The following is a 72,089-nucleotide window of genomic DNA, read 5'->3' as shown; positions in this document are numbered from 1 at the left end:
TTAAGAAACATTATTTGTGTACACAGGATCCCAAAAATACAAGTTTAAAGATCGTTTACAAAAGTTATAAGTTTCAGATACAATAACTAGCCACACTAAGGCAAAACAAGCGGTTACGTAATCCCTGTCCTAATCCACTCCTCGACCATGACGATCGAATGGCTCGCTATGTACATTCCACCTCGGGGCTCTCCATCTCAGGCTTGGTCCAGCTTGCCTTTGCCTTTACCTGCACCACATAGCACCCGTGAGTCAAGGCCCAACAAGAAAACACAACAACAGAGCATAAGCAACCAACAGACAAATCCATATCCCACATTGCATCACAAGTTCTCAAACATGTAATCATTCAGCATGACCAAGTATTCAATATACTAAGCATACCAGTTCATATCACATATCACTGCACAAATGATAACCAGGGCCAGCGCTCTCAGGCTGCTCCCTCCGTTACCCCACTGGCTCCGGCCCGCTTAAGCCGAGCTCAGTGAACATTCTCGACTACCAGTGGCCAAGCCACGCCCTGTGCGCAAATACTATGTACGACACTCTTCGGCCACTTTACATGTCCCATGGCGTAATACCATCATTGACACGATACAATTTTCGGGAGCACTTAGTCCCATCACAAACATATAACCGGGTGTAGTTTTCTTACCTTTCAATTCACTAGCTTTGATCCCTTGACTCCTTGAGCACGATCCCCCACGAGCCCTAGCGCTCACCTTTGGTGGAATTCGACCACAAGTTGCCTCAAAACTTCCTTGGCTTGCTCCTCCTCAGCCTTAGACCTGAATTTCCTCAAGTGTTGATGAACCCTTGCTAAACCTCTACCAATTCCCCACACTTACCTTAGAATCCTTGATGCTTAGTTTATCTCAGTTCTCCTCTGAGCTCTACTCCAGAAATCCTCAAGAAACAGGTGAAGGAAATAAAAACCGACCTAGAGAACTCTCTCTGTTTTCCTTCCTTTCTTTTCCCTTCCTTTTCCTTCTTTTTCAGACTTCTACATTTCTCTACACTTCCCACTAACATAAAGCCTTGGTAATACTTAACTCTTGTAAGCCAAATGACCATTATGCCCTCCCTATTAAATCTAAACCTTTTAATCCACTTAAGGGCATTTTAGTCATTTTACCCAATTCCCGCTAACTCCTCAAGTGTCTCTAATATTTCCCGCTTAATTCCCGATACCTAATTAACCGCCAATAATATTCCTCAATGTCAAAATAAACTCCAGTATATTCACTAAATTCCCATTTATACCCCTAAGCTCACCCCGAGCCGGGTATAAATCCCCGCCATGACTTTTCCGCTACTTTGCTCACTAGGATCGTCTCAAGTCACAGATCACAGATTTATCCACATAATAATGTGGTCTCGACAATTATCACATATATCAAAGCAGTTTTGCCCATAATGGCCAAATTTACGATTATGCCCTTCTAACCTAATCAGGGCCTACATGCATACTAATACACATAGTCATGCATCTCAAATACTCAAATAATCATATAACATGCTTTAACTCATAATCATGCATCTTAATAATTAAAATCACACATAATTCCCTTTATGCCCTTTAGGCACACTAATCAAGGCCCTTAAGCCTTATTAGTGAGTTTGGGTCGTTACATAAAGTATTATTTGATTCGGGTGCATCTTTCTCATTTATTGCTAATAGAACTGTAAATCTTGTAAATGCTCCTAGTGAATTGTTTAGTAGAGGATTTGGGACCATGTTACCTTCGGTAGAGGTTATAATTTCTAGAAGTTTGGTTAGAGAGGTACCCTTATGGGTAGACGGGAGGGAATTGTTTGTAGATCTGATTATATTAGATTTATCTAATTTTGATGTAATATTGGGAATGGACTTTATTTTGAAATATGGAGCATCTATCGATTGCAAACGCAAGAAGGTAGTCTTCACACCGGAAGGCGGAGAACTGTTTGAGTTCAGGGGCATAGGCGAGAAACCCACAACTCCTATCATTTCAGCAATGAAAGCTAGAGAGATGTTATTGCATGGGTGTCTAGCGTATCTAGTGAACATGGTCGATGATGATAAGGAAATAGAAAGGATGCCTGAAGAGACAAGAGTAGTCATTGAATTCCTTGACGTTTTTCCAGAAAAGTTTCCATTTTTACCACTACACAGGGAGATTGAGTTTGTGATAGACCTTATGCCAAGGACAACACCAGTATCTCGAGCACCATACAGAATTGCACCAACAGAATTAAAGGTGCTCAAGACACAGTTTGAAGAATTACTCAAGCTCGGATTTATCAGACCAAGTTACTCTCCTTAAGGCCCACCAGTTTTATTTGTCAAGAAGAAAGATGGGTCCATGAGGATGTGCATTGACTACCGGGAGCTAAACAAGGTGATGATTAAGAACAAGTATCCACTGCAAAGAATTGACAATCTATTTGACCAGCTTCAGGGGACTAAGGTGTTTTCTAAATTCGATCTTCAATTAGGATACCATAAGCTAAGGATCAAGAATGAAGACATACCAAAGACAGCCTTTAGAATCAAATATGGGCATTACGAGTTCCTAGGGATGTCGTTTGGACTCACGAATGCCCTAGCGGCATTTATGGACCTCATGAACCGGGTTTTCAAGGAGTTACATCATTTTTTCATTGTGTTCATAAATTATATACTGGTGTACTCTAAGACAGAGGAGGAACATGAGGAACACCTACGTTTAACATTGCAACGATGGAGAGAACATGAGTTGCATGCTAAGTATAAGAAGTGTGAGTTCTGGTTGTCTGAGGTTGTTTTTTTTGGACACATTGTCACTAATAGGGGAATTATGTTGGACCCTACTAAGGTTGCCACAGTGAAGGAATGGCCAAGACCAAAGAATGCCTCAGATGTCAGAAGTTTCCTGGGATTAGCAGGGTATTATAGGAGATTTTTGGAAGGGTTCTCAAGGATAGCTACACCATTGAAAAAACTAACTAGAAAGAATCTAAAGTTCACTTGGTCAGACTAATGTGAGCAAAGCTTCCAAGAGTTGAAGAGTCAAATTATATCGGCACCTATACTTAGCTTACCATCGAATGAAGGATAGTTTGTTGTGTACTGTGATGCATCAAAGCAAGGGATAGGTTGTGTACTGATGCAATTTGGTCAAGTGATTTCCTATGCTTCGAGGCAATTGAAATATTATGAACAGAGGTATCCAACACATGACCTAGAGTTAGCTGTAGTGGTGATTGCATTAAAGCTTTGTCGTCATTACCTTTATGGAGTGAAATGTGAAATCTATATCGATCACAATTGCCTCAAGTATTTCTTCAAGCAGTGGGAATTGAACATGAGGCAAAGAAGGTAGTTGGAATTAGTTAAAGATTATGACTGCGAGATAATGTATCACCCTGGTAAGGCCAACGTAGTAATTAATGCTCTTAGCCGCAGAGGTCCGAGAATGTTTTATGATTTGGAAGGAATATCTGGGAAGATTTTAGAACACATGGATCGAGTAGGAATAGAACTGATCACAGGGCGACCTTCTAAGGTTACATTACAATCTACCATGTAGGAAAGAATCAAGGAAATGCAGATTGCAGATAAGAGGTTCAGTAAGAAGAAGCAAGAGATCCATAATGGTAATGCCAATAATTACACTATATCAGACACCGAGTTAATAAAATAAAAGGGAATAAAAGGGACGTATTTGTGTGCCTGATAACAAGGAATTTAATATGGAGATTTTGGCGGAAGTCCATACTACACCATATTCAGTTCACCCTGAGTCCACTAAAATGCATCATGATCTAAAGGCATTATACTGGTGTTCTGGAATTAAGAAAGATGTAGTGGATTATGTGACAAAATTCCTAACTTGTCAATAGTTCAAGGCAGAACATCAAAGATCAGCAAGACTGCTACAGCCGTTGAATCTTCCAGAGTGGAAAGGGGAGGAGATATCTATGGACTTAATGACATGGTTACATAAGACCACGAAACAACACAATGAAATTTTCATGGTAGTGGATAGGTATATAGAGTCCCCCCATTTTCTACCAGTACGCATGACCTTTTCTATGGACCAATTCGTAGAACTTTATATGAACGAGATAGTACAGTTGCATTGAACACCTAACTCTATTGTATGTGATAGAGACGCTTGGTTTACGTCAATATGCTGGGAGAGTTTGCAAAAAACAATGGGAACTCGGTTGAAGTTTAGTACATCTTATCATCCAGAGACAGATGGCCATCTCGAAAGAAAAAATTAGATTTTGGAGGATATCCTGAGAGCGTGTGTCATAGATTTTCGAGGATCATGGAGCAGATACCTGCCACTGATTGAGTTTTCCTATAACAATAGTTATTAGTCTACCATTGGGGTAGCATATTATAAAATGTTGTATGGAAGAAAGTGCAGGTCCCCACTCCATTGGGATTAGCTGTGAGAAAGCAAGCTTCTTGGGCCACTTGTTGTTCAGCGTACAAATGAGGCTATTCAAAAGATAAGGGATAGAATGATCACAACTAAAAGTTTACATAAAGCTTATGAAGATCTGAAGCGAAGACAAATTGAGTTTGAAGTAGGTGATCATGTATTTCTTCGTGTGACACCATGGAAAGGAATATCTGTAAAGAGGTTTGGTAAGAAAGGAAATTTTTTTTTTTTTAACAAAAGAAAAACTTTATTCAAAAACAAACCAAGAGTACAGAACAAAGAGAACAGCTGCTACAAACCAGCAGGCTGCTAACTCAGCCAAACATTAAGAAAAACTAAACAGAAAAAACTACCAGCTCTCTACAACCTTGTGAACATACAAGTCCCTTTTTCTATGAGAAAGAGAACCCAAGCTCAACACTCTATACTTAACTGAATCCTTCAAGACCAAACTAATGCTGCTGGCCATTTTATAAACTGAGTCAAAAATACAGATGTTTCTGTTGCACCAAATAAGAAAGGAAAGTTAAGTCCCATATATGTTGGACCTTTTCAAAATATTAGACAGAGTGGGTAGTGTGGCTTACAGGGTAGCTTTACCACAATTGTTATCTAGGGTGAAAAATGTGTTTCATGTGTCACAACTTCAAAAGTATGTGTCAGATCCATCGCATGTTCTGAGTTATGAGACATTGGGTTTGCAGGAGGATTTATCATTTCATGAGCATCCGGTGAAGATTCCTGATCGAAAGGATAACGTTTTAAGGAATAAGACTATTTCATTGGTTAAAGTATTGTGGAGGAACAGTGTTGTTGAGGAAGCAACCTGGGAGCTAGAGTCAGTTATGCAATAACAATGTTTGAGTGAAATTTCAGGACGAAATTTCCTTGTAAGGGGCATTGATTGTAATATTATTTTCTCGGAAGGGCAATTTTGTAATTGTTGCCACTCTGTGCATCCTTGTCATTTTTATTTTTATTTTCATTTTCCTTTGATGGAATATTTTATATGTATGATTTCCAATGCCAATAAAATTTTACAGTTTCTTATGTTTGAATTTTTATGGAATCGTGGCATGAGTATAATGCCTAGTGAATAAATAATAGCTTGGGTTAACTTGTTATTTATTTAATTGAATATTATTATTATTATTATGGGAATAATAGTAATAATAATATGCATGAAATTATTTTATCATGTGATGTGTAATTTTTGGATTGCCATAATATTAATGTTATTTAATTGAATTAAATAATAATAGCTAATTGAATATGTGAAAAGACCATAATGCCCTCAAGTTTGCGATTTGTTCAAGGGGCATTTGAGAGATTTTATTTTTCTGATTTAACATGATTAAAAATTCATAGAATTGGATAATTTTTTAAATCTAAGTGATGATACCAGTTGTGGAACCTTAGTTTATTTATTATTTATTTAAAATAAATAAATAAAAGAATTCCTTTTAAAGAGGATCTAGAAGCTTCAAACACTCAATTTAGTTTTTGCTCTTCTTAAATAGTGTTACCATGATCATTTAAAAAAAATTCGTGGGAATAGAGGGAAAATGGGAGAGTTTAATAGAGAGAGAAAAAAACTATCGTTTTTTTAGAAAAGAGAGAGAATTTTTATGTTCTTGTACTTGAGAAATTCTGGGTAGTATTGAACGTTCTAGAATCATTATACGGGTGAAAATAAATGTGTTGAATATGAGAAAAACAAGGGTAAGGCAACAAGTCGAGAATCACCATTTTTATCCAATAAAAATGCAAGTTCTTGGATAGCTTCATATTTGAGGAGGTTTGGATTGTTTCTGTGTTCGTGGTGGATTTTGTACAAGCTTAGGGGACCCCAAGGATCACTTTGAACATGAAGAAATGGGTGGAAACGGTCCAGAGCAAGAAAATCAATTTTGAGCCCCATTGTTGGCAGTACACCGGAGTTGGAGAAGGAGGCGTCGATTCGAGGGGCTACGAGCAAGTTCTTGGGCTGGGGTTTATTGATTTAAGGTTTTGGACACGAGGGGATCACTTTGCAAGCAAAACAACGAGACGAAATGCAGTCAAAACGAAGCCCTAGGCTCACCAACACCGGAGAAGAAAGGTGCTCCGCCGTGAGCTCCGGCGAAGCCTGATCTGGGTATTTTTATAGGTTTTCTTCTCAATTTTTTTTTGGTTTTGGAATCTCTATAATTTTTTATGATGATTGGTGAAGTTTAGGGATTTTTTTATATTTCCTTGAATTATTGTGATTTATTTTAGAAAATAAATATAAAAAATACCCAGACAATACTAAAAAATCTAGGAATAATTTTGAATGATTTTGAATGTTATTGAATTGTTCTGGAATGATTAGATTGAATATTTAATCATTTTGTTGTATTTTTCTTGAATTAATTGGGTAATTCTTAATATAATTATAATAAATACCTAGGCTACTCTAAAATGTTAGGGATAATTTTAAGCGAGTTAATTATTTATAAGAATCAGTTTTGGAAGTTTATATCGTGTGTTTAAACATTTTTGGTAATTTTTATAATTATTTCATGTAAATCTAAGATTGAATATGGAAATTACATAAATAATGTTTTGGTCGTTGTTTTTATTTTTGGTGATGTTGTTTACTGATATTACACAAATTTGGAACTAGAAGTTTCTGTTTGAACTTGGTTATATTTCTATAAAGTTATTTTTGGAAATTAATTACATAAATGGAGTACAAAATTAATTTAATTATCATAAGTGGTAATTCAGTGTATCTTAATATTTTTCCACTGTTTATATGATTTGGAAACGATATTAGGATGTAATGTATTTATTTATAAGCATGCTAGGCTGTTGTGTGAACATATGATAATTTCTTGATATTTTATGCATTAAAAGGTATGATTTTATGCATAAATAATAATGGTAAATTGTACATGCATTTTGGAATGTTTATATTGTTTTCTTATCTGTACAAATAAATAGAAAGCATGTTAGTTACTGAATTTGTGTATGTGTTGAATTAGGGTTTCTAGATTAGAGTTTCTATGTTAGAAAACCCTAGCTATCTTGTTTGAGTATTTTCTGAATTGTCGCTGCATTGTTGAGTGTCTAGGGTCTTGTCCTCAACAAAGAAACTCAGCAAGGTGTTATAGAGAGAACAAGTGGATCCACATCAATTGATGTAAGAAGAGTGGATATCTGCACATAGGGTGTATGCTTAAGCATACAACCTTGTTATGGTTTATTATTTTATGCACTTATGCTCTGTGGTTGGTTATTTTATGATAGTGTTGTTAGCATGAGAATAGTGCTAGAATCACTAGATAGTTAACATGCTTGAATTATAGAATATAGGTGTGTTATATGTGACTGCTGCTTGTGTGAGCACAACACTTGCATGTATTATCATGGGTGAGTACAATTCATGGTAATGAGATGCCCTATGAGAATTCCAAGTGTGAGTATAGGAAAGGGCAGGGCAAATTACATTTCATGTCTGATCAACATCGATGTGAGTTGATTAGTGTATGTGGGTACAATGTGTGATATGAGTCTGTAATGTATGTGTGTGAGTATAGCACACATTGGATGTTTACTGTGGTATTGTATGTATATCGCATGTGGTTAATTACAAATATGTTATTTATGCTTATGTTATCTGGTTCGAAGGGTTATGTCCTACATAGCTCTTCTTACTAGGTGTTAGATCACGTGTACTCTGTATGTAGGTAAAGGCAAGGCAAAGTAGTGAGTGTTGCGGGCTCGAGGCATGGACCTTACATGTTAGCGGTTGACGATGTTTTATAGTTTTAATATTTTTTCGGATTGGGAACATTTTAGATTTTGTTTTTGATTTGAAATGATTTATTAATGTTGTTATTGTTTTTAGCAAGGTGTTAAACATTTGATTTTAAATAATGAGATCTCATGCCTTGTTTTATTTCAATAATTAAGTTTTTCAGTTATAAAATTGTATTGATTTAAAACGGACTTTTATAAGTAATGTCTCAGGAAATCAAGACATTACAATTCTATTAATCCATGGCATGAAAAACTTGGTCACATTAATTTAACAAATTTGAATTTTTTTTCCAATTCGGGTTGAAATCTTAAATGGAAAAGAATCATTTTTGTGTGTGTAGATGATTTCACTTGTTTTAATTGGGTTGATTTTTTAAGAGAAAAATCTAACACTTTTGAAGCTTTCAAAACTCTTTGTTTAAAATTAAAAGTTTTAAAATATTGTAATGTTGGCAAGATTGTTAGAATTCGTAGTGATCATGGTAAAAAAATTGAGAATTTTGTGTATGATGAATTCTATAAATCTTGTGGTATATCTCATGAATTTTCAGCTCCCAAAACTCCTACGGAAAATGGGGTTGTTGAGAGAAAGAATCGTACTCTTTAGGAAATGGCAAGAGTAATGTTTAATAACAAGAAACTATCCAAAAGATTGTGGGGGAGAAGCTATTAGTACTACTTGCTACACAATAAATGTAACGCCCTGGGTAGCCAAGATCGTTACACTGTGTGATTATAAAGGTGCAAGACTTGCTAATGAAGTCATATAGTTGAAAACGTGGTCCTAAATTCGTAATTAGGTCAAGTTTAAAAGGTTTTGGTCATAAACAGATAATTTTCATATAAAATGATTGTTTAGTACATGGGATCCCAAATAGGGTTTAAAAGACATATTTACAAAAAAATCCAAAAGTTATAAATAACCATGGCCACTCTAATGGAAAAATATACATTTTAGGTTCCGTCCCTGTACAAACCCTTGACCGTGGTGGCCGAGCAGCTGACAATGTACACCTCCCCCCCAGAGCTCTCCAACCCATGGTTGAACCATCAACCCTTGCCTTTTACCTGCACCATGTAGCACCCATGAGCCGAGGCCCAGAAGAAAACTCTAATGCATGGCATAATCAAAAATAGTAATCAAGAAACTCACAAATCGTTAATCAAATACTCAAAAGACCGCATCATTCACATACTTAGTCATATCAGCCAACAAACCAATAATTAACCATCCAGACAATGAGCATGCCACAATCATCAGATTAACATCGATAACATCTCACACAATATATAGGGTCGGTGCCCTTAGGCCGCACCCTCTGTTTAAGTCACTGTCTACGACTCACTTAGGCCGAGCCCAGTGTTTAACCTACTGACTCTGGCTCGCTTAGGCCAAGCTCAGTGATTATTTGATTAACCTCAGCTACCAGTGGCCGAGGCATCCTGTGCGCAAATATTGATTTCGACACTCTTAGGGCGTTTATCACATGTCCCCATGCCATAATACCATCTTATGACATCACATACAATCATAGGGAACTCTTATTCCCGACATAACTACATAACCGGGTGCATTTTTCTTACCTTTGATTCCGAGCACTTGCTAACTGAAGCTACACTTGAGCACGATCTCGATCTGAGCCCTAGAGAAAACCTAGTCACAACCGTAAAATAGAACCATCATTAACTCAATTCCGTAACCCAACTTTGGGACCAATCCCAAGCCCTCGGGAAGCCCAATTCCACCAAACGGGATGGTGGAATCGACCCCCGAGCCCCCAAGCAAAAACCCTAAGAAAAACACCCAAAACCCACTTTTGGAGGCAGGGTAGCGCTACAGCGCCACAAAGTTGGTGCTACAGCGCTACAAACAGGGAAAAAATCCCCCCTGTAAATGAAGCCTAGTGCTATAGCGCTCCAAGGCTAGCGCTACAAACAACATGCATGAGCTTTTTCGGTTTTCCTTCGGACATCCCTGAGCCAAAGCTTTACCAAACCACTCCAAAACTTATCCAACCTCAAAATTGACCTTACAACCCTCTATAACTCAACCAAAACAACCCATCAACATCAAAAGCTCAGCCAAAAACATCATCAAACACAGAAATCACACATGAGCTCAAAAGCTCAAGAACAACATCAGAAAACCAGAAACCCTTAACTTTAAGGTTAGAATTGGTTACCTTAACTGAGAGAATCCGACCTTAGGTTGTTTCTATGCCCTTCCAGCCCTTAGTTCCTCAAATCCCCAAGCTCAAGCCCCTTGATTTTCATCCAAAACTCAAAGTCATAATCAACTTCTTCAAATTTAGAAAACTTAGACCAAACTCTTAAACCTTACCTTAACTTGAGCTAGATCCTGCGGAACTTCTAGCCACTCCATGGATCAGAGTCCTAAGACCTTGCCTAGACTTTTCCCTGAGTTTCTAACTCGAAAAACCACAAGAAATGGTGAGGAATAGGCAAACCGACTGGAGGAGAAAGAGGTAGACTTTTATGCTCTATTTTCTTCCTTTCCTCTTCTTTCCTTCTGATTCTATAGTTTTCTACAATGTCCACTAAAGAGATCAGATATAACAAGTATATCTCTTAATAGGCAAAAGACTCTTTTACCCTCCCATTTAAATCAAGCCTTTTAGTCATTCTAGGGGCATTTCGGTCATTTATTCTCAACTCCCGCTAATTCCTCAAGTGTTCCTAACATTTACCACTTAATCCCCGTCATCTAATTAATCACCAATTACTTTCCCCAATGCCTAATGTTAACCGAGATTTTCGGCAACTCTATTAATGAACAATATTTGCTGGTAATAATAATAATGAGAGTAGAAGATCGACACATGGTTTTTACGTGGTTGGGGCGTTATCTAGCCTTAGTCCACGAGTCTATATATTAGAGCTAGAAGAAGCTTATACAATGGAGTTTTCTAGCTGTATCTGAACAGAGTTTCTGCCTTCCTTCTTTTTTCTCTCCCCTCTTTACATTGTTCTACAGCTTATATTTATAAGCTGAGGGGAATACCGGATCTTGGCCGGATCCGACCCGGGCCCATCAGAGAAATGAGTGCGAGGGGCCTTTCTAGTGGAGGCCCAATACAAAGAGATATACAATACACGAAATTCAAACCATCTAAGGCCCAATTGGTTGACCTGAGATACAAGCTTCGCCCGACAAAACGGCACTTTGGCTCTGACCACTTCGAGTCACGAGGCTGATTCATGAGACAAGACCGGTCAGGGTACTTGGCTGCGCAGTCCTGACACATCAGTGAGCAATCTCGAGGCGACCCTTTCTGCAGGCGAAAAGTGGGGGACAATGCCCACGCGAAATGAGGCGCCTTCAGGATCCTGGATGCTTGGCCCTTCACCCGGGGGAGGGGATGATCCAGGTCCGTTTACCTTTGGCCTGCTCCGTTTACCATAGGCCCGGACCACACCAGGGTCCGGGACAGGAATGCGTAGGCCGCGACGGTCCAGGCGCTCTGGCCATCCCCGGGACCGTTCTTGCTAAGGACGAACCCGGAGGGACGTCCCGGACCCCTCCAATGGGCCCAGTCTGGAGTCCCTGGTCCAGACCAGTCCCCTTGGGCAATACTCAAACCCAGGGACCCTGGGCCGGGCCCATACGCCGATCTGGTCCTCTGACCGTGGGTCAGGGCAAAGGCCCAAATCCCCTGCAGGAAATGGGGATAACATTTACCCCCCAAGCCTTCACCCGGGCTTGCCGGGAGGAGGGTTGCATCACCCTCGCGGCGCCCCCAAGTCGTCTCCCTAGTTCCTGCCCGAGCTAGGAGGCTCGGCCGAAAGGCCGTGGCATTGGCAGGTTGCTTAGCCCGGATCGTTTACAGTGATCCGGGGACGTTTACCTTTGGCCTGCTTTAAGAAAACGACACACGTGTCGCCATGTGATTGTTGCAAGGGCCTTGAAGAGTCTCCTAGGCCTCCCAAGGGCCGCTAGGACTACACTAGGGTGTTAGTGCGTGTCACGAGGCGTCATATCTGCACGAGGGGAGTCATCATTAATGTCCCTGGAACGAGGTGGACCGTAGGATGGGGCGTCTTTTGGCATCTGCCACTCCTGGGCCGTCGGATTTGAGGCGTCGAGGATCCAGACCACAAGGACTCATAAATACCACCTGCGCGATCTTTGATCGTCAGATGAAGAGGCACCTGACCGTTGGATCATGGGCCAAAATTTAGGGGCTGGTATAAATACCCCCAGAGAACAACATTCGGCACTTTTCCATCTTCGAACCAGCGTAAGAAAAACCCGAACGCTTGTGAAGCTTTGCATGTCCGACCTCGCCGACGAAATACTCCGCCGCCTGCTAGTTCTGCGCCGCCGCCTGTTTCCCAGGGTCCCGACCTTTGCTCTTCAACCTGACGGCGCTTCTCGGGTTTGTCCCGTCGACGAACTACTGCACCGGCTGTGCTACTTCAAGAACGAGGTTCTGCCATCCTTACGGTCGGACAACCACCAGCCTCAACGGTCGACACCACACAGTAAGTCTTTTTTACCTCTGCTACCAACTTTGTGAACTTAGGCTCTCTAGATGTATGCGTTTAGGCTCTGTGCGTTAGGATTCACTAGGAAGGCTGCCTGGGTTGGGTTGCACCGTGCTTGGATGCTTCCCGGACAAGGGGCAGACCTTAGTAGCCTTCTCTCCTGATCAGGGTCCCGGGGCTTTTCGGGGTCCCGGGCCTGATCCGACGGGACTCCAAGCAGTCCTTAGGAGACTCCATGTACCTTGACCGACTTTTTTGGGTTTAGGTACTGACTGCTTGGTCTTTCTTTCTTTGTTCCCAGATCGTCAGTTATGGCCACGGGCGTTACACTACATCCTGAAGAAGAGGTCAATAGGGCCCCTGTAGTCGTTCCCGGATCCAAGACGCCCACAGGCAACAGGTGGGAAATGGACGTAACGGCCAACTCGTTCCGGAATTACCGGATGATGCTGCTCCTGGAGACGCGACTGGGCATCTAATCAACTACGGGCCTCTTCCACAATCACATGGCCAGGCTGGAGGAACGGGCTTACACGTCGGTGGATGGATTCGGGGCCTGGAGCGCCGGCCATATCAGCGCGGGAGCTACGCTCCCACTTCATGACTATTTCGTGCGGTTCCTGACGTATGTGGGGATCGCCCCGTTCCAATTGTTGCTGCAAGCGTACCGCCTGCTTGCTGGGTGGAAGGTGTTCTGTGTTGCGAGGGAGATCGCGGAGCCTACTCCCGCGGAATTCTTGTATTTCTACAAGTTGGTGTCGCAGGTCAACGTCAAAAACAAGAGCCTGGACGGCTTCTACAGGCTGTAGCCGCGGAGCGGCTATTCTGCTCCTACCAGCACCTGGAGGCACCCTCCGGATGTCAGGCATTACTAGTTCATTACATCCGGGTTCCTTATCGACAAGAACCCCACACTGCTGCTGGACTTCCAGCGAGTGGGTAAGTATTCCTCCGGACCCTCTCTTTTATTCATTTTTTGCTTCCACCTCTTATCGTATCTTCCGGGTCGCAGGTCCCTTCATTCAAACCCCCCTTACCGAGTTCCTCCTGGAAATGAGGAGGTTCTACGCAAAGCTGACCGCGGAGGAGCTAGACGTTGGGGGCTATGTTAATGACGCCAACCTCCGGCTAGTAGGGTTGCTTGCGGCCACCCAGACCATTATTGTCCCGAGCCTCCGGGGCATTCCCTGCTAGAAGGACGCTGATGTCCGGGAACAGTTGGCCCTCGACCACATCGCCGAGGTTGTGAGAGCGGCGCGGGCCACTGCAGCCCAGCGTAAAAAGAACCAACTTTCGGCAGAAGCGGCCACCTCGGAAGAGCTGGAGGAGCTTTTCGAAGACGCCCTACCAAATGCCGGGACACCCGGGGCTAGCGTATCGGGGTGAGGTAACTCCCCACTAATCTTAACTTATGCTCCCCAAATCAGGGACTTAGCTAGGGATAGGCTAGGACCGCCGAACCCCGCGTTTGGGGCTGACGGGGAGATGAGGCCTTCATCTCCTGTCCCTGTGGGATCAGAGGTCCTAAGGTTCTTGTCCGGGTTCCTCCAGTACGGGGGGTTCCTGACCCCGGACAACGCAGGAGACCGGATCCACTCGTTCGCTTTACGGGAACTGAGTCTCGCCTGGGGCTTAGAAGAGGGCTCGTCCCGGGCCATTTTTTATTGTGTATTTTCATCTGTTTTGCTTATCGTCCTAACTCCTTTCTCCTGTACTTTTGCAGAGGATTCCGACATGTCTAACCCGGCCAGCGAGATGAGGAGGCTCATCAAGGAACGGTCGACCAAGAAGGCGGCCAGGAGGCCAAACGTTGTGGCGGGCACGGAGCCCCTCCCCACCAGTGAAACACCCGGGATAGTGCCCTGTCCAGGCGAGGCTCTGGCCGTGGTTCCTTTCCAGGCCGTGGAGCTGGCCGCCGACTTCTCTTCGGACCAGCCTCCGGTGATTGATTTGGAAGCGGGCGAGGCCGTCAGCCGGAGCTCAGGAAAGAGGGGCCCGGAAGTCGATGCCGGGGAAGGCAACCCCGGGAAGAGGCCCCGGATGACGCGGTCAGAAACAGCTGAGGAGTCGCATGGGGAGAGTCGGCTAACTGCGAAGGAGATCCCTGCTCCGCCTGTCCTTCCCCTCCGCCCAACTCTTCTCGAGGAGGGAGAGTCCGCCTTGCGGGACGAACAGTCCCGGCTTATCAACCGGACCTGGGAAAACGGCCGGTGCTGGAGGGACGACGCTTACAAGGCCCTGACAATCTGTCGTCAGGTCGAGTTCTCGGACCGTCCTGCCGAGTTCAGCGCTCCCCAGCCGATCGTGGACCGGCTAGCTGCCAAGGCGGGCTTTCACCCCAAGCTGGGCCAGGACATCGCCCCCATGGCTGCTGATCTGCTGGATCAGGTTGGGAGCACTATGTCCAACCTTCAGCTGAAGAGGTACGCTACGATAGCCAACCCGGACGTGCTGTTCATCTCTCAGGCTCTCCGCCACCAGGCCACCGCGGTAATGTTCACCTCACTCATTCCTTCTGTCATTTTTTTGTGGTGGTTTTATCTTCTAACTTTTCTTTGCTCCAGGTTGATTTACTGTCCCAGAGGAGTGCCGATCTAGTAGCCGAGCTTGCCATAAAGATGGAGACGGCCAAGCTGGAGCTGGAGGCAGCCGTGAACCAGAGGGAGGCCATCAAGGAGACCCTCAGCCGGGAAATGGCCCATCTCCAGGAAGAAGTGGCCCACCTGAAGGCGGAGCGCGAGGAGATTGGACGCGCCAAGGTTGGGCTGGAAGAGGAGCTGTCCCGGAAGACAAGAGTCACCGATGAAAGGGCGACGCTCTTGGAGACGGCCGCGGCACAGTCTCCTCTGGACATTAGAGGAGATCCTGGCCCTGAAAGCCCGAGTCAGGGAACTGGGCGACTCCCTGCTTCAGGAGAAGGCGGCGCATGAGACGACTCGTCAAGAGAAGGAGGAGGCCGATACCTTAGTGGATGTTACCTTCGACGAGGCCATCTATATGGCCTGGTGCAAGGATAAGAACATGAACCTCCTCGTCTTCCCTGATCCACAATCGAAGCGTGCCGAATATGAGGCCAAGGAGAGGGAGGATGCGGACCTCCGGGCGGATGCGTTGTAGGCCCGTGTCCTGGCCTTGCACTTTTGTTACTTTTTGGCTTGTAATTAAACTTAAAGCCTTGCTGCTTTCTTTAGTTTGGTAAGGAAACTTCCTTCCATGGCTCAGTAGAGATTTCGATTTATTGCCGCGACTAAGTGAATGCAGGGGTTGAGTTCTGGTTCCAACGGCCGGGACGAGACCCAACTAAATTTTCCAAGTCTCTAGCCTTGGCACTCAGTCCAGGGCACCCGGGGCTTGGCTGAACTGGGCGTTTCGTCCTCCTTTTCAGTTTTAAGCCCCGGCCCCACCTCGGGGCAAACCGGATCTCTTTACATCCCCGGTCAATGTCCGGGCGGAACCAGCCTTGGGCTCGGTCCCCCTTTTTTTTTTAATATACCCGGACGTCGTTTCGTCCGGGGCGGGACGAGCCTTGGCCTTGGTCCCTTTTATTATATACCCCCAAATATCGTTCGTCCGGGCAGGACCGGCCTTGGGCTCGGTCCTTTTTTAATATCCCCGGACATCGTTTCGTCCGGGGCGGGACGAGCCTTGGGCTTGGCCCCTTTTATTATATATCCCCGAACATCATTCGTCCGGGCGGGACTGGCCTTGGGCTATGTCCTTTTTTAATATCCCCAGACGTCGTTTCGTCCGGGGCGGGACGAGCCTTGGGCTTGGTCCCTTTTATTATATACGCCCAGACATCGTTCGTCCGGGCGGGACCGGCCTTGGGCTCGGTCGTTTTTTTAATATCCCCGGACGTCGTTTTGTCCGGGGCGGGACGAGCCTTGGGCTTGGTCCCTTTTTTAATATACCCCCGGACATCGTTCGTCCGGGCGGGAACGGCCTTGGGCTCGGTCCTTTTTTAATATCTCCGGACGTCGTTTCGTCCGGGGCGGGACGAGCATTGGGCTTGGTCCCTTTTTTTAATATCCCCGGACGTCGTTTCGTCCGGGGCGGGACGAGCCTTGGGCTTGGTCCTTTTTATTATATACCCCCGTACATCGTTCGTCCGGGCGGGACCGGCCTTGGGCTCGATCCTTTTTTAATATCCCCGTACGTCGTTTCGTCCGGGGCGGGACGAGCCTTGGGCCCTTTTTTAATATACCCCCGGACATCGTTCGTCCGAGCGGGACCGGCCTTGGGCTCAGTCCTTTTTTAATATCCCCGGACGTCGTTTCGTCCGGGGCGGAACGAGCCTTGGGCTTGGTCCCTTTTATTATATACCCCCGAACATCGTTCGTCCAGGCGGGACCGGCCTTGGGCTCGGTCCTATTTTAATATCCCCGGACGTCGTTTCGTCCGGGGCGGAACGAGCCTTGGGCTTGGTCCCTTTTATTATATACCCCCGGACATCGTTCGTCCGGGCAGGACCGGCCTTGGGCTCGGTCCTTTTTTTAATATCCCCGAACGTCGTTTCGTCCGGGGCGGGAGGAGCCTTGGGCTTGGTCCCTTTTTTAATATACCCCCGGACATCGTTTGTCCGGGTGGGACCGGCCTTGGGCTCGGTCCTTTTTTAATATCCCCGGACGTCGTTTCATCCGGGGCGGGACGAGCCTTGGGTTTGGTCCCTTTTTTTAATATCACCGAACGTCGTTTCGTCCGGGGCGGGACGAGCCTTGGGCTTGGTAACTTTTATTATATACCCCCGGACATCGTTCGTCTGGGCGGGACCGGCCTTGGGTTCGGTCCTTTTTAATATCCCCGGACGTCGTTTCGTCCGGGGCGGGACGAGCCTTTGGGCTTGGTCCCTTTTATTATATACCCCGGACATCGTTCGTCCGGGCGGGACTGGCCTTGGGCTCAGTCCTTTTTTTAATATCCCCGGACGTCGTTTCGTCCGGGGCGGGACGAGCCTTAGGCTTGGTCCCTTTTTTAATATAACCCCGGACATCGTTCTTCCGGGCTGGACCGGCCTTGGGTTCGGTCCTTTTTTAATATCCCCGGACGTCGTTTCGTCCAGGGCGGGACGAGCCTTGGGCTTGGTCCCTTTTTTTAATATCCCCGGACGTCGTTTCGTCCGAGGCGAGACGAGCCTTGGGCTTGGTCCTTTTTATTATATACCCCCGTACATCGTTCGTCCGGGCGAGACCGGCCTTGGGCTCGATCCTTTTTTAATATCCTCGGACGTCATTTCGTCCGGGGCGGGACGAGCCTTAGGCCCTTTTTTAATATATCCCCGGACATCGTTCGTCCGGGCGGGACCGGCCATGGACTCAGTCCTTTTTTAATATCCCCGGACGTCGTTTCGTCCGGGGCGGGACGAGCCTTGGGCTTGGTCCCTTTTATTATATACCCCCGGACATCGTTCGTCCGGGCGGGACCGGCCTTGGGTTCAGTCCTTTTTTAATATCCCCGGACGTCGTTTCGTCCGGGGCAGGACGAGCCTTGGGCTTGGTCCCTTTTATTATATACCCCCGGAAATCGTTCGTCCAGGCAGGACCGGCCTTGGGCTCGGTCCTTTTTTTTATATCCCCGGACGTCGTTTCGTCCGGGGCATGACGAGCATTGGGCTTGATCCCTTTTTTAATATACCCCCGGACATCGTTCGTCCGGGCGGGACCGGCCTTGGGCTCGGTCCTTTTTTAATATCCCCGGACGTCGTTTCGTCCGGGGCGGGAGGAGCCTTGGGCTTGGTACCTTTTATTATATACCTCCGGACATCGTTCGTCCGGGCGGGACCGGCCTTGGGCTCGGTCCTTTTTAATATCCCCGGACGTCGTTTCGTCCGGGGCGGGACGAGCCTTGGGCTTGGTCCCTTTTATTATATACCCCCGGACATCGTTCATCCGGGCGGGAGCGGCCTTGGGCTCGGTCCTTTTTTTAATGTCCCCGGACATCGTTTCGTTCGGGGCGGGACGAGCCTTGGGCTTGGTCCCTTTTATTATATACCCCCGGACATCATTCATCCGGGCGGGACCGGCCTTGGGCTCGGTCCTTTTTTTAATATCCCCGGACGTCGTTTCGTCCGGGGCGGGACGAGCCTTGGGCTTGGTACCTTTTATTATATACCCCCGGACATCGTTCGTCCGGGCGGGACCGGCCTTGGTCTCGGTCCTTTTTTAATATCCCCAGACGTCATTTCGGCCGGTGCGGGACGAGCCTTGGGCTTGGTCCCTTTTATTATATAACCCCGGACATCGTTCGTCCGGGCGGGACCGGCCTTGGGCTCGATCCTTTTTTAATATCCCCGGACGTCGTTTTGTCTGGGGCGGGACGAGCCTTGGGCCCTTTTTAATATACCCCTGGACATCGTTCGTCCGGGCGGGACCGGCCTTAGGCTCGGTTTTTGTTTAATATCCCCGGACGTCGTTTCGTCCGGGGCGAGACGAGCCTTGGGCTTGGTCCCTTTTTTTAATATACCCCCGGACATCGTTCGTCCGGGGTGGGACTGGCCTTGGGCTCAGTCCTCTTTTTCGCATGTGCCTGGAATGACACCCCCCGGAAGTGAGCGGAGACGGGTCTGGGGTCACTTGAGAAAGAAATTCGAAAGGAATTCGCCCTGAGGCGTACATTTTCTTGGTGACAATAGCCTTTTACGACGTTTTAGACACGCCGTTTTCATTGTTCAAAAGGGAATTAGCCCTGAGGCGTACATTGCTTACAACGTAAACACTAAACTGGGACGAGTTCTAGGACTACTGGTAGTATTTACGGAGATGGTGCGCGTTCCAGGCTCGCGAAACCTCAGAACCATCGAGCCGCTTCAAGCGGTACATTCCGGGGCAGACCTCGTGCTGGATCTCTTATGGCCCTTCCCAATTAGGGCCCAGAACCCCTACTCCCACATCCTGAGTGGCAGGGAAGACCCTCCGGAGGACTAGATTGCCGGTTTCAAACTTACGGCTTTTGACTCAGGAGTTGAAATGTCGTGCGATCTTGCCCTGGTACATCGTCAACTGCACTTGCAATTCTTCCCGGATCTCCTCGATAAGATCCAGCGATTCCTGGAGTAAGGTGTGGTTCTGGGTGGGATCATATGTGTCGCGTCGATGGGACGGGACGGTCGCTTCAATTGGGATGACGGCTTCGCATCCGTAAACCATTGAGTAGGGGGTGTGCCCAGTTGATGTCCTTTCAGTTGTCTGGTAGGCCCACAATACGCGGGTGAGTTCCTCGGGCCATTTGCTTTTACAGGCCTGGAGCTTTTTCTTCAGCGTCCCTTTTAGGATTTTTTTCACAGCTTCGGCCTGCCCGTTCGCCTGTGGTCTGGCGACTGCCGAGAAACTCTTCACTATACCGTGCCTTTCGCAAAAATCCGTGAAGTGGAAGCTGTCAAACTGCTTCCCGTTGTCGGACACGATTTTGTTGGGGAGGCCATATCGACACACTATGCTGTTGACGACAAAATCTAAGGCTTTCTTGGACGTGATCACGTTCATGGGCTCCGCCTCGACCCATTTTGTGAAATAGTCTACAGCCACAATGGCATACTTTACCCCTCCCTTCCCGGTCGGGAGAGATCCCACAAGATCGATCCCCCACACTGCAAAGGGCCAGGGACTGTTCATCAAGGTTATCTCTGTCGGGGGGGCCCGAGGGATCTTCACGTACCTCTGGCACTGCTCGCACTTGCGGACGTAGTCGATGCAGTCTTTCTTCATGGTGGGCCAGAAGTATCCTTGGCACAGAATCTTCTTGGACAAACTGGGCCCGGCCGTGTGATCTCCGCAAAAGCCTTCATGGACCTCATGCATGATGGCGCCCAGCTCAGTCCCGGACACGCACCTGAGATAAAGCATAGACAGTCCCCGGCGATAGAGTTTTCCGTCCATCATGACGTACTGGTGGGCCTGGTACAGGAGCTTCCTGGCCGCGGCTCGATCGTTCGGAACTTCGCCGGTGGACAGGTACCGGATTAGCAGCCCCATCCAGGAAGTGGATTGGTCGACGGTATGGACGGTGGGAGCCCCGATGCTCGGGACGGGGAGATGGTTGACGGGAACCAGTCTGGCTAGTTCAGCCTCTGCGTCGGAAGCCAGCTTCGCTAATGTATCCACTAAAATATTCTTCTCCCGGGGGATCTGGCGGATGGAATGCACCGCGAACGTCTGGAGCATCTCCCTCGTTTGAGTCACGTACGCCACCATTCTTTCTCCCTTGGTCTGATACTTCCCCGAGATTTGCCTGACTACTAGCTGAGAATCGCTGTAAAGTTCGAGGTTCGCTGCCCCTACCTCCCGGGCCAGACGTAGGCCGGCCAGGACGGCTTCATGCTCCGCCTCGTTGTTCGATGCTTTGAACTGGAAACGGAGGGCATTTTGTAGCTGGTGCCCCTGCGGTGACACCAAGATGATCCCGGCGCCGGCCCCATTCTCGTTCGAGGCTCTGTCCACGAATATTGTCCAAACGGGCGCCTCGGGGGCTGCGAGGATATTCTCTTCTGGTGGGATCCCGGAACATTCGACGATGAAATCGGCCAAGGTTTGTCCCTTGATTGACACCCGGGACACGTAAGATATATCAAATTGGCTCAGCTCCATTGCCCACTTCAGGAGTCTCCCCGATGACTCAGGTTTCTGCAATACCTGCCGCAGGGGATGGTTGGTTAAGACCTTTATGGCATGAGCCTGGAAGTAAGCTCGAAGCTTCCGGGAAGCCATCAGTAGGCAGAAGGCAGCTTTTCGATCAACGGGTATCGAGACTCGGCGTCTAGTAACCGCTTGCTCACGTAGTATACCGGGAGTTGTGTCCTTTCCTCTTCTCGTACCAACGCGGCGCTGATGGCGTGCTCGGTCACGGCCAGATACAGATACAAAGGCTCCCCTTCGACCGGCTTCGCCAGGATGGGGGCTTTGGCCAGGTGTTCTTTCAGCTTCTGGAAGGCCTCTTCGCATTCGAGTGACCACTCGAACCGGTGGCTTCCTCGAAGGACGTTGAAGAAAGGGACGCACTTGTCCGTGGCCTTAGAAATGAAACGGCTCAGGGCGGCCACTCGCCCTGTCAGGCTTTGGATGTCCCTGTGCTTCCGGGGAGAGGCCATGTCGATCACTACCTTGATCTTCTCTGGGTTGGCTTCGATTCCTTGGAAGCTTACTATGAAGCCCATGAACTTCCCGGAAGCTACGCCGAAGGTGCACTTCTTAGGGTTCAGCTTCATACCGTACTTCCGGATAACTGCGAAAGCCTCTGCCAAATCGTCCGAGTGGTCCCTCAACGTCTTGGACTTGACCAACATATCGTCGATGTATACTTCCATGTTTCGCCCTAGCTGGGCCCGAAACATTCGATTGACGAGCCTCTGGTAAGTTGCTCCGGCATTTTTGAGTCTGAAAGGCATGACTACATAGCAATAGATGCCCTTGTCGGTTTGGAAGCTGGTATGCTCCTGATCCACCACGTGCATGGAGATCTGGTTGTAGCCGGCGCGGCGACGATCCCCTGAGGGGCCTACGCTGGAGGTCCCTGTGCATACCCTCCCTGGGGCGGGTATGCACGAGTCGTTACCGGAGCCGTGGATTGCCCGGGGCTTGCGAACATGCCCGGGACACCCACGGGCATTCTTACCCACTGGTGGAGGTGCCTGAGCTTGATGAGGTTTTCAATCTCGTCTTTGAGCTGTCGACACTCGTCGGTGGTGTGGCCCACGTCTTTGTGATAGGCGCACCGTTTGCTGGTGTCTCTCGGATTCCTTCCCCCCTTAAACATGGGGCTAGGTTTCCGGTAGTGGACCGATCTTTCTGTCGCCAGGTAGATGTTTTCCCAGGTGTCCACCAAGTTGGTGTATTCTGAATATTGGGGCTCGTAGCCCCTCTTCCCCTTTTTGGCCAGCTCAGGCCGATTCTGGCCATTGCCCGATCGCTTCCCCCGGGAGGGATTCACGCTTGTCTCGGTTACTCCCGTCTGCGATTGCTGGGCTACGACGGGAGTCATACTGTGGCCGACCGGAGCGATGCCATAACTGGAGAAGTGCATGGATTGGGCTGGGGCATACCCCGAAGCGGCAGGGCCATATACCGTAGGGGTGTAACTGACGCCGGGCGCGACGGCCGTCCCCGGGACTATGGGGGGCGTGGCGTAGGACTGCGCAGGGAACTGCCCCGCACCTCCCGGAATCGTCTGAGGGATTGTCGGAGGGATGGGGTGAGGAGCTGGGGGCCGAAGGCCTGGATCTAAGCCTGCTCCCAGTTAATGAATCCTTGGGCCCTCCTGATGAATTCTTCCAACGTGGCGGCTTTACTGCGCTGCATGTCGTCCCAAAGTGGCGATCCGGCCCGGATTCCAGACTGCAGTGCCACCAAGCGTTGTCCGTCATCGACCTTTGTCTTGGAGGCTTCTTCAGTAAAGCGCTGGATGTAGGCTCTCAATGGCTCTGCGGGTAGCTGCTTAATATTGGCGAGGGCGCTGATTTTCATGTCCATCCTCATGGCGGCCACGAACTGCTTCCGAAATGCTGACTTTAGCCCGGACCATGATTGGATGGATCCCGGTTTAAGCCTTTTCCACCACTCTTCGGCGGGACCGCCCAACGTGATGGAGAAGCAGAGGCATTTGCCGTCGTCGCTGACGTGAGCCACGGTCATGAGTCGGTTGTACCGGGACAGATGATCCCTAGGATCAGTATTTCCAGTATAGGCAGTGAGGCTCGGCATCTTGAACCCCTTGGGCAGTACGGCGTCAAGGATGTGCCTCGCACACGGCTCTTTATCCTCTTCATCGGAGTCAGTGTCCGCGCCTTCCGGTTTGCGGACCAGGCGATCAGTGACCTTTTTTAATGCAGCCATTTGTTCCATGAGCATCTTGCCCGTGCTATCCTCCAGGGGGATTCTCTCGTTCCTCCTGTCGTTGATGACATTCTTGAGTTCGCCGCCTCGAGGGAGGATTTTTTCCTTGCGGCCCGCTCCTTCCGGGCATTCAGTCCATCACGTAAATCTACCCGGGAAGTGTCGTCCCCAGAGCTGAGAGCGTGACGATCCTCGCGGCGAGATCATTCCCGGCGGTTCTTGTTGACCGAAGCACTCGGGTGCAAAGACCTCTCCCGCCCGCTTGGCCCTGGGGGGTGCCGGGGCTGCCCGTTCTGTGGTCGTGCTCCTTGCGGATCGATTGGGTGGCCTCGTCCTGGGACGGGGCGCACCTTCTCTTTCCTAGGTAACGGCCATGAACGTGCCCCGGCTTTCTCGACGGGGGTGGTCTTCTCCCGGGTCTTCCATCGCTCCTTGTCCGGGACTCTCGGAGCTGCGTCAGGAAAAGGCTCTGGGGGACGGATCGGACTAGCACCCCTGGGGCCCCCAGCTTACTCTTGGGGAGCGGGTTGTTGCGTTTCTGGAAGTGGGCTAGCTGTGGGGTTGGCTGCTGGGCCCTGTGCGGCCATAAGCGCCTGTTGGGCCCGTAGAGATTCCTGCACTCGGTGGTGTGCCTCCGCCTGCTTAGCCATTCTGGCTTCCTGATCCAGGATTTGATGCCTGAGTTTGGTCACCTCCGAGTCCTGCTGATCGCCGCCGGGGACTCCAGGATCCACGGCTTCATCGTGATACTCCCCCTCGTTCTCCTCCTCGTAGTAATCTTCTTCGTTTTCTACTTCATACTCTGCCCCACCCTCGTAATCTTGTGACTCATCTTGTTGAGACGTCTGAGGAGGCACGTCCTCTGGCAAGTCCTGAGGGATGTGCTGAGAAGGCAGCGGGTCTCCGTTACCTTGCTCTGGGTCGATAGGGTCGAAGGTGGTGTGTCGTGTGTTCACCATCGTAGTAAAGGCCTGACGTTGGCGCTAGCTTCCTTCAGCTCTCAATGAAAGCACCAAACTGTTAACCAAGATTTTCGGCAACTCTATAAATGAACAATATTTGCTGGTAATAATAATAATGAGAGTAGAAGATCGACACAGGGTTTTTACGTGGTTGGGGCGTTAACTAGCCTTAGTCCACGAGTCTATATATTAGAGCTAGAAGAAGCTTATACAATGGAGTTTTCTAGCTGTATCTGAACAGAGTTTCTGCCTTCCTTCTTTTTTCTCTCCCCTCTTTACATTGTTCTACAGCTTATATTTATAAGCTGAGGGGAATACCGGGTCTGGGCCGGATCCGACCCGGGCCCATCAGAGAAATGAGTGTGAGGGGCCTTTCTAGTGGAGGCCCAATACAAAGAGATATACAATACACGAAATTCAAACAAGCTAAGGCCCAATTGGTTGACCTGAGATACAAGCTTCGCCCGTCAAAACGGCACTTTGGCTCTGACCACTTCGAGTCACGAGGCTGATTCAGGAGACAAGACCGGTCAGGGTACTTGGCTACGCAGTCCTAACACATCAGTGAGCAATCCCGAGGCGACCCTTTCTGCAGGCGAAAAGTGGGGGACAATGCCCACGCGAAATGAGGCGCCTTCAGGATCCTGGACGCTTAGCCCTTCACCCGGGGAGGGGATGATCCAGGTCCGTTTACCTTTGGCCCGCTCCGTTTACCATAGGCCCGAACCACACCAGGGTCCGGGACAGGAATGCATAGGCCGCGACGGTCCAGGCTCTCTGGCCATCACCGGGACCGTTCTTGCTGAGGACGAACTCGGAGGGACGTCCCGGACCCCTCCAATGGGCCCAGTCTGGAGTCCCTAGTCCGGACCAGTCCCCTTGGGCAATACTCAAACCCAGGGACCCTGGGCCGGGCCCATACGCCGATCTAGTCCTCTGACCTTGGGTTAGGGCAAAGGCCCAAATCCCCTGCAGGAAATGGGGATAACACCTAATAATCTCCAATATATTTCCCAAATTCTCATAAATACCCCCAGGCTCCCTCGAGGCGGGTATAAATCCCCACCGTGGCTATTTCGCTAAACCGCTCACTAGGATCGCCTCGAGCCACAAGCTGCAAATATATCCACATAATAATATGGTCCCAACAATTTATCACATATAATTACATTTATGCCCTCAATGGGCCAAAATTACAAACATGCCCTTATGAACAAAACAGGGCCCACATGCATATTTTACCCATAAACAGGTATCTAACTATATCCATATACTCAAATAATCATGCATGCCACATAACCATGCATTTAATCATTTATTCACATAAATATCAACTATGCCATCCTGGCACACTAATCAAGGCCCTTAAGTCTTATTAGCAATTTTGGGTCGTTACAATAAATATAGTGCTTTTGTGTACAGCTACTGCCCAAACTCCTTATGAGATTTGGAAAGGTAAGTGTCCAAATGTAAGTTATTTTCACATTTTTGGGTGTGTGTGTTACATTGTGAAAGATGGAGAAAATGTTGGAAAATTTTACGCTAAAAGTGATGTAGGTGTATTTATTGGTTATTCCATAAACAGTAGGGCATATCGTGTGTACAACATGAGAACCCAAACTGTTATGGAGTCTGCTAATACTGTTGTTGATGATATTAAAGATTTTTCAGAATTTTCAAGAGAAGAAGAGATAGATAAATTTCTGGAAGAATCACTTGTTCAATCAAAAGTAAAAATGACGTATCAAAAATTCCCTCTATTACTATAGGGACTTAAATTTAATCATCATCCAAGACATCTGATACATCCACATCTGAACAGACAGAGACGCAAATGCGTAAAATTATCACTGATCCAATTCAGAGAGAACCTTCAGCAAGGGTTAAAAAGAATCATCCAGCTAATCTAATTCTGGGAGATTTTGAAGAAAGCATGGTTACAAGGAAAAGATATGTAAATCTCATCCAATATGTATGTTTTACCTCTTCACTTGAACCAAAAAATGTGAAAGAATCTTTAACTGATGAGTCTTGTATTAAAGCAAGTCTTGTATTAAAGCAATGCAAGAAAATGATGATAGGAAAAGCACAAGTGGAGGATGTTTCTATTTGAGGAACAACTTGGTGTCGTGGCACAGCAAAAAGCAAAATCCAATTTCATTATCTACTGCTAAGGCTGAGTACATTGTTGCTTAAAATTGTTGTACTCAACTATTGTAGATTAAATAAATGATTGCTGACTATGGATTTTAATTGGATACTTTAACTGTATTTTGTGACATCACCAGTGAATTAAATATTTCTAAAAATCTTGTTCAACACTCACACACAAAATATATTGACTAGGAACTATTTCATTAGAAAGCTTGTTGAGAATAAGACACTAATCATGGAATACATTGAGACTAGAAAGCAAATTGTTGATATTTTTCACAAAGTCTCTAGATTCAGCTTGATTTAATTCCCTCAAGAAGTCCTTGGGGGTTTGTAGAATATAATTTTTTTTTGTTTTTTTCTTGACCGTCTTTTCCTAGATGCTTATCTAATATTTGTATACCTGTTTAAACAATTTTCAAACTTATTCAAAAAAATTGTGAGTAATTTCTTTTAGATTAATTATTCTTGATATATGTCATGCTAAGTATGTTGGTTTCGAAATAAAAATTTCTTCATGATATATTTTTGGGAAAAATGCTTACTAACAGTGTAATGAGCAAAATTCACAAAAATTCTTCAGTTCAGGTTCCTTTGTGAGAATAGAGCTACCTATACCAGTGCGTGAAAGCTATCTTTGAGTAAGTTGATCTTGTGTAATTAGACCTATGTAGAGAATACACTACCATTGAAAAGGGATACCACTGGTGTAGTGTGACAACGTCTTCATTGGGTATTACAAAAAAATGCCAAAATTTCCAACAAGGGCAATGACCCTATTTTTACACTCCACACACTAATACCTATTCTAAATGAAGAAAAAGTGAAAAATGTAAGCCTCATCCTCTGTGTTAATATTTTTCCTAAAAATATGTTGTGCACTAAAATTTTATATTTTTATCCCAACAGCCTCAAGCATGTTATATAAATAAATAATTCTCTAACATTATAGTACTCATTTAATTTTTGAAAGTTTGTTCGTTGTGAAATTTTATGGTCATTATCTATATATATAATAAAAAAAAAAATTGTAATATCGAAAAAAGGGGGAAGAAAACTGAAATGTTGTGGGGTGTGAAATCATGCTTTATTTGACATTTTTTATTCTAATTGATTTTTTGTTTTTTTTGTCAATATTCTCTCTAACGTTAAGGATTTTCTAGATATTAATTATTTTGTTTTAGAAAAAAAGGTCAGTTGAAAAAAAACAGAGAATTTTTTTTTGTCTTTTTAATTTGGTCACAATAAAGACAAAAAGTTTCATTTTTCTATCCTAGTCAAGAATAGAATAAGTACCCATTTTGTTCCTTTAAACCACATTGGTCCTCACATTCCCACGATCACTCTCCCATTTACTCACTTTCTCATTTTTTTCGGTTATTTCTGCTTGGTTCTCCGCTATTTTTTTTCTTTCTTATGCTTCCTTGTGTGCAGGAATCAATGACTCAAACCAAGACTGTCAATTCTCCCCAACCCTCTGCCGGTGCTTCTAGTTCCTCTACTTTATCTGTTGTTATTCCTGAGACATCAGAGATTCTCCTTGTCAAAGCTGATCTTGAAATGGTTAATAATTGCATTGGAACAAGGGAGGCCATTCAACAAGCAATTATTGATCAACTATATGCAATATCCAAGGGTGTTTAGTTGTTATATTGCTTTATTTTCAATTTTTTTTAAAAATTCCAAAGAACAAGTTCTCGTGTCTTTTGTTTTTTATTTTCGTTACTTTGGCACCTTTATAGACACAAATGGGAGTAGTTGGTATTTTTTATATATATATATATATTTTTTTTTTGTACAACTCTGGACCCTATTTTCAGGGGGAGTTGTGTGGTAGTGTCTTGTTAAACTTTTTTCCTAAAAGTTGACAATTTGTGCTATAGTTGTTAGTGCTTGTTTGCAGGGGGAGTTCTTAGGAACTTAATATTTTTTCTTACAAATTGTTTGCTACAGGTATTTGTGCCTAAATTGCTAAAAATATATTTTGTATAAAAAGTTGTCAAATGAGGAGATTGTAAAGTCCAAAAATTGGCTAATTTTTTAAATGAATATATTTTTCCAATTATGTTTCAATTTTGAAATTCTATATATGGTAGTTGGTGGATTTTGTCACTTTTGGGTAAGTATGGATTCTATATTAAATGAATTATCTATAGTCAAGTTTCCCTATTTTTTATAGTAATTTTGTTTATAATAAGTATGTTTAATATGGAATTGATCACTGTATATATTTATTGATTTTAATTGAGTAACTCGAAATATCTTTGTGCCCAAGTAAGATCAATTTCGAAATGAACTTGGTTTGAAATTAAGTCCAGGTTCGTCCATTTTTTGATGATACATAATGATCTTCTGTTACATCTGAATTTCTCTACAGTAAAGGTAATTGAGAGTTATTTTTAGAAACTCTTTGATTTGATCTGATTGAGATTAAGAACGAGATTGGATTGGCTTAGAGTTTCCTAAACTCTATAATTACCAGACCTAAACAACAACTAATCTCAACTCTTCTCCATTCTAACATTTCTTATTTTGAAGAGTTATTTTTTATTTAAAGAGTAGTCTCTGTCCAACTATCTCTTTGTTTGTTTGTTTGTTGTTTATTTTAATTCATCAGCAATCTGTCATCATACATCAGAATATATGTCTGATCAAATAATTGTATAACTATTCTACATTAACTAAATTATTTGATAAATTCAATTGGTAATCATAAAAAATAGAATTTTAGTTTTCAAACATTTTTCCAACCTACACAACCTCACCAGCCCATTCAAATAACAACCTAAAAGACATTGTTGACCCTCGATTTGGCCAACGACACAGAGTCAAAATAACGACAAAGAAACAAAAAAGAAATTGAGAATGAAATCAAATGGGAAGAAGGTGACACAAATGATTTATAGTGGTTCGGCCCCAACTATGTGGTAATAACCTACGTCCACTTAGTGTTCTTATTGATGTTAAATCCAAATGTCGTGATCAAAGAACTATGGTCTTGAGTTTCACCAGCCTTAGGAGAATTAAAACTTTTCGGTGGATAATCACACTTTGTTCTTTCTATGAGTATTCAGGTTCAAGGTTCAAAAGTCCAAAGTCCCTTCCTTGAGCCCTCTCCCGTATATTTATAGGCTCAAGGGGGTTACATGGACCAATGGACCTTAATTATCCTTAATATCATTGTATCAAGGCAATAAAGAGAAAATATAATAAATGTAGTTATTACAAGATTACATATCTTTAAAGGAAATATACCGAAGCATGCGACCAGACTGGTCGCATCTAATCATGAGATTTGATGAGGCAAAAAACACTTGGTCGATAGGCGAACAACATCCCTTCACTTCAACGCTGCCACGTGCCAACCACGTGTAATAAATTCTTCCCACGTCATCAGGATCCATTTTTGGGTAAACATTTGCCCCCCAAGTTTATTTTCCTTGCGACCAGCATAAAGTAAACTTAAGTGACTGACCCTTCGCATACCCCACCAAATATGTCAGAGTCACCCATGCTTTCTCGAAAAAGGCAACCAATCATGTCTTTTCAGTTTCCCAAAAGTTGGCTGACGGCTATTGCATTTCCCCATGTCTTGAAAAAGTAATTCCCATTATTACCTCTTTTACAGTGCCACGATCAATACAAATAACCCATTTTCTTCACTTTTCACTTTTTACCAATCTTCTTGTCTTCAAGAACTCTGAAGAAGAAAGCAAAACAAACCCAGAAAAATTCGCTGATTCAAGGTGCGCATGCCCATTCTTCTGAAATCTTCACTCCAATCCTTCATCCAAGTAAGCTTTCTAGTCGATTTTTTTTTTGTTATGCTGTGTTGTGCCTATTTTCCCCCTTTATTTTTTATTTCTGAGTTCTTGAATATCCCTGTCAGTTCTTGCAAAATGGTTTCGGGGTAAATGGGTATATTGATTTGCGCTAAGTTTGGTAGGAAAATAACACTTTGCTGGGATGATGAGTTAGTTGGGTAGTTAGGATTATAACTTTAGGGCGTGAAATCGAAGTAAAAATTTGATTTCTAAGCTTGTAGAAAAAAACTGGGTTTGTCCTGCCCTTTCAAAGTCGAAAGGTTTTCCTAAAAAGCTTTTCACTTCTGCTGTTTAATCCATTTTCCAAATTGTTCGCTTGAAATGTAGTGTTTTTTGTCAGAATGCTGCTGGTCGTATAAAAGCTTAACTTTTATACATGAGCAACATTATTCCAACTTTTAAACATCTTGATCCTTTTGGCCATTAGATTCTCATCTCCCCTTTTCTGTTCGCAGATTTTCATGCAAGATCTGTGGGGAGGTGAGAGGCCAATTTACGACGATCTGCTGGCCCAACTACTCGAGTACGAAAAATAACCGTCGCTGCTAATCACGGAGATCCCTTTTTCTCAAAACACCCCAAATAATCCTTCGACCTCACCTCAAAAAATGGGTCGAGTAAAGTCTATAGCCCAGAAAAAGAAATCATCCAACCCTCCTTCAAATTAGCCTACTCCTCGGGCTAAAATTCCTTCGACCAATGGTCGAGATGAAAATACCCCTGATCTAGAAATCCAAAATCAAGCCCAACTCCGAAATGTCCTTCGACCAAACGTCGAATGGTACATTGCTCCTCCTAGCCAAATCACGTTTAGGATGATAGCCAATTATATCAGGAAGTACGGATTTCCTGGGGTGACCTTAGTCCGACCCACCAACGACCAGTGGGCAAACTTGCCTGGTGGCGCCTTCAGCGCCTGGTCAAGGTATCACATCAAGGCAGGTGCAACCTTGCCTCTTCATTCATTCTTCTAAGGAGTGGCCAATTATTTTAGGGTCTCTCCTTTCCAAATAACACCAAATGGGTATAGGATACTTTCTGCCCTTTATATCCTCTACAGCCATAAAAAGTGGCCTGTCCCCACACCTCATGAGATCAACTACTTGTTCGATCTCATGTCTAACCCCAATCAGAACAACACGGGGTTTTTCTATTTCTTCCACCAGGAATCGTCTCATGTTTTCCTGAGTGAAACCTCCAACAAGTCCAATGTAGGAAAGTATTTCGAGGAGTACTTCTTAACCCCAGACCTGGTCGCTAACAATCTGGCCTTCACTAAGGGGGGTAAATTCTTCATTCTCTTGCCGCTTTAATTTCTTTTAACTTTTCCCATGAATTTACTAGAACTTTTATGTCATTCAATTCCATGGCTACGACCAGCCCCTACTCCAGAGATGGAGTTACGAGTGGCTCTTTTGGCCATCATGACCGATGTGGAAAAATGTGTCAAAGAGCTGGTCAGATATGCCAATCTAAGGCTGGTCGGCCTTCTTGTACCTCACCAGGATGTGAGGGAAACCACTGCGGGGAGTGCCACTAATGAAGGAGTTCCCGAGCAACACCCAGATGTGTCACAACCCCCAAGGAGGAGGACAACTGGAGTGACAATCAGGGAACCCTCCAACACCCCGCGAGCAGATGCTCCTCGGGCCCCTTTAGGGAAGGGCAAGAAGAAGGTCTCCGAGCCTATCTCTGAATCCTCGGACGATAATGGTACTGATCTCTCGCTTTTAGAAAGTTTGCTTATTCCCTGTCACTTATTTGACGGGGACGACAACTTTAAATACACTCCCACTTTAGATTCAGACTTCTTCATGCCAGAGAGTGAGTGTAACACTAGTACAATATATAATGTAGTGACCAATAATTATAGCGATGAAAAATCGTGTCTGTACAAGTGATCAAAAACATGATCTTAAACTTATAAGCGATCAATCACATAAAATGACCAACCCATTTTCATAACTTGTAAAAAGAAAATTAATACAAGCCAATTCTTTAAGAAGAATTGTTTATTGATAGTACTTGCGTAGGTGTTCTCCATTGCAATAGCGAGGAATTTGATCTCCATTTAAGCGAGCAAGTTTGTAAGTGCCTAGATGTAGGACTTCTTCAATTTGGTACGGTCCTTCCCAGTTAGGTCCGAGTACTCCATCTGTAACGACTCGAATTTACTAATAAGGCTTAAGGGCCTTGATTAGTGTGTCGGGAGGGCATAACTGAATTATATGTGATTTAATGATTAAACGCATGTTATATGATTATTTGAATAACTGTGATGCATGACTATGTGTATTAGTATGCATGTAGGCCCTGATTAGGTTAGAAGGGCATAATCATAATTTTGGCCCGTTGAGGGCTAACTGTATATATATGTGATAAATTGATGAGACCACATTATTATGTGGATATATATGTAAACTGTGATTCGAGGCGATCCTAGTGAGCGGTTCAGCGAAAAAGTCACGGCGGGGATTTATACCCATCTCGGGGCGAGCTTGGGGGTATTTCTGGGAATTTAGAGAATATATTGGAGTCTATTTTGATAATGAGGAATATAATTGGTGATTATTTAGGTGTCGGGAAGTAAGCAGTAAATATTAGAGACACTCGATTAGCGGGAATTGGGTGTAATGACTAAAATGCCCATAGGTTGATTAAAGGCTTAGGAATAAAGGGAGGGTAAATTGGTCATTTTTCTTATAAGGGATAAGTAATATTAAGTTTTATACCTTAGTTTATTGTGTAGAAAGAGCTGGAAGTCTGAAGGAAAGAAAAGAAAGAAAAGAAAAGGAAAAAAAGGAAATTAGGAGTCCATCTCTCTCTCATTCGGTTGGAGGTCTGTTCTCCATTTCTCGGGGTTTCTTGGAGCTAAAACTCAGGAAGAGTCTAGGCAGGAGCTTGAGGCTAGGGTCCCTAGATTGGCTTGAGGAATTGATAGGGGATACTCATCTTTTGAGGTAAGGTTCAAGGTAGTTTTCAGTTTCTAGTTATTTGTATTGTTGTGGATTTTGAGCTGAGTTTTGGTGGGGAATTTTAGGGAGTTGAGGCTAAAGCTTTGAGGAGGAGAAGGCCAAGATAGTGAGGAGGATAACCTAAGTTGAGCTCATCCATCAAAGGTAAGGAATTCTAGTTCAAGTTATGTGGTTTTAGCTGTTGTTCTTAATGAGTTTTTGAGCTTTAGGTTCAACCATGGTGATTTCCTTGATTTGGGGTGCATGTGATTGAGTTATGTGTGGTTGCGATGTTTGGGATGAGTAGAGGATGATGGTAGGCTTGTTTTTATGTTTGGTTAAAGTTTGGAAGAGTTTTGGTAAGGTTTGGCTAGGGGAAAATTGAAGGAGGAAAATGCAGGGTTTGTTGTGCTGTGACTAGCGCTACAACGCTAGTCACTGGGCGGTATGGTGCTAGGCTATGTGTTCTGAGGCATTTTAGGCTCTGTTTGTAGCGCTGTAGTGCTACCCTGTTTCCATAAAGGGGTTTTTGGGTTATTTTCAAGGGTTTTTGCCCGGGGGTTCGGGGCTTGGTTCCACCACCCTGTTTGGTGGAATTAGGGCTTCCCGAGGGCTCAGGATTGGTCCCGAGGCTAGGTTTTGGACTTGAGGTTTGGTGATGATTCTAATCTATGGCTGTGACTAGGTGTACGCTAGGGCTCAGAAGAGATTGTGCTTGAGGATCATATTGAACAAAGCTAACAAAACTAAAGGTAAGAAAACTGCACTCGGTTATGTGTTTGTGATGGGACTGTAATGACCCAACTACTCTAGACTTTTGGACCATTAACGAAATCTATACATAAACACTAATCCTTAATAAAACTTTACAAATGAAAAGACCATAACTTTATTAAGAAACTTGTAAAATAAAAGTTAAACTTACATAAAATATCAAGTAGGATATGGGATCCCATTGTTTTAAAATCAAAACATGACATAATTAAAAAGAGATTTACATAATAAAATGCGGAAAAATACATGTAAAAACCATAAGAAACAAACTACATCCTCGAATCGAAACGCTCGGCTCTTGAATCCATTCCGCCTCAATACACATTCTCCAAGCTTCCAAGAACCTTTCCCGCCACTAAGACTATTTTCCTGCACATATAAACAAAAAGGAGTGAGCCTAATGCCCAGCAAGGAAAATCTAACACATAGTCCATATACATAAATTTCATAAAAACATAAAAACATAACATAACATAACACTTATATCACATACATACTATAATGGCCATTATTACTTGGGGTCCCATAGACTAAACAAGTCATATGCCCATTAGATTAGTGGGGTCTTGCTAGCTAAGCAAGTCATATGCCCATAATCTATTTGGGGCCTGTTAGTCATATAGGTCATATGCCCAAGCCTACAAACATATTTAACATAACATATTTCATAACATAAAGACCATAAGATAACATATAAAAAGCATATAACATATAAATTCTATCCTATTTTCCTTACCAAAATTACCGGGATATGAGGACAGAGTTGGGACTTTGGAACACTCCTAAAAACCATTTGTAACAGAGTGAGTACTTAGAAGAAAAGAAATGAAAGGAATGGGAGGACTATACCATTGAGAATCTACTTACCAAAAACTTATGTGCAAGTTCTTAGATTTCCTAACCAAAATAAAGAATAAGGTTAGAAGGCTGAGTAGAAGACTATGAGAACTTAAATAAAATAATACCAATGAACTAGAGTGTGGAAATACCTTGAAGACTTGTAAGACCAATCTAAACCTTGAACCGAAATGCTATAAAACCTTACTTCCCAAGTGTTTGATAAGCTTATGATGATCAAGCTTATGATTCCCAACCCAAGTGTTCACACTCTCACACTCACCTAGCAACTTTCAGCCTCTGAACTTAGAGCAATAGATGAATAAATGGCTGGGTACTAGGTCCTATTTATAGAGTTTAGGAATGAAAAGATCCCATTTAACTTGAATAAAAATAATGGATTTTTAAGTGAAAATAATTTGAATTATCGTTCAGCAGAGGCTGAAGACTCGTTCAGAAAGGTGCTGGACTTATCAAGAGGTTGAAGGTTTGAATGGGAAACGATTTTGAAAACTTTCAAAATGTGATGAGAGGGGCGATATATCGCCTCCTGTAGGCGATATATCGCCTGGGCCAGTAGCCCGAGGCAATCGTGCATCGTTTCGGGTTTTTCGTATGTTCGTGCTGCGATATATCGCCCCTATAGCTGCGATATATCGGCATACGCTGATTATTTAAACACGAAATTACACATTTTTAGCTTAATTTAAATTGAGTAAACAGCCTTGACTAAGCCCTCTAACATTTTCAAAGCTGCTGACTGACCTTAGAGCATTCAAATTTTACCCTTAATAAATTTAATCCTCAAAATACTTACTCATTAATAACCCATACATAACATGTGCTATTATCTAATTGGTTCTTATCTAAACCTTATAATATAATAAATATTACCCTCAATATCAGTCATATTAATCAAACCTTAGGTTAAAATTAATATTCTTAAACTATAGGTTAAACTTAGAAAATCTACAAGTACTACTACGAGTGTCCAAATAAATCCCGGTCTGAACCAAAAATCCACAGTCATAAAGATAATACTATTATTACTATTATACTACTATCTAAATTAGCTAAGTAAAGTTCTTGGACTCTACAGGGACTAAGAGCTCCCTATATATGTATGATGTGATAGGTGGTATTATGCCATGGGGGCCTAAGGGTGCCGTAAATAATACTTGTGTACAGGGCGCGGCTCGGCCACTGGTATCCGGGGACAACTTAATATTCACTGAGCTCGGTTTAAGCTGGCCGGAGTCAGTTGGATAAATAGAGGGTGCAGCCTAAGGGCGTTAACCCTAGTTATCATAGTTGGATTGATTATTGACATGAAATGTTGTAATTGGTATGTTGAATACTTGATTAACATGAATGCTTAGACTGTTGAGTACATGCTTATGCAGTATGAGTTATTTGATTGTCTGTTGAGTGATTGTGCTCTGTTATTGTGTTTTCTTTCTGGACCTTGGCTCACGGGTGCTACGTGGTGCAAGTAAAGGCAAAGGCAAGTTGGACAGTCCTTGAGGTGGAGAGCTACGGGGCTGAATGTACATGGTCAGTTGCTCAGTCGCCACGGCCGAGGAGTGGAATAGGACGAGATCTTAGAGTGGCTAGCAACTGTATTTAAATCTTAAATCTTTTGTAAACAGTCTTTAACTTGTTACTTATGGGATCCCATGTAAAAAGAAAATGTTTATTTATAAGAGAAGTAGCTCTTTAGGCCAAAATCTTTTAACCCTAGTTCAACCATAGTTTCAGTAACACGTTTTGAATTAAATGACTTGATTAACAAGCCTTGCACCTTTATAAGCACACAGTGTAACGGTCTTGGCTATCCAGGGCGTTACACCAGCGGCCTGGTCGCAGGTGTTGAGGAAAACCCTTCTAAGTACTAGATCTCCTACATTGAATTCCTCTCACGTACATTAGAATTGAAATAACGGGCGACCTTTTGCTGGTAGGCTGCTACTCGGAGTTAGGCTTGCTCACGCTTTTCGTCGACCAAATCTAGAGATTCCATCAATAACTAGCTATTAGAGCCTTGATCGTACGTCATTCTCCGGTGTGACGGAAGATCTAACTCGACAGGCAACATAGCCTCATATCCATAGGCTAGGGAGAATGGAGTAGGGCCTGTTGCTGTGCGATAGGACGTCCTGTACAACCAAAGGACTTCAGGCAACTTCTCTAGCCATGCTCCTTTTGATTCTTCAAGTCTTTTCTTCAAATGATCTTTTAGCGTTTTATTGACTGCCTCGACTTGTGTGTTTGCTTGCGGGTGAGCAAATGAAGAAAAGCTCTTGATAATTCCATGCAGCTCTTGATAATTCCAGATGGTGAGTAATGTTCCTGCCACAAGAGCTGGCTGTAAAGGTGGCGAGTGTTGGCGTGCAGGCGCCTGCTCGTTGCCACCTGGAGCCTCTTGCTGAAAACCTCCTGTGGCTCGTACCTATCTCCTTAGGTGTCCCTACCTGACCAGGAACTCGATCTCGTCCTTCAACTGTTTACACTCATTGGTGTCATGTTCGTAGTCGTTGTGAAAACGACAGAATTTTGTCGTATCTCTCTTGGAGATATCCTTCCTTATAGGCGTTGGTCGCTTATAAGGGACATTAGAGATGGTCGCTTAATAGACCTCTGCTCTACTTTTGACAAGGGTCGTATAGTTGGTGAATCTTGGCTTGTATCTATTGCCTTTTGGGCATTTATTTTTAGATGTTGACGGCTCATTGCCCGCCCTTTTTCCACCATTTCTTCTATTTTTGTTCCCGTTGCCTTTACTGTTTCCATTGGGTTTATCCGACTAGTTGGCGGCCTTGGCGGGATCTTCCTTCGGTCCCTTATCTTTCGTGGGTGACTTCCCTTCGTTGGCAATCGCATCTTCGAGCTTGATGTATCGATCAGCTTGATCCAGGTTTTCCTGGGTACTTCTTACTCCATTCTTTCTCAAGCTACTCCAGAGGGGGGAGTGGCGTCTAACCCCAGTAGTTAGGGCCATCATCTTTCCCTCGTCGCCCACTGATTTGGCTTCAGCCGCTGCTCGCATAAAGCGCTGGACATACTCCTTTAAGGGCTCTCCCTCCTTTTGGCGTATCTCGACCAGCTGGTTTGCCTCAGTGGGGTGTACATGACCCGTATGGAATTGTCCATAAAATTCCTTCACGAAAATTTCTCAGGATAATATACTAGCAGGAGGGAATTTAAAGAACCACTCCTGAGCGGTGTCAGATAGTTGTGGCAGGGAAGATCCTGCAGTGAGCATCGTCTGACACCTTCTGAATTTACATTTGTATCTCAAATTTGTTGACAAGAGATACTGGGTCCCCGTACCCATCAAAGTTCTGCAGTACTGGCATTTTGAACTTGCTGGGGGTTTCTTCCACAGCAATCCTCTGCACAAACGGAGTGCCTCTCCTCCAGTCGTACTCTATGTGGGATGTCCGGCTCCCGACCAGCTGATGTACTGCCTGATTCAGAGCATCAATTTGAGCCTCAACCATGTCTAGGATTGCTGGGGCGACTGGTGCTGGAGGAGCGTACTCATCGTGCCTATCGCGCCTGTCGTTGAGTACGTCTCTCAAGTCATCATCCATGTGCCTTTGCTCGCTAACTCCTAGCTGATCAAAGATGTTATGATGTCTGGGTTGCCCGCCAGTGTTATGGCTTACAGGCCTATTGTCTCTTGGTGGGGGGTTCCTGTCACCACCTCTTTCTTCATGCCTTCGACCAGCATTCCCCCTGCCGGAATCGACCTCATTGTAGTCATGGTCGTCTCTAAATTGCGGCCGACTTTGGCGCGACCGGCTGGTCATGCTATTTCCTCCTCTGGCTGGCATTCCCGAGCATCAGCGGGAGGCCTGCGCTGGCTGGTGGGTCCTTATGCATTATTATGCCGTGGGGAGCCCCTAACCATAGATCCTGACTCGTTATGCCTTCTGTTGGCAGAAGGACATTGCCCCCTGCTCAGTGGATTCTTCTCATCATCCCCTGGGCATCTAGGGCTACGGGGCGGCTGCCCGGCCCTATTCTGCCTCTGTCGCTGGGGATTGCTGTGACCAGCCTGAGAAGGTGGCTGTTGCTCAGGATCCCGAATTGGGACATCATCTTGAGAAACAGGTGGTTGCTCCGACCTTTGTGGGCTTGTTGGCTGGATCGGAGGACTTGGATTTGGGGCCCGTTGTGGTGATGCCCTTGGTGGCTGATCCGGTTGAGAGGCCGGCGCAGCATGCCCCCTGGTGAAATGAATGGCTGCTTCAAGAGCAGTCGTGGCATCTCTATGCCGACGGTCCATTTCTGTCTGCCGCTCATTTAGCTCCTGGCGTTGACGCTCAATCTCCCTTTGCTGCAGCGCTAAGGTCTCTGCCGTATTTTCCTGATTGGCCCTCAGACTGGCCAACTCATCCTGCAACACACCTAGTGTTGCCCTAAGCGTCTCATAATCCATTTCCTCCTGTTCAAAATGAAAGTATGGTTGATTTTCAGCCACATTTGGAGGAGGAGATTGAGACGACGTAGCGCCGACAACCTGTCCAGCTTTCTTGGATGTCTTTGCCATTTGATTTTCTTCAAGTTTCTTAACTAAGCTCTCAATGAAAGCACCACAATGTTGACTCTCGATTTGGCCAACGACATGGAGTCAAAATAGCGACAAAGAAACCAAAAGGAAAATAAGAATGAAATCAAATGGGAAAAAGGTGACACAAATGATTTATAGTGGTTCGGCCCCAATTGTGTGGTAATAACCTACGTCCACGTAGTGTTCTTATTGATGTTGAATCCTAATGTCGTGATCAAAGAACTAGGGTTCTTGAGTTTCACCAGCCTTAGGAGAATTACAACTTTTCAATGGATAATCACACTATGTTCTTTCTATGAGTATTCAGGTTCAAGGTTCAAAAGTCCAAAGTTCCTTCCTTGAGCCCTCTCCTGTATATTTATAGGCTCAAGGGGGTTACATGGGCCAATGGGCCTTAATTATCCTTAATATCAGCGTATCAAGGCAATAAAGAGAAAATATAATAAATATAGTTATTACAAGATTACATATCTTTAAAGGAAATAAACCGAAGCATGCGACTTGATTGGTCGCATCTAATCACGAGACTGGATGAGGCAAAAAACACTTGGTCGATATGCGAACAACATCCCTTCACTTCAACGTTGCCACGTGCCAACCACGTGTAATAAATTCTTGCCACGTCATCAAGAGCCATTTTTGGGTAAACAAATATAACCATATGTGTATTTCCAACCCGACTATTGAAGTTATACACAAGTTGGATAACGATTCCAAATTCCCCAACTTGACCCGACCGACCAATAAGTAATTATTTTAGAACTTTTTTTATCTTTACAATGTTTTTATATCCTTATATAATTCAAAATTAACACAATAACACTTATATTAATATATAAAAGCATAAATTATCTACTTTTCTTATCGTTAAAAAAATATTTATTAAATTTATTATCATTTTTAGGATGAATTAATACTTGGTGGCCAAGTTTACATGAGCTAGATATATATCTGTTGACTCGACTTTTCCCCGACATCTAAAGAATAATCATGTGAGAGTGGACTCAAGTATTTGATTTGAAATTAATGCTAGAAAGTATAATAAATGAAGAAAGGACTTACAGTGGTTCTGGTTAAGAATTGACCTACGCTCACTTTAATTATTTTTATGATGCATGAGCTTGATGACCATAGAATCAGATTAAGCATAGTCACCAGATACCACCATTTGGCTTTGGTTAAAATTGATTACATAAAGCTCTCTAACGATGGAGCTTCTAAGTGTTTTATACTCAAAGATGTCCCATTTATTTTGATCCATTGTTCTTTTATTTTTAGTGAGGAGTTTGGGTTGATGTAACGCCCTACTACCTTAGAGTCGTTACCATGTGGATTTTTAAAATGTTTCATTTGCTTGCTAATTGAGGTTTTAAATTGAAAAGTGTGATTAAATCAGAATAAATACTCATTTGGTGAAAATTAAGTGTACAAGGGTTGGACGTCCATTATAGTTGTTAAAGTGATACACTGGAAACCCAAAACACTGTTTCAAAATATATTTATAATTCAAAAGTTACTTTATAGTCGACCTAGGCAACAAAGTTAAGTGTTTATAATATGTCCCTCAAACAACCCTGATCGTGGCGTCCAGGTAGACCGAACATGTACACGCCACTCCACGCTCTCCGACTCATGTTTGGTCGGCCTTTCCTTTTCCCTTACCTACACCATAGAGCACCCGTGACCAAGGCCCAGCAATAAAACTCCATACATAGCATAAGACAGTTTAATCAAATAAATACACAACCTTAAATTGATATCAGACTATTCACATAATGACCTATGCCGACCCGGATGCTTTACAAGGCACGGGGTTAACGATCTTCACCGAGCACGTGAGCACAGCACCCTTAGAGGCTCTCGCCCTAGCAGCCTGCATTCAATATGCTTAATGTTGATCTTGGCATTTGTCATCCCCGGCCTTCGCCGTTCCCGGCCTTCGCCATTTTCGGCTTTCGCCGTTTCTGACCTTCATCGTTCCTGGCCATCGTCGTTCGATCATAATCATACAAAACATAGCACAACAACTACAAATATTCACACATGCATTAAAAACAAATAATTAGGCCATGGCCTACTCTACACGCACAAATAATTTTCTTACTTGTGCCCCGAGCTTACTGTTTAGTGTTACCCCAAGCGCGATCCCCTAAACCCGAGCATTGGCGATAAACCAAGTCACAACGCAATATTAATAACATCCATCAAGCCCTAAATCAAATAAGAACTTTGAAATGATATTCAATCCTCCGAGACCTCGAATCCCACTAAACCGGGTAGTAGGATCCTTCCCGGACCTTTACATTTTGCTTCTCAAGCTTAAAACCCTGATTTAGTCATTTTCCTTAATTTGAGCCGTAGCCCAGCCCGTAAGAGTCGTGACGCCCTACAAGTTATAGAGCCTTGGGGCTCTCTCCTGGGGAACACGAGTCGTGGCACGCCCTACTTGCGCCACAGCGCCTAGGCAACATCAGAGGCTCCCCAAGACTCTTCACACACACAGGCGACAGCGCCTGAAGAACAAGGCCACGACTCTAGCCCAAAACCCAGAAACTCCCATGCATTTCTACGAGCCAACCCTCTAAAATCCACCTAACTCAAACCTTAAACCTAGAATTATGTTTAGAATTCGTATCGAAACACATCACAGTACTAATACCCAAAAACTTATCTCATAAACTCATTCAAAACCCAGAATATGATCCTAAGTTTGAACCTCAAGAAAAACTTCTAACCACGACATAAAGACCATCAAAATTAGAACAAAATCCTTACCTCGGCTGCAAATTCGACCCTGAACTAAATCCAAACACCTCAAGCTTCAAGCTTCCTCAAATCCTTAGCCAAATCTCCTCAAAATTCAGAAAAACTTCCAAGCTTAGTGTGAGAGAGGGAGCATCGAGAGAGATAAGTGTTTGAGAGATAGAGAGTTATGTTTGTCTTCTAATTTTGGTTCCTTCCACAAAGTTCCTAAGGTTGAGCCTATTTCTTGATTCAAAAGACCATAATGCCCCTAACTTATCCTTAGCCTTTCTAACACTACCAAGGGTAAAATCATCTGTTGCCACATTCCGTCTAATTCCTCGAATAGTACTATAAATCCCCATTTAATCCTGGCACCCTCATATACTTGCTAAATCACTACCTGTTACCTGGTAATCCTGAACACGTACTATATCCCCAAAATACCCTTAGCTCACCCTAAGCTAGGCATTCAACCCCGCTGTGACTATTCCGCTCCCTAGAACCATCTTGGATCACACATCACAAATATATCTCCACAATATTGTGGTCTCAGTCCTAACACACACATTATTTACATTTTTGCCCTCAATGGGCCAAAATTACAATTATGCCCCTATTAACGAAAATGGCCCCACATTCATATTTAATTCACCTAAACATGCATTTCTAATCATATAATCATTTAATCCACGTAATAACATATTTTAATTAATTATTGCCCTCCCGACACACTAATCAAGCCTCTAAGCCTTATTAGTAGATTTGGGTCGTTACAACTATTCCCTCCTTACACAACTTTCGTCCTCGAAATTTACCTGAATAGCTCAGGATATCGGTCCTGCATATCAAACTCAAGCTTCCAAGTTGCCTCATCTACTATGTTGTTTCTCCATAGCACATTCATCAAGGAAATGGTCTTGTTCCACAGAAATTTATCTTTTCGGTCTAGAACTTGAACCCGCTTCTCCTCATAAGAAAAATCATGATCCAGCTCCAGGTTTTCATAACTCAGCACATGCGTAGAATCTGATACGTACTTCCGAAGAATGGACACATGAAATGCATTGTGAACCCCTGATAATGCTAGAGGCATAGTCAATCTTTAAGCTACCCGTCCAACCTGTTCCAAAATCTCAAAGGGGCCAACAAACCTAGGACTTAACTTGCCTTTCACTCCAATTTGCTTCACTCCTCTCAAAGGAGCAACTCTGACGAACACATGATCGCCGACTTGAAACTATGCACTCATGCGTCTCAAGTCTGAGTAACTCTTCTGTTGACTCTGGGAGGTGAGCATCCGAGCTCTAATTTTTTCAATCGTCTTGTTAGTCCTCTGAACGATCTCAAGGCCTAAGTACTTTCTCTCACCCGTCTCATCCTAGTGAATGGACGATCTACACTTCCTCCCATACAATATTTCATACGGAGATACTCCGATGGTCGCCTAATAGCTGTTAATATAAGAAAACTCAATCAAAGAAAGATACTTACTCCATGATCCCCCAAAGTCCAGCACACAGGCCTGTAACATATCCTCTAGTATCTGAATCCTCCTCTCAGACTACCCATCCATCTTAGGATGATAGGCAGTACTGAACTACAACTGCGTGCCCATAGCCTTCTACAGGCTCTCAAAAAACATAGAGATGAATGTGGGGTCCCTGTCTGATACTATCGACCTTGGAGCCCCATGAAGTCGCACAATTTCCTTCACGTACAACTCAGCATACTGCTCCACCATATGAGTTGTTCTAATAGGCAATAATTAGCTGATTTGGTGTACCTATCCACAATAACCCACACAGAATAATGTTGCCCAACCGTCTTTCGCAATCCAACCACAAAGTCCATGGTGATATCCTCCCACTTCGAGTCTGGAATCCCTAAAGGATGCAGCAACCCTGCTGGCCTTTGATGTTCAACGTTCACCTGCTGGCATGTTAAACATTTGGCCACATAATCCACTACATCCCTGGCCACCAATATAGAGTTCTCAAGTCCTGGTACATCTTCGTCGTACCTAGATTTGGAGAATAAGGAGTAGTTGAGACTCATTCAGAATCTCCCGTAGGATACCAGAATCCATCAGGATGCATATACGATCCATATACATCAGTAGGTTAATCTCAGAAATAGAAAAATCTCAAGCCATTCTGGCTAAGACATCCTCCCTATGTTTCCTCAACTGGGGTTCCTCCCTCTGCGCTTCCCTGATCCTCTCAAGGAGTGTGGACTGAGGAGTGATATTGGCTAGCTAACCAACTACAAATTCAATTCCCACCCTCGTCATCTCTTCAGCTAACTGTAACATCCTGGATAGCCAGGACCGTTACACTGTGTGTTTGTAAAGTGCCAGACTTGCTAATCAAGTCAATCAATTGAAAGCGTGTCATCGAAACTATAAAGGAACTAGGGTTTAAAATGTTTTGGTCTCAAAAGCCAAATTTTCATTAAGAAACATTATTTATTTACACGGGATCCCAAAAATATCAGTTTAAAGGCCATTTACAAAAGTTATAAGGTTCAGATACAATAACCAGCCATACTAAGGCAAAACGAGCAGTTAGGTAATCCCTGTCCTGACTCACTCCTCGACCATGGTGATCGAATAGCTGGCTATGTACATTCCACCTCAGAGCTCTCCATCTCAGGCTTGGTCCAGCTTGCCCTTGCCTTTACCTGCACCACGTAGCACCCGTGAGCCAAGGCCCAGCAAGAAAACACAAAAACAACAAAGCATAAGCAGTTAGCAGACAAGTCAATATCTCACATTGCATTACATAATCTCAACCATATAACCAATCGGTACAATCGAGTATTCCACATACTAAGCATGTCAACACATATCAAATACAATTCACAAATGATAACTAGGGCTGGCGCCCTTAGGTTGCCCCCTCTGTTATTCCGTTGTCCTTGGCTATCAGTGGCCAATCCGCGCCCCGTGCACTATTATCATGTACGGCACTCTTAGACCGCTTTTACATGTCCCATGGCGTAATACCAACGTTGACATGATGCAATTCTCAGGAGCACCTAGTCCCATCACAATCATACAACCAGGTGCAGTTTTCTTACCTTTCAATTCACTAGTTTCCGATGCCTCAAAGCCACGAGCACGGTCCTCTACCCCGAGCCTCTCCAAAGACCTAGTCACAACACAAATGAAACATCCTTTTTCACTAACCAATCAAAAACTACTTCCCGGAACCAATCCCACACTCTCGGATTCCCCCAAATCCCTAAAACAATGCACCGAAGACATCCCCCGAACCCCCGGAGCAAAGGCTCAAAATTGCAAAATCCTATGTTCTGAAATTGGCCTAGCGCCGCGGCGCTGCCCTATAGGGCCGCGGCGCCCAGCAAGTCAGAGAGCTTGCTCTGCCCAGAAATAGCCTCGCGCCGCGGCGCCCAAGAACAGGGCCGCGGCGCTCCTTCGCGAACCCAGATTTCTGGGTTTTCCCTTACGTTTTTCCCGAACCCAAACCATTCCAAACTCATACCTAAGCCCCATAACCAACTCAAAACCCCAAATAGACCATTCAACAACTTATAAACATCATAATCTAGCTCAATTACGCAACCAATCCCAAAATTCATACTTAAGTTTCAGATTCAAACACTTAAACCAACACTTGAGAAAAGTGCAAACGAGACCTTTAGATTCTTAAACCATAACAGCTATGAGATTTCAAACATGTTTAATACCCTTACCTCAATCAGAATTTCAACTTGAGCTTCCTCCAATCCAAGCTTTAAAATGAATTTCCCCTTGACAAACCAGCTGAATTTAATGCAAAACAAGCCATGGTTATCTTTCAATTCCTTCCAAAATCAAATTCAGAACTTAACAAAAAAGGGACTAAATCCTTACCTCAGTGTAGACCTTGATCTGTGTTTGATTCCACACCCTCAAGCCCTTTACTAGCCTCAAAGATCACAGCTCAAGTCCTCTTCCACTTTGCCTTCTAGGTTCTTAATTCTCCCTTCTTCCTTCTTGATTTCTCTAGTCTTTCAAACCTTAATTTCATTTACACTTAGCATAAAAGAATCGTGTATATCCATTTCCCTCAGCCAAAGCCATCTAAACCACTGCCAAAAGACCACCTTATCCCTCCACTAATACCCCTTCCTAACTAAACCTCAAGGGCACACTTGTCCTTTTACTTACATTACAATTCTACCACTTCTCCAACAAAACCTGTTACTCTCTACGGTTACTAACAGTTACACAGGTTACCATATTGCCAGTTACCATTACCTCTCAAGAACTAATTTACAAAATCCCCAAAGTACCCCTAGACTCCTCCCGAGCCGGGTATAAAAATCTCGTTGTGACTTCGAGTTATCTAGCTCTCTAGGACCGTCTCGGCACATGCATCACATTGATATCACCACACCCACATGGTACAAATCACATAACATAATTATCACGTTTATGCCCTCAACGGCCTGAAATTATCACATATCATAATACACATAGTCATGCATCTCAAATACTCAAATAGTCATATAACATGCTTTAAAATCATAATCATGCATCTTAATCATTAAAATCACACATAATTTCCCATTATGCCCTCCAGGCACACTAATCAAGGCCCTTAAGCCTTATTAGTGAATTTGGGTCGTTACACTAACTCTCCTGGTATTTGTCTTGCACTGAATAACTACCATGGGCCCCTCCGACTCCATGCATCGTCCACCACATTGGCCTTTCCTGGATGATACAAGATTTGGCAATCGTAGTCCTTCACCAACTCCAGCCAACGCCTTTGGCGAATATTCAGATCTTATGAGTAAAGAAATACTTTAAACTTTTATTGTCGGTGTATATTTCTCACTTCTTTCCATACAGATATGCCTCCATACCTTCAATGCGAATACCACCGCTGCCAGTTCCAGATTGTGATTGGGATACCTCTAATCATACTCCTTCAGCTGTCTAGATGCGTATGCTATCACCTTCCAAGCTTGCATCAGTACACAACCCAAACCCTACCTTGTCTGATGGAAGACTCAGTATCGGAGCAGTGATTAGTCGCCGCTTCAACTCCTTGAAACTATTCTCACATCTATCTTTCCAAACATACTTGGTTCTCTTACACGTCACCTCAGTCAACAGTTTAGCTATTGTGGAGGATCCCTCAACAAACAGTCGATAGTACCCCGTTAACCCCAAGAAGCTCTAAACCTCTGGTGCACTGCTCGATCTTGGCCAATCTCTCATTGCCTCAATCTTGGCAGGGTCCACCAGAATCCCCTCCTTACTGACAATGTGGCCTAGAAAAGTTACTTGGGGCAACCAAAACTCACATTTACTAAACTTGGCGTATAGCCTATGCTCTCTCAATCGCTATAGTACCAAATGGAGATGTTGCTCATGTTCTATTTCTGATTGGGAGTACACCAGTATATCTTCGATGAATATGATCACAAACTAATCCAAATAATCCATGAAGACCCTATTCATCAAGTTCATGAAGGCTGTTGGGATGTTAGTTAATCGAAAGGACATGACTAGGAATTCATAATGTCCATACCTTGTACGAAAAGCAGTCTTTGGTATGTCCTCCTCCTTAATCATCAATTGATGGTAGCCAAACTGAACGTCAATCTTAGAGAACACCGTCTTCCCCTGTAGCTGGTCAAATAAGTCGTCGATCCTAGGTCGTGGATACTTATTCTTGATAGTCAACTTATTTAGCTCTCTGTAGTCAATGCACATCCTTAAGGTCCCATCTTTCTTCTTGACGAACAACACTGGAGCACCCTATGGCAAAAAACTGGGTTTGATGAATCCTAGATCCAGTAACTTCTGCAACTGGATCTTCAATTCCTTTAACTCTGCTGAAGCCATTCTATAAGGTGTCCTAGATACTGACTCTGCCCCTGGCGCCAACTCTATGATGAATTCGATCTCTCGGTGTGGTGGCAACCCTAGCAAGTCTGTTGGGAACACATCAAGAAACTCACACACTAGTCTGGTCTCATCCAGTCCAACTGAAACGATCCTAGAGGTATCCACTTTTTTTTCTAGGAATCCTATGCAAGCTTCTTGCATTAGGTCTCCAGCATTCAGTGTAGAGATCATAGGTACTTGTGGCCCACTCACTGTCCCCACAAAGACAAAGGGTTCCTCCCCTTCCAGTTCAAAGGTCACCATTCTTCACTTGGAGAAGATGCTTCATTTGCACGCAGCAGGGATTACAACACAACAATAGCTGAGGCATCACTTGCAGTAGAGAGACACATAACCTAATAAATGATGCCTTGCCACATAGCAGGCTACGCATCGCCTGCTAGGTCCATACATATTACATTTATTTCCTCCAAAATTTGCTTTAAAAAGTTCTAATACTTTTTTGGACTTGATCACTCCTTATAACTCTCTTTCTCTCTAGCTCTCAAAGACTCAATTTTCTCAAAGAAATCCATCAAGACTTCTTGACATGTGTATCTCATAGGCTTGCTGCATCGCATTTCTTATTATAATTTGTAGAAACCTCAAGCAAGTCTCAAAATAGATTGGAATAAAAGTTTTGGACAATGATCCTCATCTTGTGCAATCATTTGTGATATTTTGTATTAATGTTTCCCTATAACTGTTGGGAAGCTTATTCTTAATCAAATCGGTAGACTCTTCCATCATGATTTCTTCTTTTAATTAGAGTTCCATATATTCGAACTCTTTTTGAAGTTTTTCTATCTTTGATTCGTAAACGGAATCATAAAACTTTCTCTTCAAATCCATGGTTCGCTTATCATCTTCACAAAGATTCATATTCTTAACTATGTAGTGGAGAGAAAGATATTGCGATGAGATAAAAGATATTGTGTGGATTTATAAAAAAGAACATCATTTATTTATAGGTAAATGAAACAATACTACTCTTCATTTTTTCCCCAAAAAATATTCATTTAATTAATTTCGTTTTTTCCAAAACAAATAAACAATAGAACTATTTAAATTTTGTATTATCAATAAATGAACATTTATTGATAAGATTACATCCAAAAAAAAATTGGGAATTAATTGAAACATTTTTTTTATAATATATTAAATTCAGCCAAAAAAAACAGTTACAAAAATATAAATCAAATAAAGATATATCCAAAAACAAAAACTACTATTATTTTTTAAAAGATGCAGCCCATTATATTCTCTTGGAAAAATTAAATGACTGTTGTCTAGAAATTAGATCGTTATTCATAGTTCCTATTTTGCTGAATAAGAAAATATCTTCATTTAATGTACTTGGTTAGGTAATTTATGAAATCCATTAATTTAGTGATTGAATAATTGTCAACTCTTAATTATTAATTAAAATTAAACTATTTTATAAAAAATGAAACAAAAAATTATGAGTAATTTCGGCCATGAAGGTTTTATTTATTTTTTGAATAGGGACAATTGCACTTTAACAAACCTATTAATATAATATTATTAATAAATATATATTAATTAGATTTTATTTGAAGACTCAAAAAAAAAAAAGTTTACATTCATAAAGTTAAGTTGAACATGACAACAATAACAAACCCCAATAAGATATCCATAAAAAATATTAAAATAATGTAATAAAAAGATTATAGGTAAGACCAAATGACACTGAAACACATAGAAACATTGAATTTTCTTAAAAAAATTATTTTAACTATTTTGTACTGTTGGTCATTCTTCTTTTTCTTCTTCTTCTCCTTCTCCTTCAAATATTTCTCCCACACCTCGTTCTTTTTCCTATCTGAATCAAAATAGTTGGACATTGATTCATGAAAATTTTGCATCGCAAAGGCACATCTTGTCATCTCTTGAACAAAATAATCCATGTTGTTCTTCAATTCAAGTAGACGAGTAGAAGTTTCATATCGAAATATATCCCATTTGGATTATAGTCTAGATGAGCATAAAGTGGATTCACATATTTTTTATTATCACTAAACTTCTTAATCCTGATATTCTTCAATGGAGACTCTACCTCATTGTCAATAAACTTCTCAATCTTGATTTTGTTCAATCGAGACTCTACTTCATCATCTTTGGAATGAAAGGGTGAATAGTTATCTTCATTTTTTGAATTGGTTGAATCTGATATGTAGATGATAGACATTGTTTTTGAAATTATGTAAGAACTTAATTTTTTTTTTAATGTGTAGTAAAATCTGGAACGTCCTCCTAATCCAAGATCATTACACTGTGCAATCTAAATAGTGCTTAACTCGCTAAACGAGTAATTTGGGCTAAAATTGTGTAATTAAAACTAACCACAGGTTTAGGTACTAAAAATTTTGATCAAAGTCAACCATTTCATTAAAAAAATTTGACTTCCATACATGGGATCCCAACATAGTTTAAAACAGTTACAAACCCAAAAATGTATACAAAATTCGACTTAGGCGGCAAAATCAGGGTCCAACCCTAGTTCCAACTAATAGCCTCAGCCATGGCAGACGAGTAGACCGCATATGTACACTCCACCCCTGAAGCTCTCCAACTCATGGATGATCCAACTTTTCCTTTCCTTTGCTTGCACCATTTAGCACCTGTGAGCCAAGGCTCAGCAAGAAAACATAATCATGCTTATAAGTAGTACATTATCAGATCGCAGGTTCATAGTTAGCATGCCTAGTAGTAATAACCCTGCCTATGCATGCATGCAATTGCCCATCTTCTATATAACCATCCTTAGAGCTAGCCAAGTAGGTATAATGCTTAACGTTCCAGACGACCATAGGGGTCCTTCAATCTTTTATTTGGCTTCTGGTTTAACTTAACCCTATCGGCTAATATTTAGCATGCTATTGCCGCCCTCGACTCCTAAGCCAAGCCTTTAAACTCTTAATTTATAAGCCGAGTCCCTTCACCTTCGACTGATAAGTTGAGTCTTTAACCTTCGATTGATAAGTGGAGTCTTTCAACCTTCTACTAATAAGTCAAGTCTTTAACCTTCGACTGATAAGTCGAGTCTTTAACCTCCGACTGATAAGTCGAGTCTTTAACCTTCGACTAATAGGTCAAGTCTTTATCCTTCAATAGATAAGTCGAGTCTTTTAGAACTTGCTATATCCTTGACTATTAAGCCAAGCCCGTCATCAGATAACATAGATAAATCTTCAACTTATAAGTTGGCCTTCCCAATCAGATATACAAACCAACCGTTATTACATAATATAGGTAAACACAACGTATTTAATATGTTTAATAAAACATTATCAACATAACATTAGCCATGTACTATAATCGGGCCAAGCCCTAAACGCAGACCGGGTGTAGTTTTCTTACCTCAGGTCCAAGTGTAATGTATATTAAGAACGACTCTCGTGGACGATCCCAGTTCTGAGCCCCTAGCAATAACCTACTCACTTCCATAATATAGAATCCAATGAATAATGATTGAATAAAGGCTTCTAGACAGAGTCCTAGCCTCCAGGACATCGAATTCTACTAAATCGGGTAGTAGAATCGATCCCGAGCCCTTAGGTTTGAGTTCTCACACTAAAAACCTTCTCGGGGCTCAAAAGCCCTTCAAGAGTTGTGGCCCAAAACAAAAGAGCCACAGCCCGCCCAAAATCAGAGAGCCAAGAGCTCTCCTCTAGACCACACGCACCGCGACGCGCCCCTCCTAGCGTTGCAGCTCAAATGGAGGTTCAGCACCTCCTTCTCCCTGCATTCATGAGAGTCGCAGCACCCCAAGAACAGGGCCGCGGCTCAACACAAAAACCCATAATTTTCCCCATTTTCTTCAAGCCAAATCTCCCCAAAAACCTACCCAATCATAGCCAAATCCCAAAAGTAAGGTTCCCAATCAACTCAGCTACTCAATACATACAAAACCCAATGTTAAATTTGGCCAAAACCACATCTATTCTCAAAATTCATATTGAGTTTTGAAAACTCTAAAACTCAGCTAAAACTAGGGAAATGACTGAGATTTAGGGCTAGAAATCGTTACCTCAGCTGCCTCAATCGATACTAAGCTTTTGCCAAGGAATCTCGAGCCTAGACTAGCTTTGATTCCTTTTTGATCGCAAAGAATTCCCAAGGAATTAGGGGAGAGAAAGAGTATGATGAGAAATAGAGAGAGAGAGAGAGAGTTGAGAGAGTTTGAACGTTCTAAGTGTTTCTGTGTTCATGTAACTCTAAGTAAATCTCGAGGCTCGGGGTACCAAAAATGTCCCTGATAGTAAAATGATCAAAATCCCTGAAATTCCCTCCTAATCTCGCTAGCTCCAAATATATCCTCAAATATTTAGTCTCATTACCCAATATCCCAGTAACATACTAAATACCCATTGACTCTCCCCGAGTTGGTTATTGGTCCCGTTGTGACTTTCCCGCTAACTTGCTCCCCAGGATCGCCTCGTGTCGAGTAACCCAAAAATATCCACATAATAATGTGGTCTCACACATATATGCACATATATTCCAAATATACCCGTAACGGGCCAAATTACAAAAATTTCCCTTCTGATAAGAAGCGGGCCCACAAGCATATTTAATACACCGAAACATGAAAATCTAGTCATATTATAATATAACTCACGTAATCATATAATGATACACATATATGTCATAGAAACACATATTTCATAATTAAATTCTATAATTTTCCATCCTGTCCCCCTAATCAAGGCCCTAAGCCTTATTAGATAATTTGGGACGTTACAACTATCCCATCCTTACAGGAATTTTGTCCTCAAAATTTTACTTGAACAACTCGAGATACTAATTATGCATATTTGACTCCAGCTCCCAGGTCACTTCCTCGACCATGTTGTTCCTCCATAATACCTTAACCAATGGTATAGTCTTGTTGCTCAGGACATTGTCCTTCCTATCTAAAATCTAAAATGGCTACTCCTCATTGGATAAATCTGTCTCCAATTACAGATTCTCATAACTCAACACATGAGTCTCATCAGATACACACTTCCTCAACATGGAAACATGAAATATGTTGTGCACACTAGATAGTGTCGTGGGTAAGGCCAACCTATAGGCCACCTGATCGATCCTCTCGAGGATCCCAAATGGTCCGACAAACCTAGGGCTCATCTTGCCCTTCTTCCCAAACCGCTTCACCCCACTCAATGGTGAAACGTGAAGGAAGACATAGTCCCTAGCCTGGAACTCTACATCTCTACGCTTGGGATCAGTGTAGCTCTTATGTCTACTCTGAGAAGCGAGCATCCGAGATCTAATCTTCTCAATAGCCTCAGTGGTCCTCTAAACAGCCTCAGGACCCAAATATTTCCTCTCACCCATCTCATCCTAGTGAATGGACGATCTACACTTCCTACCATACAGCATCTCATAAGGTGCCACTCCAATAGTCGACTGGTAGCTGTTATTTTAGGAAAACTCTATTAGAGGAAAATATTTACTCCATGACCCTTCAAAGTCCAATACACATGTTCTCAGCATGTCTTGCAGTATCTGGATAGTCCTCTTACACTGACCATCAATCGGAGGATGATAGTTGTACTGAACTTCAGCTATGTACCAATTGCCTTCTGTAAACTTCACCAAAACTAGGAAGAAAAGATAGGTCCCTATTTGACACGATAGACATCGGAGTCCCATGAATGCGTACTATCTCTCTCACATAGAGATATGCATACTGGTCAGCTGTGTAATTCCTCGTCACTGGTAGAAAGTGAGCTGAATTCGTATACTGGTCCATGATGACCCAGACTAAATCATGTTGGCCTACTGTCCTGAGCAACCCCACCACAAAATCCATCCTGATGTCCTCCCACTTCCACTATGGGATATCTAAAGGCTGTAATATCCCTGTTGGCCTCTGATGCTCTACCTTGACCTGCTGACAGGCCAAGCACTTTGCCACGTACTCAGTCATGTCCCTCTTCATCCTAAGCCACCAATATAAAGCTTTCAGATCCTGGTACATCTTCATGGTGCCTGGATGTAGAGAATAAGGGGGTAGTATGAGATTAATCCAGAATCTCCCATCTAATCCTAGTGTCCATCGAAACAAAAATTAGATCCATGTATCTCAATAAACCCATGTCTGACACTGTATAGACCCAACACTGTATAGACCCTAGCCACTCCAGCTAGGGCATCCCCTCTAATCTTTCCCAACTGTGGGTCATTCAGCTGCTTCTCCTTGATCCTTTCTAAAAGAGTAGACTGCAGGGTGAGGTTGGCTAACTGGCCCACCACTAGCTCAATACCTTCTCTAGTCATATCCTCTGCCAACTCTTTATATATCTACTTAACATTATACAACTATCCCGGACCCTTCCGAATTAAGGTATCCGCCACCACATTGGCTATCCCTGGGTGGTAAAGGATTTCACAGTCATAGTCCTTCACCATCCCTAAACAATGCCTTTGTCTCATATTCAAGCCCTTCTAGATGAAGAAATATTTCAAACTCTTCTGATCAGTGTATATCTCACTCTTCTCACCATACAAGTAGTGTCGCCACACCTTTAGTGCAAAAACCACTGCTGCAAGTTCTAGATCATGTGTGGGGTACCTCTACTCATATTCCGTCAACTGACGTGATGCATAGGAAATCACCTTTCCTATTTTCATAAGGACATAACCTAGACCCTATCTCGAGGCATCACAATAAACCACAAACTTGTCGTGATCTGTAAGAAGACACAGAACTAGAGCCCCCTAATCAAGGCCCTAATCCTTATTAGGTAATTTTGGGATGTTACAACCATCCCCTCCGTACGGAAATTTCATCCTCAAAATTTTACCTGAACAGCTCAGGAAACTAAGCTCGCATATCTGCCTCCAGCTCCCAAGTTGCTTACTCAACCATGTTGCTCCTCCATAATACATTAACCAAAGGTATAGTCTTATTCCTCAGGACCTTGTCCTTCCTGTCAAGAATCTGAACTGTTTGTTCTTCATAAGACAAGTTTGCCTCCAATTCCAAATCCTCATAACTCAGTACATGTGTTCCATCTGACACATACTTCCTCAACATTGAAATATGGAATACATTATGCACACTGGATAGTGAAGGAGGTAAGGCTAACCTGTAGCCTACCTGCCCGATCCTCTCTAGGATCTCAAACGGTCCCACAAACATAGGGCTCTGCTTGCCCTTCTTCCCGAACCTTTTCACCCCTCTCAGAGGTGAAACCCTAAGGAAGACATAGTCTCCCACCTGGAACTCTACGTTCCTCCACCTCAGATCATAATAGCTCTTCTGCCTACTCTGAGAAGCCTATGCATCCTCCCTACAGCAGGTCTCTAGCTCTAAGTACTGATATCATAGGTATACGGGGTCCATGCATAGTGCCAACAAAAACAAAGGGGTCCTCACCCTCTAGCTCAAAAGTTACCATCTTCTTCTTATAGTCTATCGATGCCCCTTCCTTCTCTAGCCAATCCATACCAAGAATTATGTCAAAATCAGTCATCTCTAACTCCACCAAGTCAACTGACAACTCCCTGCCATCCATTATATTTGGTAAAGACCTAATCTATCTCCTGGATACCACTAACTCTCCAATAGGCAATACCGTACCAAACCCCACAGAAAAGAAATCACAAGGTCTACACAACCCATCTATAATCCTACTAGCAACAAAGGAGTGCGTAGCACTCGAATCAATAAGAATAATGTAAAAGGTTCCAGCACTAGAGAGCTGACCTATATCTACCAAGGGACTAGCCTCAGCTTCTGTCTGGGTCAAAGTGAACACCCGAGCTGGCGTCAGGTTGTCCACCTTCTTCAGCTCCTCCTTTCTAGCTCTTGGGCAATCCTTCTTCAAGTGCCTCGTTCTACCACAGAAAAAACAAGCCTTCACCCGTCATTCCCCAACATGGTGCCTCCGCACCTAGGACACTCTGGGAATGCCATCCATGATTCATTACCACGTTGGCGACCCATCTGTATATGGCCTCCTATTTGGCCTTGGAACTGAAACTATATCTGGGGTCTTCCTCTTCTTATCACTGGGGCCTCCGCCCCTAATAAAACCTAGAAATGGAGGTTTCGGCCTCCTAGAATCCCTTCTGGCTGCATTATCATGCCAGATTTTGTTCTCAGCGCTCTCAGTTGTAAGTGCCTTCTCCACAGCTTGTGGATAAGTAGTCACTCCTGGCATAGTAGTAGTACGAACGTCCCGGGCTATCATAGGTTATAGCCCCTGTAGAAATCTCTTTCTTCCGGTCCCATCAGTGGGCACTAGATCCCCATCAAACCTTGCCAATCTATCGAATTTCAAGGCATAATCAGTCAGTGACATGTTACCCTGAAGTAACCTGCTGAACTCCTCAGCTTTCGCAGCCTTGACTGCGTCATTGTAGTATTTCTCGTTGAATAAAATTCTAAATTCTTCCCACTCCATTGTGGTAACTACCCGGGTCTAGGATACCACCTCCCACCATATTCGAACATCCTCCCAAAACATATAAGTTGCGCAGACCACTCTCTCTCTACCACCTACTTTCATAAAGTCCAGAATAGTGGTTATCATAGTCATCCACTGCTCAGCCTTCAGTGGATCAGAACTACCCTAAAAAATTGGAGGGTGTTGCTTCCTGAATCTCTCATATACGGGTTCTCGCCTATCTCCCTCTGTCTGGAGCTGTGCAACTGTCGACACCTCAGGTTGTACCACTACTAGTACTGCTGCCTGTAGGTTCCCTGCTGGAACCTGTTGCTGTCTTAAGAGGCGTATCTCTTCTTCCTGCTTCTTGAACCTGGCTTGCATATCAGCAAGCACTTGGTGCAAGCTCTCTAGAGCTGGCGGTGGGGCCTATCCCTAATCATTCCCTGCACTGGCCTGTAACTTTTGGCCAGCCACTCTCTATAACCTTCGAGGGTTCATTCAGACACTCAATTCACCCTACAAAGATCAAATCAGACATTAGGTAATTCATAACTATACCACTTGCCGCCTGATGGTCCAATATCATTATATAACATACATATTCAATGCTAATAAGCATTCCATCACACAATATATATTCATTCACAGTGCTAATTAACACCTCCTGATATCCATTAGCAAATAACAATACATATAGGCATATCCAAGTATTTTTCACGAATCCAACATAGCTAATAAGCATATTCTTTAATTCTTGCCAGTAATAACAATGCTAATAAACATTTGCCCCTGTCCTATATACAAATAACAGTGCTAATAAGCAGTTCCCTTGCATCCACAAGTAGTAACGATGCTAATAAGCACGTTCTTTAACAATCACACAATAGTTAAGGGCCAAGCCCTATCAGATAATCTCATGCTTCCTAAACAGGCATGCGGATAAGGCATTTATATCATGTTGAAGCATGATAACATATAACAGTTACCGAACCTTGAGTCGATTTTTTCTTTAGTGGCAAGTGTACACGCCCGGCCAGTCTTCAGGAACCCTTAAACCATGGCAGCTCTGATACCAAGTTGTAACGCCATCCTAATCCAAGACCGTTACACTATGTAATTACAACTGTTTCAGACCTCCTAATTAGGTCATTTGGCTTAAAACGTGTAAATAAGTTTAATGTCAAGGGTTAGGGTCAAAAAAAATTTATTAAAGAGCCATTGACTTTTATTCCAAATATTTTATATAACATGGGATCCTAAAATATTACAAATCACTGTTTAAAAGAGCAATCAAAAGTTACATCAGCCGACCTAAGCGGCAAAACAGGGATATAACCCTAGTTCCTCTGAGATAATCCCAGCCGTGATGGTCGAGCAGTCGCATATGTACACGCCACCACCAAAGCTCTCCAACTCATGGCTAGTCAAGCTTTCCCTTTCCCTTATTTGCACCACAAAGCACCCGTGAGCTGAGGCTCAGCAAGAAAACAGAACGTGCAATAACAGAAAATATATCTTAAAATAATCATTCAATAAAAATTAGTAACATTAATTCATGGCCAATATCATATACCTTCAATCACTAGATCACTAGATCAACATGGGTCGTTGCCCTACCCAGTTGTCTTTTAAGCCAACACTCGGGACTATGCCCTAGCTACGTGACCATAGAGTCACCTGGGGCCTCGCCCTTAGCTCTGTCTCACTAGCCATAGAGCTAGCCCAACCCTCGCGGTTCACCTTCGACCTTAGAGTCGATCAACATAATAGTACGTTGCTAGTTTAGGCCAATGCCTCTCGACCAGTGCACAACGCGCTATTGCCATCCCTTACTTATAAGTCAAGACCTGATCCAAGATTACATACCTTACTTATAAGAAACAGATGTGGATAGGCACATCCCTACAAATTAAGCACAAACTCATGCTAATCATATAATCCCATTGGACAACCATTTTCAAAATACTAAACATACTCATTTAACACGAACACATGCCCTAACCATAGAATTCATGTAATGAATATAAGCACTTAAGCATTTATCAACAAGCATGTAGAACAATAGTCTAACATAACCAATCCTGGGCCCAAGCCCTGATCATATTAATATATAACAAACAAGCCAAGCCCTAATCACATACAACATGTTCTGGGTGCAGTTTTCTTACCTTAGGTCCAAGCAAGCGTAAATAAGAACGACCCCCGAGCACGATCTTGGTTCTAAGCCCCTAGCGATACCCTAAGTCACAACCATAAAATAGGATTCCATTAATATCAAGTGATCAAAGGCTTCTGAAACAAGTCCTAGCCTCCGGGACCTCGGATCCACCAAACTGGGTAGTGGAAACAATCTCAAGCCCCTAAGGTTAAGTTCCCGCACTCAAAACCTTTTAAGGGTCCAAAAACCCCTTAAGAGCCACGACCCTATGCCCCTATGCTGCGGCCTGCCTCCAACCAGAGGCCCAGCCTCCCCATCCAACAAACACGCACCGCTGCCCACCCTCATTCCCTGGCTCCCATCTGTTCTAGAGGGTTGCGGCACACCAAGAACAGAGCCACAGCCCGATCCCTTCGAACCCAGAAAAACCTCCATATTCAGCAGCCAAATCTCATCCAAATTAACCCAAAATCATCCCAATAACATAATTCAACCAACACAACAGCTCTAATATGTTCCCAGCAACAAAACCCAACAGAAAACCAAACTCAAAAGTCATAAAACCCCAACTCAATTCACAAACTTAAAGAGTTTGAGAACACTAGGAACCAGCCAAGAAAATACAAAATTAAATGGTCAAAACTCATAATTCAAAGCTTACCATAATAAAAGTTGAATCTCCCAAATTGCTAATGAGTTAATCCCCAAGACTTTAGCTCAAATCCTTGTGTTTCTAACCCAATTCCTCATTTTAACTTCAATGGTTCACTTGGAAAGTGTCTAGAGAAAACAAGAGTGAGAGAGAAGGAAGATAAGGTTGGTTTTGGGCAGAGTTCTTAGTGTTTCTTTCCTTTTGTCTTATCTAACTTAAATCACTTAAGTTAATCCCAAGGCTTGGGGTACCAAAAACGTCCCTGAGGGAAAAATGGTCAATTTCCCCAATATTCCCTCTGAAACTCTCTAACTTCAAATATATCTCCAATTATTTATTTTCATAACCTGATAACCCAATTAAATGACTATTACCCAAAATACCCCTTGACTCGCCCCGAGTCAGGTACTGGGTCCCGCTGCGACTTTCCCGCTAGCTTGCTCCCTAGGATCACCTCATGCCGAGTAACCCAAATAAACCCACATAATAATGTGGTCTCTCACATATAACACATAACTTCACATTTATGCCTGCAACGGGTCAAATTACCAAAATTTCCCTTCTAATAAGAAGCAGCCCACATGCATATTTAATACCCCTAAATATGCATATCTAGTAATATTATCACGTAATTCACATAATTACAATTAATATAGCAATTAAACAAATATTTCCATCCCGGCCCCCTAATCAAGGCCCTAAGCCTTATTAGGTAATTTTAGGACATTACAGTTATCTAGTAATATTAGTTTGGGATCGGATCCCCCTCTTAAGTCTTTATTGTATAATCTATATCCCTATAGGACAACTATCCAAGACTCTAGTGATACTATTTGTGTTCTTGGTGACAGGGAACAATTGAACATTTCATTTTGTCATTATTAGGTCTACTTGCTGCAATGTTATTTAGTAATATGTGATCGAGATCGGATCCCCTTATAAATTTACTACTCTATCTTAGTAATATTAGTTCGGGATCGAATGCCCCACCAAAGTCTCTTTTGTATCAACTGTAACCCTATTAAAAAACTATCTGAGACTCTAGCGATACTATTGATGTTCTCGGTGACTAGGGAGGATGGAACGGTTCATTATTCTTGATTAGGTCTTTTTGGTGCAATTTTATTTAGTCATAAAAGATCGGGATCACATCACATTCTAAAGTCACAACTTTATCTTACTCTATAGGAAAACTATCTAAGACTCCAGTAGTAGTATTGGTTATCTAGGTGACTAGGGTACATTGGAACAGTTCATCAAATCATAATTATGTCTGCTTAGTTCAATGTTTTCTAGTAATATTAGTTCAGGATCGAATCCCCTTCTAAAGTATCTACTGTATCAACTATAAGCCTATATGACAACTATCTCAAACTCTAGCGATACTATTGTTGTTCTTGGTAACTAGGGATGAAATAACAGTTCATTATGTCATAATTAGGTCTACTTGGTGCAATATTTTTTAGTAATATGAGATTCGAATTGGATCACCTTCTAAAGTCACTATTCTATCTTACAGTATAGGACAACTATCTGAGACTCTTGCAAAACTAATAGTTTTCATGGTGAGTAGGTTACGTCAGAACACTTTATTGTGTCATAATTAGGTCTGCTTAGTGCAATATTAGCTAGTAATATTAGTTTGGGATCGGATCACCATTTAAAGTCTCTATTGTATCAATGTAACCCTACAGGAAAACTATCTGATATGTTAGCGATAGTATTAGTACTCTTGGTGACTAGGGACGATGGAACCGTTCATTATGTCATAATTAGGTTTACTTAATGAAGTGTTATTTAGTTATATGAGATAAGGTTTGAATCCCCTTCTAAAGTCTCTATTGTATCAACTGAAACCCTAAATGACAACTATTTGAGACTCTATCATTTCGCTTCGCAAATCCCAATGTGAGTGTAATGCTTCATTTTATACCATGGATCGAATATTGGATTCATGGGCAAGGATGAGTTTGAGCAACTATAAATAGGCTTTCTTCTTGAAGAAAATCTTTACACTCTCAATTCTCTTAGTTTGGTTGTGCTCTCTCCTTTAGAACTATAATAGGTTGAAGGTTCTATCCTTCACAACTTCATTCTACATATGCATTATTTTGGTTTTTTTTAACAATATACATGTATATATATAGAAAAAAAAAGATACACATATATGGATGAGGTGATAACTCTTGTCTCTTTTTCTTCTCATGTTTGTAGGCGTGAGGTGCTTTAATGCAAGATACTCTGACAGTGTTCCTGGTGAGTGGGTATTTTGGTGCGAGGTACTTTGGTAGAGACGGTTTTGAGCATCTCCACCAAGCATGAGCTTCCACTATTGGTTCTTCATCTGCTCGAGGTATTCCTTTATTATTTCTCTTGGTCTTCTTATGCTTGGAGGGTTTAAGTTACCATTCGGGGCAAATGTTGTCTTAGCCTTAGTACCCTCTAATGTGAAGCTCTGTGCTAGCGTCCATAGCGTGTTCACCTCACGAACACACTACTGCACCCCATAGTTGGACATCCTTTTATGCATAAGTGTCTAGGGGTTTTAAACTCGCTATTTTGTATCTTGTAGCACATCATATACTGCACACACGTTTGCAACCGTGTTCTTCACAAAACGTCGTTCCATGGATTTTGACAAGTCGCTAGCATACCTCCTGGTGTTGAACCCATAGAGCTATCTTCGTCAGATTTGGAGCCATCTATAGATAACCCACACCATGTGTACGAGATCTTATGGAAGGCCTGTATGTGTCACTTGGAGCTGTTAACTGACCTTAGGTAAAAAAAATTGGGTTGTTGAAAGTGAGATAGATTCCGTCTTGAGGGGTGGAGTGGTTGCTTTTTCTTGGGACCCCGATGACTACAATGCAAGTCTTAGAGCGAGACTTTTTGACATACAAATGGTGTTGGTGTTTACGGAAGAAAACCTTCCACCTGAACCTCCATCTCCTGGCTTTCTTCTTAATGAGGTGGCTTCCTATAGTGATTTCAAAGCTACCAATCGATCCCTCAGCCAATACCTATAGTGTATCCATTTATAATGCTTCCATCTCAAACATCAAGGTGGAAAACTCTCACAGGAAGAAAGCAGCGGGGATGTAAAAGGAAGATACAATGTCCTGTACTGACGTCACCCTTTTCTTTTGCTCTTACAGATATGTCGAAGAGAGGCCGTTGAAACATGGCGCTCGAGAAGCCAGACTCCAGTCCTCAATTAGCAGCTTGCCTTGTCTCCCATATGTCAGAAAATAAGTTGATGGAACTAATGGAGAATTACCATATCAGTGGTGAGTTCCAATGATATGTGTTCACTTCTACAGCGTTCAGTGAGCATAAATGAAGGCGGGAGGCATAATTCCTCTCCATCCATTTTTTGACGAAGTACTCAAGTACTTCAGGCGTGATCCACTTCAGTTGGCATCAAATAACTGGCTGACTCTCAGTTGCATGTACATGGCGTACATGAAATTCGTGGGTCGTGCTCTTACGATGAAGGAGATGCATTTCATGTACAATCTCATGCCAACTCCAAAGTCGAAGGGCTTTTATTTTCTATAGAAGGTCAATACTCAAGCTTCATTTATTGAGGGTGGCATCTCCAATCCTGGTTCATGGAAATAGGATTTCTTCTTCATCAAGGGTTGCCTCTAGATTCCTGAACATTTTCGCACTTCTCTGAGTAATCATCGCACCTCTTTTTTTTTTTGTTATTATTATCATTATTGTTGGGCTAACAATTGAGCTGGTGGTTCAAGGGACCTCCCTTCTCCCAAAATATCTACTCATCAGCTTCTTTGCGTTGAGACCTTGGCTAAGGTAGACGTTATGGAGAAGATGGTGGCTTACCTTTTTACTACAGCAAATCTTAATGCCTATGGTCTTTCTGATGTCTTTGATCGCGATTTGTTGTGGGATATTACGGATTGAAAGAAAAAGGTCTTTCTGATGGGCCCCTGACTCCTGTGATGGAGATGATGACTGAGTTCAAGATGAGCCCTCTCTTGAGTTAAAGCGACCGACCTGTGTGTCTCCTGCTTCTAGGGGCGAGGGCATTCCGCTTCTGCGGACCCAAATATGGCATCTTATGATGAGTTTAATGTTGCTCTTATCTTCTTCATACCTTCTACCTCCATCCTTTGAGCAATAGGCAGCAGCAACTTCTCAGAAGGCCGATGAAGAGAAGAGGGCAAAGATGAAACTAGGGTTCCAAGTTTGTTGTAGAAATCAGTTTATAAACAAATTATTCAATTTTTTTTTTATTTTCTCCCAAATATCCAACTTAGATTTTTATTGTGCCCACGTGTCATTCCAAATCATGGAAAAAATGCCACATCAATGTCTCGTTACAAAAAATAAACAAAATTGGATAGAAGTCCCAACTTACATGACTGTGGATAGATCAGGGAGAATTTTTAATGGCCTGAAAAAATCAAGGGCCACAATAATGTATAGGTCATAGTTCGAGGGGAATAAATCCTCAATAACATTTTAAAAATAAATTAATCCAAATTTATTCAACCAACACAACTTTATGTACATTTATTAAATGACATGTTTAATTTAAAAGGGAATGGTTCATAAAACATGGACATATTTTCAAAATTCCCTGTTTTTATGCAACAACAAAAAATCAATATGTTTATCAATAATTTAAAAGCCACATGTAAAAATATGCACACAAATATTTTGAAATTTATAATTTTTCACATTAAAGATAATTATTATAATTACAACTATTTAATTTCCTATAAACACACATATATTCTTAATTTTATTTAATATATTTTTAAAAAAATGTCAAAGAATTAGTAAATTCAAAATTAATATGAATATATTTCTTAAATTTTTATTTAAATTTAAAAAATTTACTATTAATTAGTTAAATTAATCTATTATCATACCATTATTAATTTCCTTAATTCTCTCTCTTTTTTTTTATCAATTTCAAGATTAAGTTTTTAATTGTTATTATCTAAATCCTATTATCATATTTAAATATAATGTAATATTTTAAATTTTCAACTACCCAGTAATGATATTAAATTCCATTATAATTTCGAAATCTGTAAGTATAGTTCTATTAGTTAAACATTATGTTCACTCTTCGTGTCATGTGTTTTTAATTTTAAAAATTGGGGAATATTCGAATTTCAAAAATCAAAGACCAAACCCTCCCCTCTTTAATTAGAAAGACACATATTCATCTTCCCAATACAAAAATTAAAATAAAATTAATAGTTACATATTTTTCAAAATGAATAATTCTACAATTATTCTACCAACACAACTTTATGTACATTTATTAAATGAAATCTTTAATTTAAAAGACAAAGATTCATAGAACCTAGACATATTTTTGAAATTACCTATTTTATGCCAAAAAATTAAATCATTTTTTTCAATAGGATTATCAATTAATTTATTACTATAACGCCCTAGATAGCCAAGACTGTTACACTGTGTATTTTAAATGGTGTTAGACTCTCTAAATGAGTCTCTAGGTTGTAAACGTGTAACTAAACATGATTAACAGTTTTTGGGTTAAAAATTTTGGTCAAAAAGGAATAACCATTTCATTAAAAATATTTACGTTCATACATGGGATCCTAACATAACGTTTAAAAGGACTATTACAGTTCAAAAGTTACAACCAGCCGACCTAAGCAACACAATAGGGTTTAACCCTAGTTCCTCTACGAAAACCCTAGTCGTGGTGGACGAGCAGTCGCATATGTACACATCGCCACTGAAGCTCTCCAACTCATGGCTGGTCCATCTTTCCTTTCCCCTTACTTGCACCACATAGAACCCGTGAGCCAAGGCTCAACAAGAAAACTTAAACATGTTCATAAGCAGTTAATAATATATCATAAAATCTTAATAAGCATGCCTAGCAGTAATACCCCCACTCATGCATGCATTCAACGTATATAAGTGACTACACTATCACATAGGGGTCCCACTTCCCTAACTAGATGACTAATAAGTCATACCGAGGCCAGGCCCTTAGATATGGGACTAATCAGTCACCCGTGGCCCGTTGCCCTATCCTCTGTATAACCAGCCTTAAAGCTGGCCAAACGTACCTGGCGCTTAATTTTCCAAGACCATTGGGTCGGACAAGCGTATAATGCGCTCCTAATTAGGCCTAACCATATCGGCCAGTGCTCAGTGCGCTATTTCCATCCTTAACTTATAAGTCAAGCCTTTTTCAATCAGATAATGCAAACATGCATACATTTTATAACAACTATTTAGATGCAGGGCATTCAACATGCTTAATCAAACAATCACTGGCATATTCATAATCATGCTCATTTACAGGGGCCCAAGCCCTAATCAAATCTACATTTAATAATTGGTCCAAGCCCTAATCACATACATCACGTATTGGATGCAGTTTTTTTACCTTTGGTCCAAGCACAAGTTAAATATGAACGACCATCAAGCACGATCCTTTCCCAAGTCCTAGCGGTAGCCTAGTCATAACCATAGTAAATGATATTCATCAATTTCGAGTAAATAAAGACTTCCAGACCGAGTCCTAGTCTCTGGGACCTCAAATTCTACTAAATTGGGTAGTAGAATCCTTCCCGAGCCCTTAGGTTTGAGTTCCCATCACGAGATGCGTGCCGCAGCGTCGTGGCGCCCACTTACAGGTCATGGTGCTCCTCAATTCAGAGACCCCAACCCTTACACTTCAAGGGATGAATGCCGCAGCACAGCCCTGATGGGTCACAGCGCGCCTATGCAAAACAGAACCCCTTGGGCCCTGGGTTCACACAGGTCACGGTGCCCCAAAGACAGGGTCGCGGAGGGACCCTACAACCAAGTTTTTCCAGATTTTCCCTCAGCCAATTCTTACCAAAAATCCATCCAAAACAAACCCCAAAATCGTAATTTTGTCCCTAGGCATCATCAACACATTAACATCAACAAAACCCAATCCTAAACTTATTTAAAACCCCACCAAAACTCAAAATTAAACATGAGCTTCAAAGATCAAGAACACCTCAAAAACTGGAGAGATTAATAGGAAAACAAAGAGAATTCTTACTTCGGTTATTAATCTGCAATCATAAGCTGCCTATGCCCGAATTCTAGCTTCAATCTTCCAATTCTTGAGCCTTTCTTCCTCCAAAATCCAAAATTCCCCAAGAGGTATGGAAAGAGAGAGTGTAACAAGAGAGAGAATGGGAGAGAGAGTTGAGAGTGTTTTCCCTAATTCTTTTAAGCTCTGAATTGGTTGGCTGGGTATATCTAACCCTTAGGTAAGAAATGATTGAAATACCCTTGCCCCTAGTCTTTCGTCACAAATCCCGTTAATCATAATTAACACCTCATTATTCTCGTTACTTCCAATATCGTCCAATAATCATTAAACAATTTCCCATTACCCAACAAACCGTGGTTATGTATTAAATTACCAAAATACCACAGGCTCACCTCGAGTCGGGTATTTGATTCTGTTATGACTAGACCACTAACTTGCTTCCTAGGATCGCCTCGTGCCACATAACCCAAATAAATCCACATAATTATGTGGTCTCAATCAATATATACATATATATATATTAAAATATGCCCTCAGCAGGCCATAATCACACAAATGCCCTTCTAATAAAAAACGGACCCACATGCGTACAAATACATTCATATTATAATATAACCCACATAATTAATTTATTCATGCATCAAATCACATAATAATGGAATTAATCAGTTATTGCCTGTTGACTACGTTTTTAGCCAACGACGTGAGAACGTCAAATACGACAAGCCTTCAAGAGATTTTAAACGACACAGACGGTTTAATAAAGAAAATAAAGAACACACAAGATTTTTATAGTGGTTCAGCCCCGATTGTCGGTAATAGCCTAATCCACTTAGAGTTGTGATTTATAGATCCGTACTCAAGATCAGATTGACTGAGCCAACTGAGTTTCTTCAGTACAGATTGCAAAAATACAAGAATTCTCTCTTATTTCAGCACTTTCTCTCTCTAGAATACTCAGACCCAAATTTCTCTCTCTAGAAAGAAGAAGCAGAAGAAGCCCCTCTCTCATCCCATAAGCCCTCTATTTATAGGCTTAGGGTCATACATACGGTATCCCCTAGAACCGGGATATTTTATTATATTTATTACATTTAAATTACAATGAAACATTCAAAATTCAAAATGTAACAAACCCCCCATTTGTGGGAAGAATGAGAGATTCCCGTGTATCTTGTTGAAGTTGTTTCTGGGAATCTTGACTTAGTCTCCTCTAGCTAGTTGATCCACCTCCTACTGACCACCCATGCAAGTGTTGGTCGAACATGTGCATGGTGGTAGGACAAACATTTGTTGGTCGGACGTGCATGGTGGTAGGACATGCACTTCTCTCCTCTAACATGGCACTCTCCTCTAGCATGCCATGTTTCTCCTCGGACCAAATCCTTGGGGTCTCCTAGGACCACCCTCTTGGGGTCTCCCAGGACCACTCTCTTGAGTTCTCCTCGGATGCACTCTCCTTAGCTCTCCTAGAATGCACTCTCCTTAGCTCTCCTAGGATGCATTCTCCTTAGCCTCCTAGGATGCATTCTCCTTAGCCTCCTAGGATGCACTCTCCTTAGCTTTCCTCGAACCAAGGTGCACTTGGCTTGGTTATGACATCTTTCAAGCAGTCCAAATTCTTCGTCAGTCTACCGGGTCACTTTATCACAACTCTGAGGAGTCAATGTATTTATTGACTATTTAATGTGTCTTTTACGGACCATGTACTGCCATTTGTCACCTCTATTGCCACATCATTGATCTCAAATTTTTGGGTATAACATTGCCCTTCTGGGCCCCTAATCAAGGTGCTAAGCCTTAATAGGGAATTTGGGATGTTACAACTATCCCCTCCTTACAGGAATTTCGTCCTCGAAATTTTACCTGAATAACTCGGGATTGATCCTGCATGTTTGACTCTAACTCTCAGGTCGCCTCCATGACCTTGATGTTCCTCCATAATAGCTTAACCAAAGGTATGGTTTTGTTTCTCAGGACCTTGTCCTTCGGTCTAGTATCTGGACTACTTGTTCCTCATAGGTGAGATCTTCCTGCAGCTCCAGATCTTCATAACTCAACACATGAGTCACGTCTGACACATACTTCTGAAGTGTCAAATATGAAACACATTGTGTACAGCCGATAGTGCTTGAGGTAAGGCCAATCTATCGGCTAACTGACCAATCCTCTCCTCAAGACCTCAAACGGGCCTACAAATCTAGTGCTCAACTTGCCCTTCTTCCCAAATCTCCTCACCCCTTTCGATGGTGAGACTCTAAGGAAGACATCGTCTCCCACCTGGGACTCCACGTTCCAGCGCTTTAGATCAGCATAACTTTTTTGTCTACTCAGAGAAGCGAGCATCTCAGCTCTGATCTTCTCAATAGCCTCATTGATCCTGTGAACTGCCTCAAGACCCAAGTATTTCGTTTCTCCTGTCTCATCCCAATGAATGGGCTATCTGCATTTCCTACCATGCAACGTCTCATAAGGAGCCACCCCAATGGTCGACTGATAGTTGTTATTGTAGGAAAACTCTATTAAAGGCAAATATTTACTCCAAGACCCTTCAAAGTCTAGTACACACACTCGCAGCATGTCCTCTAATATTTGTATCGTCCTCTCAGATTGTCCATCTGTTGTAGGGTGATAGGCAGTACTAAAATTCAACTATGTACCCATAGCCTTCTGCAGACTTCCCCAAAACATGGAAGTAAAGGTGGGGTCTCGATCTGACATGATCGACCTCGAAGCCCTATGAAGGCGCACTATCTCTCTCACATAGAGATCTGCATATTGGTCTACTGTATATGTCGTCCTCACTGGTAAAAAGTGAGCTAATTTGGTGTATCGCTCCACGATAACCCACACCAAATCATGTTGACCCACGGTCCTGGGTAAACTAACAACAAAATCCATTGTGATATCCTCTCATTTCCACTATGGGATATCGAGAGGCTGTAATAGCCCTGCTGGACTCTGATGCTCATCCTTGACCTACTGACAAGTCAAGAACTTAGCCACATATTCAGTCACATCCCTCCTCATCCTAGGCCGCCAATATAGCAATCTCAAATCCTGATACATCTTCGTGGTGCCTGGATGAAAAGAGTAAGGGGTGGTATGAGATTTATCCAGAATCTCCCGTCTGATTATAGCATCCATCGGAAAACAAATCCGACTCTTGTATCTCAACAAGCCATATCTGACACTGTATAGTCCCTAACCACTCCAGCTAGGACGTCCCCTTTGATACTTGTCAGTTGTGGATCACCCAACTGACCTTCCTTTATCCTCTCCAACAGTGTAGACTGTAGCGTGATGTTGGCTAACTGGCCCACCACTAACTCTATTCTACCTCTGGTCATATCCAATGCTAACTCTTTGGATATCTGCCTCACACTGTATAACTACCCTAGACTCTTCCGACTTAAGGCATCTTCCACCATGTTGGCCTTTCCTAGGCGATACAAGATTTCACAGCCATAATCCTTTACTAACTTAAGGCGATGCCTTTGTCTCATGCTCAGGTCTTTCTACGTGAAGAAATACTTCAGGCTCTTGTGGTTAGTGTATATCTCACACTTATCCCCATAAAGGTAATGCCTCCATACCATTAATGCAAAGACCACTATTGCTAACTTCAGATCATGAGTAGGGTACCTCTGCTCATATTCCTTCAACTGTTGTGATGCATAGGCAATCACCTTCATTGTTTTCATAAGACAACCCAAACCATGTCTCGAGGCATCACAGTACACCATAAACCTCTTTTGATATGTTGGAAGACTCTAAACTAGAGTTGTAATCAGTTGCCGCTTCAGTTCCTGGTGGTTGTTCTCACACTTATCTAACTACGCAAACTTCTAATTCTTGTGTGTCAGTTCCATCAATGGAGTAGCATCCTTGAGATCCCTTCCACAAAATGCCTGTAATAACCTGCCAGTCCAAGGAAACTCCTGATCTCTGAGGCATTCCTTGGCCTTGGCCAATCTCTGATTGCCTTAATCTGTGTTGTGTCCACCTTAATCACATCTCTACTGACAATGTGACCAAGAAAAGTCACCTGCGGTAACCAGAACTCACATTTCTTGAACTTCGCATATAGTCTGTGTTTCCTCAGCCTCTGTAGAACCATTCTGAAATGCTGCTCATGCATTGCCTCTAACTGAGATAAACCAAAATATCATCAATGAAGACAATCACAAACCAATCCAAATAATATTTGAACACCATGTTCATAAGATCCATAAAATTTGTTGGGGAATTCGTAAAACCAAATGACATGACTAGAAACTCATAATGCCCGTATATGGTACAAAAAGTAGACTTCGGTATATCTCCCTCCTTGATCCTCAACTGGTGATAACCAGATCAATGATCTATCTTTGAGAATACCATCTTACCCTGCAATTGATCAATCCCCTATAGTCAATGTACATCCTCAAAAAATCATCCTTCTTCACAAATAGAACTGGTGCAACCCATGGTGAGAAACTGGGTCTAATAAAACCCAAGTCTAACAGCTCATGTAACTGTACCTTTAGCTATTTCAACTTCTCTAGGGCCATTCTGTACGGTGCCCTAGACATTGGCTCTGTCCCTAACTCCAGTTCAATAACAAACTCTATCTCTCTGTGTGTCGGCAACCCTGGTAAATCCTCTGGAAACTCATCCAGAAACTCACAGACTAATCTAGTCTCTTCTGGTCCCACTGGCATGACTTGAGTGGTATCTACAACACTGGCTAGGAACCCTATGCAACAACCTTGCAGTAGGTCTCTAGCCCTCAATACTGATATCATAGGTACACGGGGTCCATGCACAGTGCCAACAAATACAAAGGGGTCCTCACTGTAAGGCTCAAAGGTTACCATATTCTTTTTGCAATCTATGTTTGCCCCATACTTCACTAACCAGTCCATACCCAAAATCATGTCAAAGTCGGGCATAAAAAACTCTATCAATTCAATTGATAACTCTCTGTCGCCCACTGTCACTGACAGTGATTTGACCCATCTCCTGGAAACTACTAACTCCCCAGTGGGCAATAAGGTTATGAACCCCACAGCATAATAACCACATGGCCTACACAATCTATCAATAAGCATACTAGAAACAAAAGAGTGTGTATAACCAAAATCAATCAAAACAGTATAAGAGGTTTAAGCACTAGAAAGTTGACTTGTCACTACTGAGGGACTAGCCTTAGCGTCTGCCTGTACTAATGCGAACACTCAATCTGGAGTCGAGTTGTCCGCCTTCCTAGGTTCATCCTTCTTTACTCTTTGGATACCCTTCCTCAAGTGTCCCACTATCCTGCACAAAAAGTAGGCCTTAGCCTGACACTCCCCTGTATAGCGCCTCCTACCCATGGCGCACCTTGGGTAAGTCCTCAAGCCCTCATTGCCACCCTAGTAGCCTATCTGTATACCAAGTGGTCTCCTGTCAGGGACTGGAGCTGGAAAGGCATCTAGAGCCTTCTTTTTCTGATCAATGGGGCCTCCGCCCCTTCCTGACCCTATGAATGGAGGTCCTATCCTCCTAGTGTCT

At 42.8% G+C, this 72,089-nt stretch overlaps 1 protein-coding gene across 1 annotated transcript; it reads right to left on the bottom strand.

Moving 5' to 3' along the window:
* Positions 1-28,957: 28,957 nt before the first annotated feature.
* LOC133785471 (glutenin, low molecular weight subunit-like) lies at positions 28,958-39,593 on the bottom strand. The gene is made up of 2 exons (XM_062224700.1): positions 39,099-39,593; positions 28,958-29,020 (listed from the first exon to the last, which is right to left on the bottom strand). Exons 1-2 carry the CDS (start codon positions 39,591-39,593, stop codon positions 28,958-28,960), a joined length of 558 nt encoding a protein of 185 aa, XP_062080684.1.
* Between the last annotated feature and the right edge of the window lie 32,496 nt (positions 39,594-72,089).

This window comes from Humulus lupulus, chromosome 6 (genome assembly GCF_963169125.1).
Source record: "Humulus lupulus chromosome 6, drHumLupu1.1, whole genome shotgun sequence".
Taxonomy (NCBI): domain Eukaryota; kingdom Viridiplantae; phylum Streptophyta; class Magnoliopsida; order Rosales; family Cannabaceae; genus Humulus; species Humulus lupulus.
This window is presented reverse-complemented; position numbering and strand designations above follow the sequence as displayed.

Excerpts from the sequence above, each read along its gene's own strand:
- LOC133785471 (XM_062224700.1), bottom strand. The coding sequence starts at position 39,593 with ATGGCAAAGACATCCAAGAAAGCTGGACAGGTTGTCGGCGCTACGTCG. Across the intron at positions 29,021-39,098 it reads AGCAACAGCCACCTTCTCAG|AGAAATTCAGATGTAACAGA; the intron begins GCTGGTCACAGC and ends CCTTTACTGTAG.